The following is a 72,089-nucleotide window of genomic DNA, read 5'->3' as shown; positions in this document are numbered from 1 at the left end:
AAAGACCAATTCAATCATGACGAATATGAATATTTGTAATCTTCAAACATTGAATATTTGATGATTACAAGTATACTTTCTTTGCAGACAGAATTTGCTGGTATTGACCTAAAGAGTATGATTCAGAGAAGTGAATCACCTTTCATTTTGTTGGTTCTCTGGATGATGGGAGTACTAATTTGTTCATCTCTGCTGAGGTATAATAGTACATACTATGTGATTCAAATACAACATATCAAGTCTATTCCACATTCTGAGATGGGAATGGACATTTAATGAGATGTGAAAAACAATAATTGAACCCACCGAAACTTCTAAATCACATGGTGGGTTCTAAAATCATTTGACTACTTGCAATGTAGGTGAGCGGGAGCAGGGCATTACTGTTTGTAGTGGTTATGGTGTTCGGAGTGTTCCTCTACCTGAGGGACCTACAATCGCACTGTTCTTCTGGTCCTCACTTGTTTAATTACAGGGAAATAAATCAAGATTCGTGTTACAAAATAATTTAGTACACACTATACAGCTTTTCTGGGTTTTTGTTTTTTTTTGCATTTTTTATATTTTAGTCATTTTAGTAAGATTAGTCAGTTTGCATAGTAAACCACTGTGGTAGTTTTTTTTAAAATTTTTACATTTTTTAAATATATTTAGCATTGCTAATGAATTGTTTTAAATATAATTCCACCTTACTGGCATTCACCATTACCAAAGTGAGCTGTATTATTCTTGTGCAGTTAAAATCTATTAGAATGTGTAGATATTTATGCACAACAATATTCTGGGGTGGATTTGAAAGAATTTAAATTATTTGTGAAGTCAGAGAGCAGCAATCCATCCATCTCTGGCGGCCCTATTTGTTCATCAAGGGTTGTTAAGTCATTGACAGTTTTGTGTATCTTGGCACTACGCTGTGGAAGAAGAATGGCAACATTTCAAGTTGTTTATGGTGTGATGGATGGATGCTGTCAGGATCTACTTGTTAGACTTGAGAACTGACAAAAATAACTTCTTCTCCGGGGAAATAGGCAAGTGGAACATAGCTGTTGTCTACAGCATTCTAAAAGAAGGCTGAATGTCAATGCATTTTAATTGAGCATCGTAGGAAAAAAATAAAACACAAGTGAATTGCAAAGGTTATCAGCGACATAAACTCCGCAGACAGGAAATATTTTGTATACAATAATATAGTTCCCGAAAAAAAAAGAACAAGGACTGTTATAGTTAATATAAAATCACTACTCATGAAATAATTCTGGAAAATAAGGAAAAATAAAAATGGCACTGTATTGTTTGATTAACATTAATATGGTATAGAATAGTCATTAGTATCCACTTCTTGTAGATAAAGATGAAAATAGTATTGTATTATGAAAAGAATAGTTTTTTGATAAATGGCTAGAAGGTAATGACAGATACAATAAAATGTATTGTACTAAATTAAAATTGTTTTATAACAAACAACAGTCACTCTTTTAAGCAGAAATTAAAAGGACACAGACATTTTTTTGATGTATAGTATAGAAAACCTTATTGGAAAAATATGCAAAAGAGTTGTGTTGTGACTGTATTAGTTTTGCAGCTTCTAAAGCTTGATTACTGATTCATCTCATAATATTGCTCATGGACTTATTTATGGTTGCAGCAAGGGGTTGTGGGAGTTGTAGTTCAGCTTTCAGCTTCCTACTGTAAAAAAAATGACTAACGAACTATAAAAATCCTAGACAATAATACAACCTCATGTTAAAGGTATTAGGAAGACATTAAAGGCCTCCAATATTTTGTTTTCAGATATTTTTTTATTAGGGGCAGATGTCTCCCAATGTCCACATGTCTCCCAGCCAGTGTACCTAGTGTCTCAGTGCCCCAATGTCTCTCAGTATCCCTAGTGTCCCCATGTCTCCCAGTGTCCCCAAATGTTTCAGTTTCCCCATGCCTCCCAGCCAGTGTCCCTAGTGTCTCAGTGTCCCCATGTCTTCAAGTGTCCCTAATGTCTTAGTGTCCCCAAATGTCTGTGTCCCCATGTCTCTGTGTCCCTAGTGTCTGTGTCTCCATGTCTCCCAGTGTCCTCAAGTGTCTCAGTGTCCCCATGTCTCACTGTATCCACATGTCTCAGTGTCCCCTAGTATCCTAGTGATACAGGACACACTGAGACATGGGGACACTGGGAGCAATGAGGACACAGACACTGAGAGACTAGTGGACTGGGTGACATGGGGACACTGACACTGTGATACATAGGAACACTGATGCCAGGCTGGCCTTCCAATTCTTTGGGCAGACATGCCCCCTTTTGGGGCATGTTCACTCTTTTTGGCAGTTCTGGTCACCTGATTCGTATCAGTGGCCCACCCTTTTACACCACCCATTGACTTCCTGCTTCACTGGACACTGCTCTTAGGGGAAATTGATTTACTTGAAAGATGAAAGCATTAATTAGAGAGAGATTAGCATATTTTAAGAGTGTGTTTTCTTATAGCTGTATCCTATGAGTTTCCCTCTGGCACCATCTCCACCAGATACATAACGCTTGAGAGGCATGACTGTTTGTGTTTTTGGTCGATAAGATTCTGTAATTAGGCCCTTCATAATAGTCAGCACCAGGCCCACTGGGCTCTTAATCTGGCCCTGGATGGAGGGACCAAAAAAAAATGTAGAGCAGGGTAGTAATAGAGGAGGTAAAGGGATGACCTTAAACAATGATTCTGAATCAGCTGAATGGGGTTATTTGTAAATGCAGTGAACAGAACTCATGACTCATGTACGTCAGGACATACTTGGGGCAGCTTCACTAACATGGGTATTACATTGAACATGGAACGGTTTGGTTTTTTTCTAGCAGATATATTCTGATAAGAAAATATCATTACACATGCAGGCTTTTTGTTGCTAAGCTTAGAAAAGTGTAAGGAAGGCATCCACTTTTCCAAGAGAATATAAACAGAAAAATAAATCACAATTGTTTTCATAAATAATACAAGGCAATGTGTGGAGGGCATTCATGCATTTTTTTTTTTTTTTTTTTAAGTAATTCACCTCTTTTCCGCAGACTAAAATTCCCCCAACATCCCCTGTCTGTCAATAATAAAGTAACAACTTGACTATTTCTTTTTAGAACATATGGAATAAGTGACAGCTGGTTTCTAAGGTGTGAGTGTCTTTTTTTTTTTTTTTTCGAGATGCTGTTGTATCCAGACTGTTTGACATTTTTTCTAGGGACATTTTTCCAAATGCATGAAGACTCCATTAAAATATAAGCTTGTATGAGCAGGGTCCTCATCAACCTATGGTTCTTCAAAATAGTTTGTCTCATTTGTTACTGAAGGTCCTTAACAGAGGTATACAGAGCTGTGAAATATTCTGGTGCTATATTAATAATAATAAATAATTCTTATTATTTTAAGTATCTAGTAAAATCAATGTTGTCTTAGATCAGTATAATCATTAAATTAACCACAAAGGACACATTTTCCATTTTTGAGAAGTCTCATTTATGTAATAATGTGGTTAATTTATACTGATTATTTTGTGATAAAAATAGTTAGAAAATAATATTGTGGTATGAAACTCTCGATGTTTGCATTTATTTGCTTATGTGACTGGCTAATCAGATACAGAGATCATACACACTCTGTCACTAAAAGAGTTAAATCGAAAAACACGCCACGTCTCCCTCCCTCATGCCCCTCTCTTTTTTTTATGGAGTGTTTTTCGGATTTTATATTTATTTTTTTTGCAACCATTTACAATATTTTGTTTTGCAGTGTTTATTGGATACAATCATTTAAAATTCACTGTTACAACTGCCAAGTCTGTAAACCACACATTACCTCAATTAGGGTAGCAACAGATTGTCCCTTATTTTTTATGATAAAAAGTAAAATGTAATACTTCACAGTTTTGCATATTTATTCATCTAAACAAGCTACAAAATAACGTTCTGGCATCTGTTGCATTAATGCATATAACAAAAACAACCATTGTCAGGAGGCCTGGTCAATACAAAGCTAAGGACAAAGGAACGGATTTAAGCCACACTGAATATAAATTTGGAAACAAATAAATAAGCCAATAATGATATATATGAATAAAGCAATAGATAAAAAAAAAAAAAAAGGTTTTAAACGCCCTGCTTTTTATGACATTGCCTTGTAGCTTCATATACAAATGACTGTTAGAATGCACAATTATAATTTGCATATTACGCCATATGTTTATGTCACATGGGACAAAGTCAACAAATATCAGCTTTTTTTCCTTTTGTTTCATACATTGGCATGCAGTAGTTTTTAATGCTCTAAATCAGTGTTCCCCAGCCCTCATGGACCACCAACAGTCCAGGCTTTATGTATTTCCCTGTTCCCTGTTTATTCTAATTGAAATACTGACAAAACCTGGACTGTTGGTGGTCCACGAGGACTAGGTTGGAAAACACTGCTCTAAACGAGTCTGTCTAGCTGAGATACCTCCGTTATTTAGATACTACCCTTATAGACTTAAAATAGGTTCCGAGGATGATTGATGGGGTTTAAAAACAAGTGGATGGAAAGGTGGCCCACGGTATATGTTCCCTAGGCCATCCCTTCCCTGTTGTCCCCATCCGGTTTCCTAAGAAATATGTTAAACTTACGTAAAACTTAGAAATACGTTAAGACCTAAGATAGACTGTCAGACTAATTCATTAGAGCAAGCATTTAAAGTGAATTCAAAGTAAATTTAAAATTTAAGACCAAAGTAGCTAAACTGGAATTGGGGCTAATGTAGAGGATTTTCCCAGTTCAGCTATTTTTGCCTTAATTTTAAAATTCAGTTTGAATTGACTTTAAATAATCAATTTGGTGAATAACCCTGTTTCAGTAAAGTAGAAACTATGTCATAAAACAAAGTAGGGCCGACTGTTGTATTAATCATTTTTTGCTTTCTATAAATATTGTAGCCGGGAACAAACTGGAGTAAAGAAAGATGTACAGAAGGTCACACAGACACGTAGTACACATTGAGTAAAACCAACATAGTATACCAGCTCCCACAATAAACGTGTCGCATCATTACTTGAGTAGGTAAGTCTTTCCATGCAGTGCAGGTTAACATCATTTTTTAACATTGAACTATCGTTGGATGTGAAGGGAAAAAAACTAAATGTATAAGTGTTTTTACTGCGTGAAGGGGTTATTTTTTTCAGAATTCTCTACTTGGAAAAGAATAGAAATATAAATAAGCAATGAAAAAAAGGGAGATGAGAATGAAAAGAGGGAGAGAGGAAATAAAAAATAAAAAGAAGAGACAGAAGGGGGTGGGGGATAGGTGAGGGGCAGGGAAGGAGGATAAGAAAGGAGGGATATACCCATGCCTCTATCCATGTCCCATAGAATGACCAGAACCATGCGCGTGTCCCGTCTATGGTCAAATTCTGGATGGCCTTTAGAATAAATGTATGTAGCACAAGCATTAATCAGCTTCCTCCTGCCATATCTTGCCATTTCCAATCAGTCATTACTACAAATAGCTGATGGGAATAGGCATCTTCCCTATTCAGCCTCAGTGGAGGAGGGAAGTCCCTGCTTCCCCATCAGCCAACTGCATCCACTGGAAAGAGGTAAGTGTGTGTGTTTGTGTGTGTGACTGTTTGTGTGTGTGACTGTCTGCCTGCCTGTGTGTGACTGTCTGTCTGTGTGACTACCTGCCTGTGTGTGTGACTGTCTGCCTGTGTGTGTATGTGACTGCCTGTGTGTGACTGTCTGCCTGTGTGTGTATGTGACTGCCTGTGTGTGACTGTCTGCCTGCCTGTGTGTGTCTGTCTGTGTATGTGTGTGTGTCTGCCTGTGTGCGACTGCATGTGTGTGTGTGTGTGACTGCCTGTGTGTGTCTGTCTGTGTGTATGTGACTGTCTGTCTGTGTGACTGCCTGTGTGTATGTATAACTGTCTGTCTGTGTGACTGTCTGTGTTTGTGTGACTCTAATTGTGTGTGTCGCTGTAGCTGTGCCATTGTGTGTGCCTGTGCCTGCATGTGTGACTGCCTTTAACTGAGTGTTTGTGTGTGTGTAAATGCCTGTAACAGAGTGAGTGAGCATCTGTCAAGGCCGCACTTTGACTGACAGACGCACACTCACTGACAGACACACACTCTCATATACACTGAAAAACAATGACATACACACACTGACAGATGCACACTCTCACTGACAGACGCACGCACGCACTCACTGAAAGATGCACGCACTCAATGAAAGATGCACGCCCCCACTGACCGACAAATTCACACTCACTGACCGACACACACACAAACACTTACAGACACACACATTCACTTAGACATACACACTCACAGACATTTCACATAACACTCAAACTAATATTTTTTTAATTTTATTTTAAAATTGATTTCTTACCTGATGCCGGGAACCGGACTGATGTCATATTCCAGCTCCCGGCTTCATTAAGCGGCACGGGGGGAGCTGAGCAGGAAGAGCTCAGGTGAGTATGCCCCTTCGCTGCCCACTGCCAGCCTCGAGGGGGATCAAAGGTGGCCAGCCGGCCAGCTCTTGAGCCCTCCAGGACGCGAGGCAAGCAAGGGATTTGCCTGGGCGTTTGGGGGCGGCTTTTTTTGCCACCCCCTGCAAAGTGCTGCCCAAGGCAGATGCCTTGTTTGCCTCGCGATACACACGTCCCTGGTGCCGGTGTGTTACTGTATTCAGGCAACTTGGTGGGGGGTGGGGTGCCGTGAAGACTTTTTGCACAGGGCGCCTAATTGCCTAAGGCCGGCCCTGCTCAGACGGCCACAAGCGAACATGCGCAATATCCTCCCAATGCTTTCATATGGGAACGCATTGGTTTAGCGGAGATCATAAAGATTGATGATCTCAGCCATGGAGGCGGGACAAGCAGAGGTGAAACTGGCATGGCGTGGGGAAAAAGGTGAATAAAACCACCTCTCTTGTGATCGGAGGGGGGCAGACACACACTCTGTGACACAGACACACACAAACACTCACATTTTCTCACAAACACTGACATACATACACACACTGATATACACACACACACTTTCTCACACACTCTCCCAAACATTGACATGCAAACACACATTTTCTCACACACTCTCACAAACACTGACATACAAACATATTTTCTCACACACTCTCACAAACACTGACATACACACACTCACACATTGACATTTTTAATTTGAATCCACCCAGCCTCCCTACCTTTGGAAGAGATGGGTGGACTTTCCCTGGGGTCAAGTAGGGCTGCTCTTCCTGTGTGCGAGAGAGCAGTAATCTACCTGCTGCTCTTCTCTGCTCCCTGTATTGATGCTGGGGCTGGAATGACGTCATATTCCAGCTCCCGACATCACTAGACAGTGCGACGGAGCAGAGAGGAGCCATAGTAAGATCACTGCTCCCTCGCGTGCTGTCCCTGCCTGCCGCCTCCATTCTCACCAGGGCGGCCGCCCCCATTCTCCCCAGGGCAGTCGGCTACATGCATCCTGAGCCAGCCGCTTCCATGCTCTCCACGGCAACTGGCCAGTTCCCATGTTCCCCCATCGTCCGCTTTAGCTAAAGGGCTGCAAATCCCAGGCACCAGGGCAACATTTCTAGTCGCCTTGGTGACCTGGGATTTGTCAAGCCTTGGTGTATGGGGAGGCTGTATTTGTTATGTCCAGGTTGCCCACACATTACAATTTTTGTTAAAAATAAAATATATTAAAGGTCATGGTTTGTTGTTTTTTTTTTTTTTTTTTTTGCCCCTCCATGCTTTCTTTTGGGCAGGGGATATGACCCCGATTCCCTGGTAGATGCTGTGATCATGATTTAACTCCCTGGTGATCCAAAAGTGGCTGTGATTATGGTCCCTCTCCCTGGTGGTCCGATGGAGTCTATGTTTTGCTCCCGAATGGTCCTGTCAACAGAGCTTAGGGTCTGCACCTCTGATGGGTGCAGATCCTTGCAAAAACTACTTTCAGTCTTTGAGACTGAAGAGACACAGGAGATCTTTTAAATCTCCCTTACAGTGCATGGATCTGCACGATAACCACTTTAGCAAGCTGAAGTGGGTAAAGTACTTACAGTTAAAGGCAGACTATAACATTAGACTAAACTGCTTTACTCTAAAATTTACACATTAACAAAAATAATTAAGTACATGTTAAGGCTAGTACTTTACTTCAACGCAGTGCATTTGAGTTGTGTATTCTAACTTTTATATTCCATTTACTGATTTCATTAGTATTCTCTATTTTAAAATGGTCATATTCCATGGTGTACTCTGGTAAAAATATTATACATAATATACATACATTATACATATTAGCTCAGTTACCAACAGTTTTTCTAAGCATTGGAAATCCATTATGAACCACTCTAAGTAGTTCTGATCTCATAATTTCCACATTGCAGTAAAGTGCATTATAATTATCGCCTCAATCAAAAGAACATATTTAGCAAGTAAATTTAGGCTCAAGTAGATTTCCTATTTTTATACGTAAATTGTACAATACTTATTCTAGCTGGCTTTTTTGCATGCCAGGGAATAATTTGTCATTGCTAAAAAGTTCCCTTTGGGTTGTGGGTACATTTTATTGAGCCTTTACTTCCTGTTAGCCTAAAAAGATAAATACAATGCTAGTGTAGAAATGTTTTAGGGAGATTACATTGTTATTCGCTAAAAGTTGGGAAATCAATTCATGAAACAGTAACTGGTTTAGAGAAAGCATATATAAAGCCTGCAAATTTTGAAATTCGATTTCTATGTATTTATTTATTACTGGTACTTATAAACTGCCAACAAATTCTGCCGCGCTGTACAATTAGTGTATACACAGACAAATACAAAAGATAGAGAGGGCCCTGCCATAAGCAGAGATCTAGCCATTTAAGCTCTTTTATACAAAGTGCTTAGCTAGATAGCCCGTGAGTTTACAATCTAAAAAAGGTACCCTCTGTGCACCATAACTTAATCAAAATAAAAACATAACATACAGGGATATAATTTCTAATTAGTGGGGTAATAACTGCTTGAAATAAGGAGACACCTGACTGCTATTTTGGGGTCTAGAAGGATTTTTTTCCTAGTTTGTTGCAAAATTGGAAGCGGTTCAAACTGTTTTTTTTTTGGCCTTCTTTTGAATCAACAGCAAAAACATATGTGAGGAAGGCTGAACTTGATGGACGCAAGTCTCTTTTCAGCTATGTAACTATGTATCAGGAGGTCCCTGGTGCTGGCTTTTTAGGTTTTGAACCTATTTACAAAGGGTTTAACTCCAAAGTTTTCTTGTCAAAGCAGTTGAGCTCTGCGCCATCCAACAACCACTTTATTAAAATCTTCAAAATAGAAGCCTTAGACTGCTGCGGGTAGGGACGCCACTTATTGGATTAGAGCGGTCAGCATAAACTCAAAGCCAGGAGTAAGCAACCTTCAGCACTCTAGATGTTATAGACTTCATCTCTCATAATGCCATTACAGTCATAATGCTGGCAAAGCATCCAGGGAGACGTAGTCCACAACATCCAGAGTGCCGAACATTGCCTATCCCTGCTCTAAACCAGTGGCTCCCCATTTAAACATGGTTTGAGAGAAGGGGAGGGGCCTGACCGGAGAGCTGAGAAGAAGCAGACCTCATCAGCTCTCTCTACCTGAAACAAATATAGCGGATTTCCACTGACCCCCAGCGACTGGGCAACTGCCTTTCAGACAAAATGTGATGTCATATGCAAGCGCTTCTGAGAGGCTCAGGACCTCACAAGAACTCAAGCAAGCAGAAACAGAGTACCGGCCCTCCAGCAATCCCAGAGTCGGAGGGGCTCCCCGCCTCCATAGCGCTACGTTACACCTACAAGAAAAACTAGATGTGCTCACCCACTCCACCTGGCAGTAACCCGGTCTAGAAGCCTGCAACCTCCTGCTCCACTACAAACTCGGACCCTGCCAGCAAACCAGCTCCTTCTACCAGCACTTGTGCCCAGAAATTCGAACAGCCTCGCCAGAAGGCAGAAACGTGGGACACCCAAGACAAGCAACGGTGGCATGGAATTCCAGTTTGCGCTCCCACTCTGGCGGAGTCATTTTACAACCCATCAGCACGCTCCTTGAACTTTCTGACCCTGGGTATCGGCTGACCAGTGACTCTCTCATACCCATAGGCCTGCCGCCTACCACCTGACCCCCTTAAAATTTAGACCACCGCGGTCCAGATGACCTGCTTAACTGTAATGTGCTCCAGTTAATGTTTGTTTTTAATAGTCTGCCTAGCATGTTAAACCAACTTATTATACTGTGGACAGTACTTTTCCTATCTAGAGAGCCCTTTCTGCCTGGAAGTTTTATATCGAGGGTAGACAAGTGTGCTTAGCCAGTTTCACACCATACTTATATTCTCACGCTATGATCATCTGCTACATTCAATTTGTTCCCCTCTGTCGGTTTTAATTGTAGATCAGCTCGTCACTACACACCTAGCTATGTGCCCAGCTTGATAGGCTTAACACACCTCCTGCACTTAACTCCGTGAGCCCAGCTCTCACACACGCTATAATCCACCTACTCTGTCTTATGACCCATCTTGAATCTCCTAATACCTTACTGCTAGCCCGACCACTCATTCCTTGCATCAAGTTTGTCTTGCTATAAATTGCTATTACTAACAATGTTCAGGGCTCCTATATATATATATATACACACACACACACACAATATAAACATGACTACTATATCTAAAAAATGTGCATTTTTCTTGTATGCCATGACATTGAATACTTGTTTTTGACTATTCCGGTTTGCTCTGCTGTCGTGGCACCGCAGACCAGTTTGTAATTCACTGCACGACAAATAAAGAATTTAAACACGGTTTGAGAAAAGTATGTATGTTCCTTAAGCGCTTGAATGGGGAACTACTAATTATTATTATTTTATTATTTATATAGCGCCATCAGATTCCGTAGCCCTGTACTACTGATTTGCTTAGAGTGTCACCTTCCAGCCATCAGTGCCATTAAAACTTAAAGGGGCACTTTAAGTACACATAAGTACACATACACAATGAAGTAATAAGATTTTAATTATAGTCGGGTTTATTTAATAAAAAGCATAATCATAAAATGAAAGCACTGAAACGTTATAGACACTGTACATTCACATATCACAAAGTGGCACAATGAAAACGGTTTATTTTATAAAAATCCCTGCAGTTGTGAAATGTTTTTGTATTTCTGTAAAAGAAGCAGTTACATTATATGGTGGTAGTTAAATTTATGACGAAATAAATATACTTGGTCTCTGAAACCTGAACAGAAAGTAAGGTTTAAAACTCCAGTCATTGTATATTTATACTGAGATATGTAATTTATGTATACCCAGTTTTTGTTTTTTTTTAGAATATTGCTTTCCGGTGCTAAAGTACATTTCGTTATTTTATTAGAAATTTTAAAATGATTGAGTACTGTATTCTATGTGGAATGTTCATAAATGTATACACAAAAGACACTAGTACAGATATTACGCTGTATTTAGTATTAACACAAACCCATCCTGGGATACAAAGTGAACATGGTGAATAACCCCTTAAGGACACATGACATGTGTGACATGTCGTGATTCCGTTTTATTCCAGAAGTTTGGTCCTTAAGGGGTTAAATACCAGCGTGTGTGCTATTACCAGCTTGGTTAGCTGTACAGGGAAATATTACAATGTATATTGTGTTTTAAAATTAAGCAATGGAAAAAAAAAAATTAAGGTTACCCCAAAAATGCATTATGTTTCATTTAATATTTTAACCCTTTACATGTTCCATATAAAAATCAGGTCCCACATATTGCATTGGTTTTTCTAAGAGAAATCCTAGAAATAGGCTGAAAATTACAGCAAAATATAGAGAGGGGAAAAAAAAAGAATCATAGGTTTTTTTTGTGTAGAGGTTACAAAACACTTTACCCAGAGAAAAAACAGAATTTCAAAAACAAAACAAAAACATTCTGCTCACCATTAGGAATTTTGGTGAATATCGTTTTATATAAGAAAAACCCTTATCATGTTACATTTGTTAGGACAATTCGATACATGTCTGATTTGGAATGTATTTTTTGATTGGCATGCAGCATTAACATTATCCAATGTTGATCCTGTATTACAGTGGTTCTCAAGCCATCAAGGACTATTGGTCCAGACATGTATATGAAAAGTGAATTAAGACAGGAAAATATTTTATAAAATCTCAATCAGTGGTGGATATTGAGGACTTGTTTGAGAACCAATGCAGTAAACATGTCTAGCATTTACCAACATAATTATTTCTTGCACAGCAGTCTAGAGTCCTCTTTCTCGCTGAATGCATGGTCTGGTGACTTGCAGTCTAATCACTTGATTCTTCCTCAGGGTTCTCGAATAAGTTGAATTTCAGGTAGAAGAAAGCATAGACCGACGAAACAGCCAACAGGATGGCGATCAGAACAAGAAACACTTCCTGGAAGAAGAAAAAACAAAACAATATTAAGATCAACATTTCCATATTGTAGTTTCTGCTGCAAGTACGAGCAGAAACAAATAATAGCAAGGTGGTCTCTTTGTCAACAGTAAAAATGCTCACTAAAATAAAGACAAAGATTACTCATAATTGAATAACTCCATATTCCCTTCCTTTACATGATTAAAAATGTGAAAGTCATATAGTATCCACACTTGAACATGTATAATAAAATAAATTATTATACTTTTATTTTTTAAACATTTAATTTTTTAGCAGCTTTGTCTTCTTACAATAATTGTCTGCAATTTTTCTTTATAAGCAACAGAAGAAAACAAACAAACCAAACTAAATATTGACTCAATGGTTTCTTGTGGTATAGTGATCAAAGAGTATTTTACCTCGTAAGGACCAATCGGCTTTTTTTAAATGCGACGCACTTGTTACCACAGCCTTTTTGGCAAATTTGCCATGTGTTTATTCTACCACACTTTACCCTGTTTGCGTGCACACATATGTTAGTCCAAAAAAAAAGGTATCATTGCATACTGCAATACTCGGGTACGATGGAGATGGAGAGAGACCTTTACTAATATTGGCACCCATGGGAAATATTACAAAAAATGGCTGGGAAAAATTCTATGTTTAGCCTTTTGTTCAAAAAGATACACAAAAATAATCTGCTCTCATGGATGTCAAACAATTGCAAACACAGCCCAAGTTGTGTATATAGACATGCATTGGGACACCTGACCATTATACCAACAGAACCTTTTATGACATTGCACTCTAAATGCATTGACATTGATATGTATCTGGTCTCTTGTTTGCAGCTATACAGAATTCTGGAAATGTTTTTCAGAAATTGTGGAGTGCTTCAATGGGAATCTTTGCCTATTCATCCAGTAGAACATCTGTAAGAACAAGAAGGCCTGGTTCACAATCTGCATTCCAGTTCATCGAGTGTTCGATGGGGTTGACGTAAGGACTCTGTGCAGACCTGTCAAGTTCTTCCACACCAGACTCATCCAACCATGTCTTTGGGCACAGTCATGCTGGGGTAGAAAAGTGCCATCCTCAAACTCTTCCCACAAAGTTGGAAGCATTGCATTGTCCAATATGTCTTGGTATGCTGATGCATTAAGATTTCCCTTAAAGTAAGGGGGCTAATCCAACCCCTAAAAAAACAGCCCCATACCATTATCCCTTCTCCACCTAACATCACAGTTGGCATAATGCAGTCAGGCAGGTAACATTCTCCTGGCATCTACCAAACCTATACTCGCCCATCACACTGCCACGGAGAGAAGTTGTCACTCCACAGAACACATTTCCACTGCTCCAGAGTTCAGCTTTACACCACTCGATCCGACACTTGGCATTATATCTGGTGATGTGAGGCTTGCATGCAGCTATTTGGCCATAAAACCCATTCCATAAAGCTTCCGCCGCATAGTTTTTGTGCTGATATTAAAGAAATTGGATGTTTGGAACTCTTTAGCTATGGAATCAGCAGAACATTGGCAACTTTTATGCACCATGCACCATGCACCTCCGCACCCTCCAAGGTGGGCCCTCTTTATTACAGGCCTACTGCCTTGTCAGTTCCAGCACACCACAACCGACTGGTGTTATTAACTATAATGTTTATTACTAATTATTTGTTATCTAACCATTACGGCAATATTGCCCCGACCACAAATATAGATATTTTGAATCTTTAATAATAAAACATTTAGTTCTACTATTCCTTAAATGAATGTAAAAACAAAAACACAATTTTTTTTTTTTAAACATTGACTTCAAACTTGATAACATTAAAACTGAACAAATATTTTCGCAATATTGCATAATGGGAAACTTGATATTATTTCAAGAAAAGAAATGTAATTATAAAGCAACCTAAAATGCTTTGGAAATTTATAATGAAAAACAGAATAACTATCGGATCACACTATCTGTAACGTAAAAAAAAATAAAAAAAAATAAAAGGCATGAATAATTCATTGCATTCATTTATACTAGGATTTCTACCTAGATGTTCATGTCTTTGTACTAATGGAATAAATTCGTTTGAAGCTTTCACGCGGTAACATTTCTTTTTGGCATCATCTTCATTTCCAGTGCAACACGTTTAGATATTTTTGGCAATATTTTTGGGGCTCTTGTGCAAATATATGCACACTCGCTACAAAGGTAGCAAATTGGGAATTATTTACTTACATTAAAAAAAAAATTAACAAGGAAGCTTCAAGACACAAATAATTTAAAGTAAAAAAAATAAAATAGAAAAAACAAAACAAACAAAAAAAAAAGCTTAACAAGATGTTTTGCCTTCATGGCAGGGACACGGTTTCTTTATCAAGCAAAAGAAGGGACATCGCACAGATTTCATTTATTTCCTTATTCTACCCAGCTGTGTTTCCAAGCCCATCTGGACAGTGCTACTAATCTTAAGAGGATGTAATAAGCAAGTGACACATTACTGCAACAGCCATCTGCTTAAGAGAATGGACAGCAGACCGGTACAGTACAGTCGTTATTCTCAACCCACATATTGCATGTCACAACAGCTACATGATACAGTACATGCAGATGTGCTCTCCTAACACTGCAGCACACATACAGAAAATAATGCGCATGCTGTTCTACTCCTTTAGATAATATGCATTTACAATATGTTTAACACAGTATAAACAGATGTTTTCTACATTTGGTTTGATTATTTTGCTACTACGAGTTATTACAAAAACACACAGAAACGCTGGGACAATTTTAAAGTTTATATCTTTAGTTATAAATGTGCATGTCCTTCTCAGATTTCAAATCTGAAATGGAATATATTTCACACACTTACTTCAACACTATCAAGAGGTTATCAGCTAGGAGAAACTCTTCAAAGACTAGCAAAAATAGCAGGAGTTACCTGGAGGTTCTTTTATTGAGCTAAGGACAGCTTAAATGAACACTAACTTTTTTTTTATTTTATTTTTACACAATAGTAGAAGTACAATGAAGATGCCATCAGAACACTGTGAGAGTTAGATTCAGATACAAGCCATTTTACATGGATCACTGCCAAACAGCTGATCCACAGCAGGTGCTAGCAGGTCACAGTGCTACCACAGTAAGACTTGTTTTGAGATATCGGCAGAGAGGATCTAGTTAAAGGACGGCTATTATTTTTTTTAAATGTTCTACTTTTTTTTTTTTTTTTTTTTTATAGTATTTTCAAGTACTACAGGAAGTACTATATGCTACATGTTAAATGAACATAACAACAAGATCAGCACAGAGCCTTTCCAATAATAACAAATAGTTAAAAGTAAAGTAAACATGTAGATAAGAAATCTAGGAACCTGTTAGCGATTACATCTGGAGTAGGAATGGAGAATACAGTGAGTTCATAGAAAACCTTTTGCCCAGTATCTTCTTTCATTGATAAAAACCAATAGGAAGTCATTATTACAGTACATCAGGGACAAGTATCCACAATCATTACTGTACAAGTTACAAGATACAAAATATTACATACAGATTAGGTGGTGTCAGAGGAGGCTGCACCAATGTTGGCTACATCCAATTTCCGAACATAGGAAGTGAATTGAAAAGTTAAAAAAATCCTCACTAGGAGAAAGTGTGAAATAGCACATAAATAAAAATAAATTACAATTTAAAATTTAGGTTTTTTTAATTTAATTTTTATTTTAAAAGAAATGCTGCAGATTTGTTCCTCTTCTCGCTCAGTCATTTTGAATGTGATGGCTACACAGTACACAACCTCAATGGCATCTAGCGCCCCCACTGACTAGTACAGTGAAGTAGTCATTGTTCATGCATGCGCATTACAGTCAACTCTCCTGTTAGGTTACATCGATTCTCGTTATATTAACAATGGCTGGTCTTTTTCCGGACAGACCTCGTAAGTGCATCGATTTTTACAAAATCACTGCAGCTAGCAGACAAAACCCCAGACAATGACACTGCAAAACATGAGTTTTAATTTGTGAATTTCATCCAACCCATGACTCCTGGATAGGGGTTTATGAGATGAGATCAAACTCAACAGCCCAGAATGAGTGTCTAGTGATTGTGAAGGAGGGTGAAGACACTATGTAACTGCAGACAGCCCTTCTTGGTAATGCTGCTGCAGGAACTTTGAAGGTGAGTATATTTCTGTTTTGATAATTTTTTAATGCAGCATTACCAAAAACAATAAAGATGTCGTTCTGTAAAATTAATTTAAAATAATTAAACCCATAATCAATTCCATTTCAAATATTGAATAACTGACAACGCTTTAAGACAAAACACATTGAAAAAAAATATATATATATTATTTCAATAAGATAAAGATAATTAATGTTTTCAGCCTACTTGTTTGTGGTGGGACCTGTTCGGGAATTGCTGTGTGTACTCCCTGTGTCTTCCCCCCGTATTGTTTTGTATTCCTGTGTTCTACCTACTTGGTATGGACACTCTGTGGAGACAATGGTGGTTTGGCAGGCTTTTCTGTGACTGGGAGTCCAGGAGGCGGGAAACCTTCCTGCGCTGGGGCACCCAGGCACAGAGGCTCATGGGATAAAGACCCCCTGTCCCCGGAGGTGGGAAACCCTGAGGATGTCATGGCGGGAACAGGGGACATGCACAGCCCCCTTGGAGGGGGCATGGAGTGGCGGGAACAGGGGACAAAAGTATTGAGGATCCAGTTCCATTATGTGACCCCGCGGAGGACCCTGGGAGGGGACATTGTCGTAGTGTGTGATCCACTCCTTGCATGGGGAATGTATAAAGCAGAGTGTGGCCAATAAAGTTATTGTTGTACCCCTGGAACTGTGTGTCGTCCAGGTACTGGGGAAGATGGGTCTCTTAATTCATTAATAGCGGGGGTAACCAGCCGGGTTACCCAGGGCCTGCTATAACTAATAATACAACGTATTATGCACAATTATTAAGAAAACAAAAAATGGAAGGCATTGTTTATAGCACACACTATATACACTGAGCAGCCACAACATTATAACCACTGACAGGTGAAGTGAATAACATTGACTATAGCGTTACAATGGCACCTGTCGAGGAGTGGTATACCTTAGGATGCAAGAGAACAGTCCGTTCTTGAATTTCATGTGTTGGAAGCTTGAATATAGGCAAGTGAAAAGATAAGAGTGACTTTGACATGGGCCAAATAGTGATTGCTAGACAACTGGGTCAGAGCATCTCCAAAACAGCACGTAGCATGTTCCTGGCATGCAGTGGTTAGTACCAAATGTTTGGCAAGGAAGAACAACCAGCTCATTAATGCACATAGGGTACAAAGGCTAGGACGTCTGGTCCAATGAATTATGTTTTCTTTTAGATCAGGTGGATGGCTGGGTGTGTATGTGTCCTTTACCTGGGGAAGAGATTGCAGCAGGATGCACTATGGGAAGAAGGAATGCCGTCAAAGGCAAGGTTATGCTGTGGGCAATGTTGTGCTGCAAAACCTTGGGTCCTAGCATTCATGTGGATGTTACTTTGACATTTTCAACCTACCTAGAGATTGATGCAAACCACGTAAACCCCTTCATGGCAACAGTGTACCCTGAAGGCACAACAAATATGATCCATAGAGACCTCACCTTGCAACTTGCTTAAAGATCTGCTGCTAATGTCTTGGTGCCAGATACAAGAGGACACGTTCATGGGTCTTGTGGAGTCCATGCCTTGAAGCATCAGAGCTGTTTTGGCAGCTAATTTTGACAATTTGAAATATGCTGGCAATATTTAACAATAAAAACATATTTGTGATGTGTTTCCTTAAAACCTTATTAAAGGACCACTCTAGTGCCAGGAAAACATACTCGTTTTCCTGGCACTAGAGTGCCCTGAGGGTGCCCCACCCTCAGGGACCCCCTCCCGCCCGGCTCTGGAAAGGGGAAAGTGTTTAAAAAGTACCTTTTTCCAGCGGTGGGTGGGGAGCTCTCCTCCTCCGATCCTCCTCTTCTCCTCCCCGTCGGCTGAATGCGCACACGCGGCAAGAGCTGCGCGCGCAGCCAGCCAGTCACATAGGAAAGCAAGCTGAATGTACAGCAAGCTCGTTAGTATTGTCCATAAAGTGTCCCCATACCCTCAGCATGTTCTTAATTAGCAATTATTTGTATTTGTCTGTGAATATGGGAGAGCTACATTTTGAGTACCATTTTTAAGGTTTTCCCCAGAGTTAAATATTTTTACAGCCAAAAAGAACAGAACGAAAAATAAAAATAAACAATTCTCTGTATTAAACAGGTAGACTTATCCCTGCTCCAGCTTACTGTATGTCAGTGCTAAACAGTATCTCGTTGGTGATAAAAAGGATAAATGTTCATATTATTTTGGAATAAAGACTAAAGACTTAAAAAAACAAATTGCTTAACAAATAGTTAGAATTCCAACAAATCTATAATTTAATAGTTATTTTTCATTTAGAACGCATGGTTTTAATAAGAAAATTGCATTTCAAATAAGTCCTAGGTTGCACAAAAACAAGATAAGTAAAACGTTTACAAAATAAATAAATAGTTTAAACATTACCCGTTGTTTCATAATTATCCTGTTAAATGGAAAAAGGAGAGGAAACAAAAGATTTACCAATATTCCAATGGAATCCACAATCCAATTAGTTATAATTTGTAGCATATGATTTTTCCATTGCATCATCGTTCATATTCGCAATGTTTACTACTCAATGTACTGTACAACGTCTGATGTCTTAAGAGTACACTAATATAGCCAGAAGCAGTTGTGCTAGCAGGGAGTTTCAAGGGAAAGAAGAACGATTTTATTTTTCTGTATTATTGTAGGCATTCAGATGTTACAGCCACATTGATGCCACATGTGATGCCAGGCAACCTGCTGATCCGATACCCATGTTGCGGATGCCAATCCAACCGCAGGGGAAATGATATAATGGCACACACTGGTTGATGATGGTAATCAATCTCAATTCTCTTTTTCTCTCCAAAATACACAAACTTGGATCGGACATGCTCTTGGAAGGAAGCCACCGAATCTCCCAGAGCAACAGTGATTAAGAGAGAAAAGAAAGATAAGAACAACATTGGATTGCTTTGAGAATGCAAAACATTCACTAGGTGTGAACAATCCATTTTACTCTATATTTGTATACACACTTGGTGCATTGATATGTCCATAGAGATACATGTCCAGTCTTGGATCTCTAAGAACCCTGGACAAACTTTGCTTTTGGTTACTCATCTACAAGCTCCTTCAGAAAATTCCCTTGACATTATATTGGTTGGTTAAGGTGTCCTTTAACGTAGAGCCAAAAAACTTAATTTCTAGATGATAGAGTAAGTAAAAATGAGACTCCTCAGGCAGGAGAAAAAAAAAACACACTCCTTTTTAATAGAATTAAAGTGCAAAAAGTTAAAGTAAAAATAAGTTTAAAAAAAAAATATTTAAACATCCTTCTCAACTGTGCTGATTATCACAGGACTGTTCCGGATTGCTGTTTAGCCATCCTGAGTGTAGTCTTTGGTATCCAACATTTAGGCACATCAGAAGCATTCTGAACATGACAGGGGCCAGTCAGAGTGGGTTGCCAATCTTTCGTCCATGCATACAAAGTTCCCATACCCAGTTCTCATGTTGTCCAATGTTTAAAAGTACATTCGTAATTAATTTGCTGCAAATCTACTGGCTTTGTAGGTTCCGAGGTGACCTCTCACCAAAATAAGAGCGGAAGAAATATGGACGTTTAGAAGAAAGAGTGGACTTTGGAGCAAAATTATTACTGTTATAAAGAAGATTAATGGTAAAAAAAATAAAAATACTGAAAACGTGCAATAACAAAGTTACCGTATATACTCGAGTATAAGCCGACCCGAATATAAGCCAAGGCCCCTAATTTTACCCCCCAAAACTGGGAAAACTTATTGACTCGAGTATAAGACTAGGGTGGGAAATGCAGCAGCTACTGGAAATTTCTAAATAAAATTCGATCCTGAAAAAATTATATTAATTGAATATTTATTTACAGTGTTTGTATATAATGAATGCAGTGTGTGCGTACGAGTGCAGTGTGTGCGTACGAATGCAGTGTGAGTGTATGAGTGCAGGCTAAAAAAAAAAAAACAACGAACGATTTTCTAATATATGTATTATTTCACATAGCGCAAAGAACCGTAGAAGACACCCATGCCAATAACATGATAAAATAAACATATATACAACCACAGTATTTGATTAAAATCTAGATCTGTAAGATGCATCAAGTCGGCCTGGAGATCATCATTAATGGATTTGCTGCAAGAAGTTGGTTCACTGTTGGAAGGTAAGTTATTTAGAGGTAAGTAATTTATTCTTAAGGGAGGCCCTAAACCCAAATTAAAACAGAAACATTCCAGCACTAGAAATTTTTTTTTATTAATTTTAAACATTGTAGTGTTCCGTTCATTTAAATATTCATTTAGCTAGAAATGTCATAAAAATGTAACATATTTACAACATTTTTGGTTCTATTCAGCAGAAAAATTATACACTCTGGAAGTATAAAGGTATAAAATGATAAAACTCACAGCTACTCGTTAACTTAATGACGTTTCAGTTCCAAGTCATCACTTATTCCTTTTGTGAATCGCTAGCCTTTAACCTTGGTTTTTGATAATGAGCTCATTAAAGAACACAGAAGCCAAAAACATGTACATATAAATAAAGTGTACAGTGAACAGAAACGTCATTAAATGTAAGCTATAGAAGGTGTATAAACAGGAATTATAAAAATCTCAGTTACAATTATCTCCCACAATCTCCGTTACAATTATCTCCTTGTCTTTTTCTGCAATTCCCTCTGGCCAATGCTTTAGTTAGCCACTATTCACGCAGAAATAAATTGTTTTGTGAATGTCTTTGGATTTGCACATCAGGTAAGTTCTGCTTAGACCAGATAAAAGCAACCATTCCCTAGCATTCTATCTTTAGACATCCTGATTCACAAAGAAGACATACCTCACATCAAATGAAAACATGTGTTGTTTACTGGCCACATTGGGGGAAAAAATGGTGCCAAACATACAGTGCAACATTCACATTCACAATACAGATGGGCCAGCTAGCATGTAGACTTTCGGACTACATTGAAATGTTCTTGCACCATATACAGTGGTAAAATGTATATCATCTGTAAATCAGATACCTCTAATGAAAAGTCATTATTATATATAATAATAACAAAGTATTTAACCAGGAAAGGCTCATTCAGAAAACTCTGTTTTCCAAGTACGTCCTGGGGATGTTACGTTTGCCCAACATCCAGGGGATGTTACTGTTGGCCAATTTCACGGGACTCATTTTATCTACCTCAGAAGGATGAAAGGCTGAGTCGACCCTGCTGGGAATCGAACCTGCGACCACGGAGCTATTTAAATATCTGTAGCTCACAATAAAAAATGTCATGATGTATTCATCATTATTTTTTTCTTTTTAAAAGTTCCTTATCCCGAATTTTTAGGATATCTGTTAGAGAATTTGTGAAAACAGATTTCAAATGACGTGCAGGTAAAACAGGGGACTGAATTACTAAATTTAACACTGGCTGAAGAATTACCTTCTAATGCAATAATGATGAATAAAAGCACCCCTGATGTTTGTGAACGGAAGGCGTGCATCCTGAGGGGAAAAAAAATTACACAAACATCATGGATGCCAAGCTTAGCCATCACTTCAATAAAGAATAAACATCTCAAATTGAAACATAACAACCACAGAAAATATGTTTATGTTCAGCAACACACCACAGAGCCACTGGCACTCCCGAATATTGTAATAACATTTGTGCTGCACTCCTTAATAGCATTATTGTAAACAGATTTGATTTTCCAAATTCTAAGCATATTTGTTTTGGTTTCTATTGAGGCCTGTGTGATCATTTTGTGAGCGTGATAAGAAGCTGCATATTTGTAATAATTATTGAGTTTTCACCATACAGTTTCACCAAACAGCTGCTTAACACAGCAAGATGGAAGTACGTCTGGTACTTCACTTAGTACTGCCAGCTGTCCTATGTATAACGAAGCTTTCTTTGTATCCAAATAAAATAATATGCCTTAGCCTTAAATATAGCAATTGTCACCCTTAAATAAGAAATACTAAATATCCTGCACTGAGAATTTCATAAAAAGGCTATGGATTAAGTGATAGTGGATACACACAACCTTATCGTCTGTCATTTAATCCATAACCAATTTTTGTGTGTTATTCTTAGTGTAAAAGTGCGGGAAGATTTGTTTTAATAAAGTTTTCAAATGGTGCAACTGGCTATATTTAAGGCTAATACAACAGCCTTTCACAGGATTCACCAAAGCCCTAAGTTTTTGGGTCCAGGTCCAGTTTTCCTATACCTATATCACATATACAGACACTAAATGATCAAAGGTATGTGAACCATCACACCTATATGAACTTAATGGACATCCCATTCAAAACTGTGGATATTAATATGGATTCAACCCCCACTCCCATTGTTGTTTAACAAGATTTTGGATTCCATTCATGTCCTGCTGAAAGTTTTTATAAAGAACTGAGACGTCGACTTATTTTGTTTTTTTCGATGTCATTTTTGGAATACCAATTAAAGGAAATTTATGGCTTAATATGGAATATATATATACATATATTACCACATACTCGGAAATATAATGCAAATAGAATCTTAACGATTCATGCCATGTTATCAGATGTCAGTTTTCTCAATTTGTCAATGTGAATCATGCATCTTTTTAGTTATCCCACTGCTTGCTACAGTGGGAGACATTTTTCCCACAGAGGGAATCCTGTAATGGTTCAATATAATAATAAAAAAAGAAATAACAAAAAAAGAAAAATCTCAATGTAGCCATTAAGAAATTGTCATTAGCTGAGATATCTTGTAGGCTTCTCTGATTGGTTGGGGCATGGGACAGTGCACTTAGCGCTGGCCTGTTGCCTATAGAGATCTGTGTTGATATCCAATATATATATAGATGTGTTTGCCCATTTGGGCTGACATCAAAATGTAATGTTTGCTTTTAATATACAGATACGTTTAGCGTTTGTATGTGTTTTATCCTTCATGCTAAAAAAAAAACCCAAAGAACGATTTTCTAATATATGTATTATTTCACATAGCGCAAAGAACCGTAGAAGACACCCATGCCAATAACAGTTACCAGTTAAATGGCTTAGTATGAAATATCGATGATTTTTGAAGGGATGTTCTTTCTTAGATTGGTATATCAGTAATAAGAGCAGAAAAGCACATAGAATGAGGTAATATGATAAAATAAAAGAATACATACAAAAATTACATAAAACACTACCTTTGTGTCTTAGTTTTAATTCAGAATTAGCCAGATGCTACACAGATGGATGGCCTACTTGGAATCTACAATTGGATCACATTTTGTCATATGAGGGCCAACTGCAAATCCCAAAAGATTACAGAATGCCATCAGTTTGCCCGTTGTGGAAAAAAAAATGTTTTTCTGCTTTCATTAGCTAAATGCCTAGTGTCAGAAGGTTAATTGCTGTAAAACAAGCAAATTTAACCCAATAAATGAAGCTGAAATATAATTAAAGCCTTTTGTTTTAATTATCTAATAAGTCATTTTCAAAACTTTGATTATTTCATTTTTTTCACACAAGTTCGATTTTCTTTTTCTCTGCCAGTTTTGATTAGGAATTAGGTATTGTTTCTCCGACATGATTATCATAATAGATTCATAAATGTAAAAAAAATACCATTAGCTGAAAGAAAACTGTACAAACCTTACACAGTACCTTTAACCCCTTAAGGACCAAACTTCTGGAATAAAAGGGAATCATGACATGTCACACATGTCATGTGTCCTTAAGGGGTTAAAGGACCAATAAATCGTGCATGTCTATTTCCAATATATTGCTTCTCAAACCCAAAAAATGGTGTATCTTTAAAACGTTTAAAAACAAAACGTAAATATGTGAGCAGCAATATGAAACTCTGGAGTTATTTCAGCAAATGAACCTCCCAGGAGTGACAATAAAAACAAGAACAAACTAGTGAACCTGCACTCAAAATCTTAGAAATGCTTATCTGTTACCCATTTTCTTTGTGTTTCTCAAACATAACGTGGAAAATGTAATAAAAAGGAAAAAAAGCGTACAAATAATGGTGTAGACTGCCCTATAAACCTGTGCAAGCACTAACACAATTCTAATATTCATTATAGATATGTGTACATAAACTGATAAAGAACACAATGTTCTTTTAAAGGAACACTATAGTGTCAGGAATACAAACATGCATTCCTAATACAGCACTGAAATGTTCACCAGAACCACTATAGCCTAATGTCTCTGCAGGCTACTCAACGTAAACACTGCTATTTCAGAGAAAAAATACTAGGAACACACTAGTGGCTGTCACTCAGATGGCTTTTTTCTATTTTCTTCATTGAATAGCTTGCACGTTAAGATGTAGTGGTTCTGGTGACTATAGTGTTCCTTTAAGCAACTAATGACAAGAGAAGTACAAAGTTGGAATCCTTGTTCTAAGAATAGCGGCCACTTACAGGAATGAAAGTCTGAATGGATAGCATAAATCAGGGCTTCCCAAACTTTTATGGCCCGAGACCCACTTTTCAAAATGGTAATTTTTCGAGACCCACTTGCTTTTTTTAATGCATATTTTAAAAAGTGAACACCATGACAATCCGCTTTAGAGGCATACAATTGGCACACCATAGCAATCCGCTTTAGATGTACACCATGGCAATTGCTTTTAGAGGCATAAATCTGGCACACCATAGCAAACAGCTTAAGAGGCATACAATTGGCACACTATAGCAATCCGCTTTAGAGGCATACAGTTGGCATACCATGGCAATCAGCTTTAGAGGCTTACAATTGGCACACCATGGCAATCAGCTTTACAGGCATACAATTGGAACATTATGGCAGCTTTAGATGCATAAAATAGGCATACCGTGGCAATCAGCTTTAGATGCATAAAATTGGTACATTATGGCAATCGGTTTTAGAGGCATACAGTTGGGCATACCATGGCAATCAGCTTTACAGGCATACAATTGGAACATTATGGCAGCTTTAGATGCATAAAATTGGTACATTATGGCAATCAGTTTTACATGTATAAACTTGGCACATCATGGCAACTTTAGGTGCATAAAATTGGCACACCAGTGCAATCAGTTTTAGAGGCTTACAAATGGCACACTATGGCATCCAGGTTTAGAGGCATACCATTGGAACATCAGGGTAGCTTTAAATACATAAACTTGGCACACCATGGCAATCAGCTTTAGATGTATAAACTTGGCACACCATGGCAATCAGCTTTAGATGCATAAACTTGGCATATCATGGCAATCACTTTTAGATGCATAAACTTGGCACATCATGGCAATCAGCTTCAGAGGCATACAATTGGCAAACAGTCAGATGCATTAAATTGGCACTCCATGGCAATCAGCTTTAAAAGCATACAATTGGCACACCATGGCAATCAGCTTTAGATGCATAAAATTGGCATACCATGGCAGTTTTAGAGGCATAATTTGGCATATCATGGCAGTTTTAGATGCATAATGTTGATATATCATGGAGTTTTAAAGGCAGAAACTTTGCATATCATGGCAATCAGTTTTAGAGGCATACAACTGCTTACTCACACCTGCTCATCCAGGCCCCTCACATTGATTATCCCAGTGGTGGAACTAATGTAGAGAGAGCCCTGGTGCAAGTATGCTTTCTGGGGCCCCCTCTAGTGCAAGTGTGGCCAAAAGGTAGATCTCCATCTGTCGGAGAACTTCAACAATGCTATGCCTGCTGGGAATCTACCATTTGCCCATCGTTGCAGGGTTATATTTGTGAGCAGTGTTTGAGCGTTTAAATGTAAGCATGTTTGTGTATTAACCCCTTAAGCACACATGACATGTGTGATATGTCATGATTCCCTTTTATTCCAGAAGTTTGGTCCTTAAGGGGTTAAAGGACCACTATAGTGCCAGGAAAACAAACTCGTTTTCCTGGCACTAAAGTGCCCCGAGGGTGCCCCCACCCTCAGGGTCCCATTCCTGCAAGGCTGAAGGGAGAGAAAGGGGGTTAAAAACTCACCTTTCTCCAGCGCCGGGCTCACTCGGCGCTGGGGACTCTCCTCCTTTAGCCGTCATCGGCTGAATGCGCATGCGCGGCAAGAGCCGTGCGCGCATATAGCCAGTCCATAGGAAAGCATTCTCAATGCTTTCCTATGGACGCTGGCGTCTTCTCACTGTGAAAATCACAGTAAGAAGCGCTGAAACGCCTCTAGCAGCTGTCAATGAGTCAGCCACTAAAGGGTGGATTAACCCATTTGTAAACATAGCAATTTATCTGAAACTGCTATGTTTACAGCAGGCAGGGTTAATCCTAGCACCTGGCACCCAGACCACTTCATTAAGCTGAAGTGGTCCTTTAGGTATGTGTGTGCATGTATGGGAGTGTTTGTATGTACTGTTGCCATTGGAATGTAGTGGTGTACTTGTTTGTAATGTTTGCGGCTGAACGCAGGGGTGTTTGAATGTAGTGCTGGACTTTAAACGCAGGTGTGCTTTTTGTGTGTAGTGTCGGTGTTTGAATGTAGTGTCTCCTCCGTGCCGCTCCTCCTTCTGTCTCCGTCGGCGAGACTGATCCCGCCCACCGGCTGAGGAGACCTAATGCGCATTAGCGCTCCCCATAGGAAAGCATTGAAAACGATTGAAAACAGCGTGAGGACAGCCACTAGAGGTGGAGTTAACCCTGCAAGGTAATTATTGCAGTTTATAAAAAACTGCAATAATTACACTTGCAGGGTTAGGAGTAGTGGGAGCTGGCACCCAGACCACTCCAATGGGCAGAAGTGGTCTGGGTGCCTGGAGTGTCCCTTTAACTTTCCTTTTTTTAATACCAAAGGAGGTGGACAAAAGGGGTTGCACAAAAGAGAATCTATAGCCCCCCACCCAAAAAAAAAATAGTTTTTATATTCATGAGGATAGGTTTATTTTTCTTTAAGAGTTTCATTTGTTTGATGATCTCTCATACACAGTAAGAAGACTGATTCATAAGTAAAGGTGCTGTGGAACCATAGACTTGTCTGCTGGTCAACTGCTGAGCCACTCTCTTTGGAGTGTTGTTATTCTAACTAAATCAATACACATGCCAATGCACCACAATACTTAAATAGACGTTAAGAGCAACAAGAATAGGAAAACTCTTATATTTCTTATATAATATATATATATATATAGATAGAAACACATGCACACACCACTGAAGGAATGAACTCCCTTTAAGGAGGGTGAAGGATGTTTTAAGGTCAACACTAAGCAAACAGCATTTTAAAAAAAAAAAAAAGGTCAGATGGACTGTGGATTTTAATTGTAGCTAAAATGTTTTATTTAAATCATTACAGGAATTATTTATCAATTCACAAACAGATAATGGAAAGAAAAAAAGTATTTTGGAAGGAATGAGTCATCCGGTACAGAGCAATGTGTAACCCAATACATTTTATATATTTGAATAAGTCAATTTAATACTGAACATATTCTTAACCCCTTGAGAGCTACATTATCTTGATTATAGGGTCACACATTTTTACTTTACATATACTCAATGGCCACTATAGGAGGTACACCTATACATCTACTCATTAATGGTAATATATCATCAACCAATCATGGAGCAACAACCCAATGCATAGAACGCACAATGACAGGGTTTCACAAGTTCATGTTAACCAAACATCAGAATCGGGAAGAAACGTTATCTAAAAAGTATCTTTGACAAGGGAATGGACGTTGGTGTAAGACATGGTATTTTGGAATCTCATAAAACGGCTGGAGTGTCTCAGGTGTTCACACGGTGGGAAAGACAAAAAAGCAAGTAGTAATCAGCAGTTTTGTGGGTCAGATTGTGTTATTAATAAGAGAGATCCGATGACAATGATCTGACTAGTTCAAGCTGATAAGAAAGCATCAGTAATGAAAAAAAAAAACATACTGAACCTTAAAGTTATTGGCATGCAGCAGCAGCAGAAGCAGTCAGCAGACCACATTGAGTTCCACTAGTGTTAGGTAAGAACCAGAAAACTGGACATAGAGTGAACACAGGCTCACCAAAACGGACTGAAGAAGATTGGAAAATCCTTGCCTCATCATAATTTCCTCTGCACCATGCAGACGGCAGGGTCAAAATACGACAACCAACATAAACCAATGTATCTTTCCTAGGTTATGTCAATAGCTCAGGGGAATGATATATTGATGAAGAGAATATTTTCTTGGCACACATTGGCTCTTTATATCAACTGTGCATCATTTAATTCCACAGCCTAGTTGACTATTATCATTATTATTATTATTTTATTGTTTATATAGTGCCAGCAAATTTCATAGCGCTGTACAATGGGTGGACTAACAGACACGTAACTGTAACCAGACAAATGGATGCACAGGAACAGAGGGGTTGAGGGCCCTGCTCAATGAGCTTACATGCTAGAGGGAGTGGGGTATAGTGACACAATGGTATACATAGGGGTAATGAAATAGGTTGATAGAAGAGTAATCACTGTGAACTTAGTAGGTTATTTTTGACATTTGCAGGAGAGTAGTCATGGGGTGGTGAAAATCCGCTAACAGTTTAAATGATATGCTCTCCTGAAGAAGTGCGTTTTCAAAGATTTTTTGAAGGAGTGGAGACTGGATGAAAGTAGTCTTGGACTGTTGTTTAAGATCAAATGCTTTAGTTGACGGCCACAGCCTTTCCATGTTCTAATGGATACTTCCAGTAGAACAAAAACACCAGATAACAAAGCAAGTCATCTCAAATTGGCTCCATGATAATGAGCTTTGTGTATGTCAATAGTCTCCACAATCACCACATCTTAATCGAATAGAGCATGGGATGTGATAGTTGATGATGCAGCAATCATGTAACATAGACCGAACATATAGGTAATATTTCCACCACATTATCAATCACTTAGCATGAAGAATTCAGGCTATTCTGGAGCAAAGAGGAAGTCAAACTACATTTTCATCCATGATCAATGCCTTACAGTCACAGCACAAATAAAATGTAATGGGGGAGGGGGATGTAGCCAGCAAGCTAGCTGTAAAGATGCATGCTAAACCAGCTCCTGCTGAATCTTGTGATTTCCACATTTTTGGGCTAATCTGAACTATTGAAAACAGCATACAAAGCTGCCCGAGTCATCAGAGGACCATGGGGAAGCACTCCCGAAATTCTCAAGGGCCCAATGAGGAGCAAACGAGGGATAGGACTGCTTCTATCTCAACCACGAGAGCCAAAGATGGCGGACCACGGGCATGACTCGTTACGAGGCTCAATATCGGCTTCGGACGACGAGTACCTCGACATGCTGGAGGCTCCATCCCCACCCCTGCAGAAACCGGGTGCAGCCCCAGAGGCAGCCCAAACCCCCTCTGGACTCCAAAACAAAGAACTCAAGGCCTTCTCCTCTTTGGAATTAGCAGTGCTCCGGGAGCAACTAGGTACTGTGACGGGACGGATTAATGCTACGGAGGAAGAGGTTCATACTCTGCGAACCCAGCAAGATTCCTCGGCAAAACACTTACAAGACCTGGTCACAACCTGCGCACAACTCAGTGCTAGAGTCGGGCAGCTGGAAGTCAACGCACATCAACACAACCTGAAGGTGCGGGGGATCCCCAACGCCGTTGACGCAGCTGAACTGCTACAATTTGTTCAGAGGCTGCTCTCCGCTACCCTGACACCAAAACAGGCAAAGGGAATTGCACTTGAGGGACTATACCGCCGACCAGGGAGTTCAAACACCAAATCTCAGCTGCCAAGAGATGTGATCCTGACAAATTCTAATTTGTAGGACACTGTTCACGAACAATACCATGACTTTAATTGCAAATAAAGATTCCAAAACACCACCACAAAGATGTTTATCATTAAACACAAACATCCTAGGGAATTTAACAAAATGGTTTTAAAAAACAATTTATTGTGTAGTCAGCCTTGCCAACAATTTTAGTAAAGGTTAATAGTCAAAATAAATGAAATAATGAAATAAAATAAAAATGTGAATAAAAGCAGATTGATTCGAGCATACTTGAACATTTCTCAGCCTCTAGCATCGTGCCTCTGAACAGGTACAAAGCCATTTATAGCTGCTTCAATGTTTTGCTTCTTTTGGCAAGTCTAAGCAAACATTACCATCTTGCACATAAAACAGAAAGTGAAAAACAAAAAAACAAAAATAAATAAATACATGTAAAAAAATATATAAAAAAATAAGAAAAGCACGTAAAACATAAAAAGACATAAGGTTAATGATACGTCTTTTAACAAAAATGGCAATTTCCTTTTCCTCATTAAAAGCTGACACACGGCACTAACTGCAGAGATTATGTTGTGAAAACATAAAGCGTCGTATGGCAATGCTTGATCAAGATCTGCAATCAGGAGCAAAAAGAAAGCACTGTTTCATGATTGTAATAGCAAATACTGGAATGCAACCAAATCCATCATCTGGGAGCTGAGCAGCTGGTACAGCTTGCTAGTAATACCTTGGCATTTGCTATTAGCTAGAACTTGTAAAAATTGATTTTTCATCTGCCAGATACAAGGAAATGATTTCTGTTTTAACATATTTAAATTAAATATATCTAAAATGTATATACACTATATATATATATAAATATATATATATATCACACGTCCCAGGTCCCAGCACTTAATGCTCCCGGTCTTTTAATGCTCCGGTGCGGTCTCCAACCAAATTGTATACTATACCAGTAGAGAGCACTCAGGAGTCTTACAAGGTAAATTTCATCTGTTGCTTTATTGAAGACTATTGAAGACTTTTACAGACTGAAACGTCGACTGGAACGTTGTGTGAATTTCTAATTGCTCAATAAAGCAACAGATGAAATTTACCTGGAAAGACTCCTGAGTGCTCGAGAGAGAAAGAGAGAGAGAGAGAAAGAGAGAGAGAGAGAGAAGATACAGGACAGCCAATCTCTTTGCCTACCTACCATTCAATGGATAGGTGGGTAGGTGCTGACATAAATTACAAAACTCTGACGTAGGTCACAGGATCAATAGCCAATTAACAGTTTTGCGATACTTTCGGGATGTTTAAATATTTTACATTTTGTCATTATATCAGTTTATAGCAAACAAGAGAAATAAACAAATTTTTACTTCCCGTAAATGTATTTTTCCTTAAGATTAGAGGCAGTGCAACAATACGGATTTCACCTTCTCTTGTAGCCAAACAGGCAGGAAGGACTGTAAAACTTAAAATGAAGCTCCTTCACCACCTCTATGTCCCCAGAAAGCACACAGCCAAACTCTTGCAAAAAAAAATATTTATTAAACATGGGAGGGAATTAGATGTACACTGCCTCTAAATGACTTTAAGTAAAAATGTTGTCTTCCCCCCCCCCCCCCCCCCCCAAAAAAAAAATAGAGGCTGTGCAACACTAGGGATTAACAGGCAATTCCTTTTTTTTTTTTATTCTTTATTTTTCTCATTCTGCAAATATGCCAAAAATATGATTTACATTTCTTAACAGGTCGTAAGTATGTAACAGGTCACAATTGGTATACTTCACAAGCAATAGGCATGCAGAATGAGGATTTTTTCTTATTGTATGCACAAGTGATAACGAAAACATTATGAAAGTAAGGGGTCTTCCAGGGTTGGAGTAAAGCACATTTGCGGTGTTCACGAGGAGAGAAGTGCCCTATTGGAAGACTAGCCCCCTCCAGCAATCTATACTGCATTCTTACATTAGTATACGTTGGTCGGAGGGGGGAGAGGGGGTAGTAATTGAATTGTTCCGCTAAAGAGCATTATGAATGCATGGTCAAAGTTGTGCCTATGTGTGAGTTCCTGTGGGGCACAAGAACCTGCTAGTTTAGGTGTTCTTGTTCGTGTCTTGTTGTGAGTGGTAGACTACTACGGCGCAGGCTTAGTAGGGGAACAGGCAATTCTTAAAGGTGGGATAAACTTCACTTTACAACAGCTTAAAGAACCTTGCACCCAAAAACAGTCTCGGAGGCCTGTACGTCTAGCCTGTAATGCTTTGGAAAGGTGTGGATAGAAGACCATGTGGCTGTTTTGTATATCTGAGCAGGAGTAGCGAAGGCCTTTGAAGCCAAGAGGTTGCCAATGTTCTTTTGGAATGAGCTTTAATATGAAGTGGAGGAAACAATCCAGATGATTTGTAAGCCAGAGATATTGCTTCCTTTATCCACATGGCCAAGGATCCTTTTGAGGCCATTAGTCCTCATTGCTGGCCCTGGTAGAAGACACATTAATGCTCTCAGTGTCTGAATTGCTTAGTCCTTATTAAATAACAGAGAAAACAATAGAATTTCTTTTCTTTCTCATTCTGAGGATTTTGACAAAAGAAGGCAAGACGATTTCCTGATTAATATTGTTCACTGAGGCTATCTTAGAAAGAAAGGAGGGTGTAGATTTTTAGAGGGAGTTTAAAGTTCCCCCAAATGCTTAGCTGATGTAATAGCAATCAATATTCTAGATTAAATTTTTTAATTGACACTCCAGTAAAGGTTTCATGAGTTTCACAGAGGGCTCCAGAACCCAAGGAAAGGTGAGTTCCTGAATAGTAGGAAGTAAGTTAAAGACTGCTCGTAAGAATCTGGTCACCAAAGGACCTGAGCCCTGTGAAAGGATTCACTGTACGAGGATCTACTTTTATTGAAGAATTGTTCCACTGATCCTTCTTTTTCTTTTCTGGAAGTGCTTTTTTACCTTCTGCCATTTGTTTCAGTAGGACATTCACTTGAGAATTTAACAGTCTCCCTTGTTTGAATGACATAAGAGTCCGCAGATCAACCTCTTAGCCAGACAGCTCTTCTTGCTACTGTAGAAAGTCCCATGGATTTGGCTGCCATAGTGTCTGATTCTAGAGTCTGTCAAGAAACCAGACATCATTTTGATATTTTACAGAAGTTTGAGTCGATCTTCTTTGCATTCTCCCATATATACTTTTCCAGTGAATCCAACCAAACGAATCGTGCCTTAGTTACAGAAGTACTCATAATCAAGGCTTTACTCTGTGCAGCATAGGTTAGAAATTATTTTCTTAAAGGTAATTTCTGCTATCTTGTCCATGGTATCCTCTAATCCCCTTGAGTCTCCAATAAGTAGAGTGGTGTTAATGCCTAGCTGCACAAGAGGTATGTCCACTTTCGGAAGATCTTCTAATTTTTTATTGTCTTCTTCATAATAGAAAATATGGTTTTAAAGTGTTTTTTTAGGAAAAGACTTCTAGAGAGATCTCTCCACTCTCTAAGCATGAGATCTTTAAGATTAGGGAGAAAAGCATTTAATTTTCTCATGTTTTCTTCGATCTATATTATCTTCCATACACATAGAAACTTCATTAATGAGTTTATGCAAGAACTCATCTGGAAAGGCAAAATCCTCATCAGATGAAGCATCCGAATCTTCAGAAAATGAACGATCTGAGGAATTGGCATTTGAGTCTGAAAACTCTTCCCGTTTACGCTTATTTTTCTCTGAAGGTTTTGCATCCCATTCAAGGGTGACAGATGACAGAGCTACTAAAATAGCAGGGTTTTTTTTTACCTCACAAAAGGTTTTGATGGAGACTGGACTGGAACCAAGACAGCAAAGAGGAGACCTCAGCTTTCTTAGATACTTCCACTTCCTCTTTAGAACAACTATTATAGATTTTCTTTCTTTAAACATCAAGCACAGGTTGATTGCAGGATGCACAGTTAGGATGCTTGGACTTGGATAAACATTTTCTTTTTTCCCCACATGCTTCTGGTTGGCTAGTGAAAACACACCTACAATAGAACGGAACAGCACCCGGCTGCCAGGTGTTTGTGGCTGGGTTTAAAAAATCTCCAAGGCCTTCCTGTTTGAATTTGGCACCAAAATTGCATTGCCCATGCATGCAGCACATTGTGATTTCTCAATGGAGCACATCACAACCAGTACGTGCGTTGCACCTTAAGAGCCTCCCGCCACTTCTGGCATGGACTGGGTAGAAGTAATAAGAACGTGGACCATAGGTGCTCGGCACGCATTCCAGCGCTGGCTGCAGTGGCCTTACCTCGCCTAAAAAAATAAAAAACAGGAATACTACCAACCTTGAGATATCACAAACATCATTAACAAATAAAAATGAAAAGTTGCTTTAATTTATATCATCAAGACATCAAGCAGGGTTATTCACCAAGTCAGAACTGTTATTACTTTTATTTGGAAACGGTTCTCAATTCAGCTGCAAAAAACAAACAAACCTGTTTTAATAGAGCATCTGTACAGCCTACAAATAGGTTGATGGGGACCCTACTCAAAAGAGCTTACAATCTAAAATATATGGATGGTAAACGCAGCTTGAAGTACACGTGTTTTACACTGTGCTGAAGTTAAGTATCAATTAAGAATACCGGACTGAAAAAAAATTGTTCCCTTTTCCATACAGGTGGAAAATCACGCAGAGCCACCCCTTTCCAAAATGACAATTTTTAGCATTCATACAAACAATAATAATAATGAGATTCCAAGCATGCTGTTTTGAGAATAGAAGGTGGTGGGTGCCATATTTGTAGTCCTTTATATTTATGCTTAAAGCAAGAATTTTAAAATAAAAATGGACATAAAAGGAAAAAAAAAAACTGTACATATTAACGTGGTGACATGACATTTATAAACATTTTCATCTCAGATGGACCATACACCTGCTTTACCTTTGTCTAGCTAAAAAATATTAAATGTCTTTATGGTTTAACGACCGGTTCTAAATGATCAAGCGGTCCATTAAAAGGAATGAAACACCTATAACAATATGGTAGCAGAATACTAAATTTAGGAAAATATTACACAAATATCAAAATATCCGCAATTACTTTAAAAGTTTAGTGTGTGACAATATTTTTAGGGGGATTTGTTATCCTCAGCTTTTGTTTTCTATATTATATATACAATAGGGACCTCTCTTACTGCTATAAAAAGGTAGAATCCTATTCTGCTTTGAGGCTGAAGTAATATAACGGATACAGAGCACTACAATTCTGCAGTAAAATCTTCAAGTACAACGCTGAACCCGCTGAGAATTATTTACGCTCTAAAAATGCTGTTTATATTGTTTCAACTCTATGAGCTTAGAATAAGATTGACAGGAGAAGGGGTGAGAATTTGGGGTGAAAATACAGTGAAATATGAATCAGAAGTACATACTCGGTAGCTGCGTGGCAACCATATCAGACAAGCTTAACATACTACAGAATATATTTTAGTTTTATAAATAAAAAGAACAACAATTCTCTGTCTCTTTCAGTGTTTGTTCCCTAAAATATAAAACAAAACAAAGAATCAGAATTTGTTTTGAAAAAAACTAAAAAAAAAAAAAAAACTAAAAAAAAAAAAACATCTTAAACGCAGTCTAAAGTGACTACAAAAATATCTTTAAGAAGAGTATAGTGGAATAGTGCAATAATTGGAATGTAGTCTATTATTGATTCCGTTGCTAAAATAATTTCATTGATTTTACAGAATTAAGGTTTGGGTTTTTTATATTCTGGGCGTCCAGTTATAAGACTAAAAGATGTACCTTCCCTGGGGTGGTCAGTGCAAATTTTGGCACATCCATCACAATCTAGAGTTTAATGGGACACTGTAGGCACCCAGACCTCTTCAGCTCATTGAAGTGGTCTGGGTGCAATGTCTCTGTCCCCTTTAGTCCTGCAATGTAAAACACTGAAGTTTTTGAGAAACGGTAATGTTTATATTGCAGCACTAAAACAGCTTTAAGTGGACATTTACTAGACAGCCAGTAGAGGCGCATCCGGGATTTTAGCGGACTTTACGCTGTTGCTGGACGTCCTGCACTCTACATGAGGACATCCAATGTCAGTAAATCCCCATAGGAGAGCATTGATTCGGATGACGTTGAAGAAGACGGAGCGCCGACCCTGTGCCGAGGGACATTGTCGCTGGAATTGGGTAAGTGTAAAAAGGGTGGTAATTATTGATGTTTACAAAGCGCCACCAATTTCTGCAGAGCTGTACAATGGACTAACTAACAGACAAGTATTTGTAACCAGACGAGATGGATGCACATAGATGTGGTTGAGGTGTCTGTTCAAATGGGCTTACATTCTAGAGGTAAATGAGTAAAGCAATACAAAAAAGTAAGTGTAGGGTGGTAAAGCATGTTGATAGAATAGTTTTCAATTAGGGCTTTTTTTTAAACATTATTAATTAATTTATTTTGGAGATATACAAACATACAAGATGCACTGCACTCAATCACTCACTAAACACCCACTTCAAAGCTTACACAATGCTCACCTGACATAGGCAAAAGTAAAGGGGATTTAGTTACAGTAAATGATCATAAGCCTGTCACAATGTCAATGCCATCCTTGGCAGGTCCTAATCTTGGATGGCATCAAGATAAACTTCTAGGTAGCAGGTTATGCGAGTGGTAGGTGCATTGACATAACTCCCGTCCCCTGATCAGTAAGAGTCTTGCAAATCTGATCATGGAGCAATAAAATCAGTCTCCTTTAATTGTATCTATATTATTGTGCAGACAAAGGTATCGAATAGGTGACTAAACGAATTGCCCAGAAGATGTCCACAATTATTCCAGGACAAAACCAGCACGATTCAAGGAGCATGTCTACTTCTCAATTCGCAACCATTCCATTTTACTGCATATCCCCTTTTAAAGTATTGTGCTGTATTCTACAAGCATAGTCTTATAAATAAAATAGAACAAAATATGGCATACAATATATATATATATTATGACAAACTCAGATTATAAATGTATTTCCTTTATCCTCGGAATAATGCTTAACAATAAAGAAGTAATCACAAGGCTTTAAAGCCGTCATTGGAAAAGCAATCAAGGGGTTAATTGATGCCTTAAGTAAAAGAAGCCTGTGATAAATATTTCAGATGCTGCCATTCGACTCAGGTTTTGAAGTGTCATAAGCAATCTCTCTCAGAAATCAATATTCATACAGAGTATCCTGGGGGAGAAGGAAGCAAATATGCAGAGAAAGTTAATGTAAGCTATCAAATAGAACTTTACCTTTATTCCGAGTCCTGTTTTCTTGGCTTCTGCTTTTAATCTTGTTGCTCTTAATACAGGCTTGGTTTTCTTGTAGTCTTGTCTTCCTAAAGTAGAAAATGCATGAATAATTGATGGTGAAATGTATACTCGGAATTATTTTAGCATCGCTGATTTATATTTATTTTAAATGTACAAACACAGCATGTATGATGTCACACACCCAGGCTCTCGTCAAAGACCCCCTTAACAAAATGAATGTTGAACATGCGCAAAACACAAAACAAAGAAGACTATACAAGGGACACTGAGTGGTGGTCAGCAGAGCATACTGAACTACATCGCCCATGATTCCCTGATATTCATAGGCTGAAAGATTTGTGGGAGTAGTAGTTCAAAATAATCTGGAATCGTGACACCTTCTATACATGTTACAGGCTACATTATTGTCCCTTTTTATAACATAGCTGTAACATTTAGTAAGAAAGGACAAAATACAATGAGCAGACTGGAAACATTTTCTTCTTATCCAAAAAGCTCGAGGCAGAGCAAAGATTGGGCCTCAGTAGCAGCTGTATGAAGATCGCGAGGCTCTTTACCCACAGGATTCTAAATCAAGAATTTACAATCTTAACTTAACACACTGAAGACTGGAACTTCAAAAGCTCCTTAGTTCAATTAACATTTTCTCCAGACATAAAAAGTCTGAACGGAGAAAATTAATTGGAAAGATAGCACGTTGCTCTAATGTGCCAAACTTCAGGTACCTCCTTAACACAGGCGTGCAGAGAGACAAGTCTCTGAGTTCATAAAAGATTCACATTGCGTTTGCATCAAACTATACCTGCAACATCTAAGGTTGTGTGGGATCAATTTAGCTCATTGGAGTCACAAAGGATATTAATGCTTATAGTGTAGTGTTTGTTTACGCACCCTTTAAAAAGTGTTCCTGTCAAGGTACACCTACATTTAAGGTACAGAAAATATCATCTGTACACTGTCCTAGAATTGCTAGTAAACAATTCGATTCTCTGAAAAATGTGAGTAAAGATTTGATCCATTACCGGTCATTACCAGGCATAGAGGACTATTAGATGACTTTGCCCACTCTGACAGGACTCTACAGGTTTCTCTCCTGTTCACCATCACAGCAGCTACAGCATTGTAGTTGCACTGGACACTCCTCTCATGCTTTGCTATAGTAGAGAATGAAGTGACTGATTTGTTAGTGATTTTGTAGTGTTGGTGTCCCCTATTTATAGAAATGTTCAAAACCAGAGCCAAATGTTTCTTTGTAAGGCAGGATGCAGGTGGAAAATAGACGTGGCATAGACAAGCGCTTATTGGCCATATTAGTCTTCTTTAAATCAATCCCTATGTTTGTATTTCAACCAAAAAGTCAACCTTTATCTTCAAGGTCCAAAACCTTAAGCAAGGTCTTAAATTTCCTTAATTGTCTTTTCATTTAAAGCAACACTGTCAACGAATCCCTGAAAATGTTTTATTTTTTAAAGATAGAATCTTTATGAAATACTTTTTTGACTGTGTTGGAATTTCACTGAAATTCCAACCCAAGAGATATACAGAGACAAAGTATGGACTACTTTGTCTTTTTATTTCTCCTCCACCTGACTTTCTTACTCACTAATGGCAGGTACTAAGAACTGGCTGTGGCAATGGAGGATCCCGCAGTCTTGTTGGCTCCAAAGAGGACCCTGCCGGATCTACATGGCCATTCCCGCTAGGGACAGGTTCGGGTAAGTAAATTCTATCTTTACCTGCCACCTCCACAGACACTGTCGGGGGACTTCGCAAATTCGGAAAAGTAGCCAAATACTGACAGTGCTACTTTAAGAAATTTTGTATTGATTATCCATGAGCTATGTTTAACATACCGTATTTTGAACAGATTGGCACTTAGTATTAAAAAGAAACTTAAAAGCAAGCTTTGCTGTAACCCTTGATTTGTAGATCGCATCAGGTGCGAGAAATATTTGGAAGGGAAATTGTCTAATGGCTTCAGTGATGCCTAAGAATTTATCAAAGACAAATAATTAAGAATAGGTAGGCACACTAATCAATAGTATTAGAATGTGTTTAACAAAACAAGGTGCTCACTCAAAGCCCTATTTCCCCAAAGACCTAAGAAATCTATTAATAAAATTGAATGAGGAGCACAACCCTAAAAGTAGAAAAATATTTTTATTAAATTGGTCTAATATCACAGGTATCCCAAAATACATGCGAACAACTCAACAAAAACATCAAGACAATAGTACATGAAGTATACAAACTATACCATGATCACATATATACATGAAACAAAACTAGACAAAGCAATAATGTAATTCCTAATACAGGATCATATGGATACCTAGAAGAAATTACCCCCAAAAAAGACATACCATCAAAAGACAAATCCCAAGAATAGTGAGAAGAGGGAGAAAAATCGAAAGAGCCCCCAACGTTTCGGCAGAAATGCCTTTATCAAGGGGCACCACTCTCCTGTATACTTAATGTACTATTGTCTTGATATTATTGCGGAGTTTAGGTTTTTTTTGGCATGTATTTTTCGATGCCTGTGCTATTAGACCCAATTAATAAAAAAATGTTTTTTTACCTTTATGGTTGAGCTCCTCATTCAATTTTATTAAGAATTTATCAAACCCTGCCAGAGGCACAGAGCCTGAGGTTTTTTTTTCTGCTCATATTACTGTCCAGGCTCATTATAATGTGTATATCTAGTTATTGTTTTACGGATGTTCATATTTCAAAGCGCTCGTCTTTGATTTTCCTCGGCAGAATTTACAATATCCCCCCTCATTATCGTCATGTGGCAGAACATATTCTACGCTGGCATTTTGTGCATTAAAAATTAATGCGTTGCTATTTTCTGAATACTGCCTAAGCCGCTTATGAGCACATTTAGTCCTATCAAACAGACACACGCAGGAAAGCTTCATAAACTGTGCTTCCAATGAAAACACATCGTTACGCTTGAAAGACATCTATTTTCACCTGAAAACTGACTTACTTCAATATTTATTTTCAATACTGGTTTTGGTCGTTTCTTTGTCTGTAAATCTCTAATTTCCCTTAATATTGAACAGTGTGTGTAGGTGATAAGCGGCTTTATTTTATAATGGGTGAAATAAACAACAGCACCCGATAATGAGTCTTCTGCCCATAAAACGTTACTTTATGGCACTATAGCCCGTCACAAACACAGAGCTTCAGAGTGCTAAGAATTAATAAAAATACAAAGGAAAAACAATGCATATTCAAATATTTACACAGATTAAGAGAGAAAAGAAAAACAGTCCAGTCAGCTATGTATTACTAGAAAATGTTATTGATAAACTCTGAAACCAAAGGTTGAAGGGGGTAATAAATGCCTCCAGAACCCTCTGATGGAGTTAATTTCTCCTAATGCACACTTTGCCATCATGTATCTTTTCTACATTACACAATATTTTTAGGATACGGTTATGGTAAGTGTTGTGTAGGGGTTAATGTCCTGTGGTACTGTCCTAATGCAGATAGCCATGTAACAAGTAATAAGGCTATCTAAATCCTGACAGACCTACAAGCATATCAGCTCATCAGAAACTAGTAATTAACAAAGAAAAGCACCCACTTTCTTCTCCATTCCAAAATATGAACCTCTTAGTAAAGAATGTGTCAGTACTGCTATAGAACATGTATTTATGTATGTGATAGTCATGACACAATATAAATTGTTAAAAAGTAAAACTAAGCTTATGGGGCTTTTTGCACTCAAAGGACGTAACTGAATAAAGCTTGTGGTATCATGTCATATTGACTATAAGGGATTTCATCATGACGTCCCAACAGTGATAGGCGTTCTTCCGGGTGGCAAAAGCCAAAGCGTTCTCCAAAGAAAGCTGTTTCCAGCGTGATCGGAGTTTGGAGCCAGCTTGCTGGAAGTTGCGGGGAGACGGGACAGGTCAGTGGGTGGGAGTGGTCCCTTGGAGCAGCCCGAGGTGCTTGGGCAGGCGGTGTCTCTGGAGGAGCGTGGCTGGCGGGTCTCCTCTCACGGGTCCAGTGCTAGTTGTCAGGAGATCACTCAAACTAACATATTATATATATTTTAGATTTTTTATATTTGTATATTTTTTTATGGCATTTTGTTTATCCTACCTCTCCAAAACTTATATATATTTTTCTCTTTTTACAGATTTATATCACATATGTAGTCATGAGTTATAACAATCTCATATTTTAAAATGTATTGGTTTTAATAGTATTATTTGTATATATATATATATATATATATATATATATATATATATATATATATATATATATATACACACATACACAATGTATACATATATAAAAGCAGCAACGATCTCTAAGTAAGGGCACCATTGCATACAACAAGTATTGTGTCCCAAAAGAAAAATGGTTGCCAATACTTCAGATCCCTTTAAGAACTATATTGAACCTGGAAGTGACCCGAAACCGGAAGTGATCGAATACTGGGAAAATGGCACCAAAATTCAACACCCCCAGACTACTATTTAAACAAACACTGGGAATGAGGAACTATGCACCTCAGGAAGACCTACATGGTTGAAACGTGTTGTGCTTTTACTTCGGATATTTTATATTATTTGTCTATATCCTGTTTTCTGCACTTTATTGAAGTAAATCCATTTGAGAAAAACCCTCAAGTTTCCTGAATATTTTGGAGTAACAGAATTCCAGGATTCACTCCAGCAACTTTATCTGCTGATGAGCCATCACAGCCAGAGCCTGCTCTACGTGGCTCTGGGAAGAGTGAATGACCCATTACCTTTGTGTACTTAAATATATATATATAAAGTATAATACTAGGTACAGTTTTATATGTTACAGATAACCAGAGACAAATTGTAAGGTCCTCCTTGATATAAGTATATCACATTGTGTGGTGGTGTCTTTAATTGCGCACCCTGTATTTTGTACTGGTTTTTGCACTTTATGTTGCATTTCTCACAATTCTCAATTTCTCACAATTCAATAGCGTCAATCCACCCATATCCAATTGTTTTTAACTTTTGTGGTTTGTACTTACACTCTGAGTGTTTGGTACCGGAGAGAATGAGTGCATGCTCAGCAGAGTGTCAGCTGTGTGGCTGGCAGTAATAGGTGAATATTAGATTGTGTCTGGTGAGAGTGGCATGGCGGTATGTGAAGAGTGGGGTGCCAACTGTGTGCTAGTATAGGGGATGTGAGGATGGCTGACAGTGATCGGGGTTATCATAGTGTCTGTAAGGAGGGTGGCATGGCAGTGTGTAAGTAGTGTCCTGGTATGGGGGATGGCTTGCAGTGATAAGGGGTTTCACAGTGGCTGTATTGGGGTGGTATTGGGGGGATGGCTGGCAGTGATAGGAGTGTATCACAGTGTCGTTCCTTCTGTCGTTTGATTAATATCCATTTGTACGCAATGTATGTGAGTTTGTTGGTGTTCGTGTGTATGCAATATAAATATATGAGTATGTTGGTGTTGCCGTGTATGCAATGTCATTGTGTGTATCCCAGTGTCCAATGTAAGGCATCGTTGCCTAGCTATCCTTATCTTCCCATAGCCCCTCATTATCTTTCTTCAGACCCCATTATCTCTCTCGAGCACCCAATTATCTTTCTCTTGCTTCTCCATTATCGCTCCCCCATGATCTCTCTGCTGCTCCAAATGGAAGCCACACGTGTTCTGCCACCCGGAATCTTGGCAGAAATGTTTACAAACATTCTGAATGCTCGTATATTCATAAAATCTGCAGCCAAGATATAACAGGCCTCCTAACCGTCATGACTTAGGTAGGACAGTCTCTATGTTAGTTTTTCAATAAAAAAAAAGTAATCCAGGCGTTCCAGCGAATTCCAAAATAGAGGCAATTTTATTGGAACAAGATACCAAAGAGCAACGTTTCGACCCCTTAATGCCTTTGTCGAGTCTCTATGTTAGTGTCCAGTCTCAGTGTGCTGAAGCTGGAGGGAGAGAGGGAAGGAGACGGAGCTGGAGGGAGGGAGACAGAGCTAGAGAAGGGAGGAAAACTGAGCTGGAGTGGGGAGGAAAACTGAGCTGGAGGGGGGGAGAGAGGGAAGAAGACAGAGCTGGAGTGGGGGAGAGAGGGAGGAAGACGGAGCTGGAAGGGGGGAGAGAGGGAGGAAGACGGAGCTGGAGTGGGGGAGAGAGGGAGGAAGACGGAGCTGGAGTGGGGGAGAGAGTGAGGAAGACGGAGCTGGAGGGGGGAGAGAGGGAGGAAGACGGAGCTGGAGGGGGGGGAGAGAGGGAGAAAGATGGAGCTGGAGGGGGGAGAGAGAGGGAGAAAGATGGAGCTGGATGGGGAAGAGAGGGAGGAAGCTGGAGCTGGATGGGGGAGAGAGGGAGGAAGCTGGAGCTGGATGGGGGAGAGAGGGAGGAAGATGGAGCTGGATGGGGGAGAGAGGGAGGAAGATGGAGCTGGAGAGAGGGGGGAAAATGGAGCTGGAGCGGGAGAGAGGGAGGGAGATGGAGCTGGAGCGGGAGAGAGGGAGGGAGATGGAGCTGGATGGGGGAGAGAGGGAGGAAGATGGAGCTGGAGGGGTGAGAGAGGGAGGAGGATGGAGCTGGAGGGGGAGAGAGGGAGGAAGACGGAGCTGGAGGGGGGAGAGAGGGAGGAAGACGGAGCTGGAGGGGGAGAGAGGGAAGAAGATGGAGCTGGATGGGGAAGAGAGTGAGGAAGATGGAGCTTGAGGGGGAGAGAGGGAGGAAGATGGAGCTGGAGGGCATAAGAAGATGGCACAATATGACGCAATGTATTAGAGAGCTGGTATAAAAAGTCTTCCAGGGATGCTTTTTATTCCCAGTACGGCCCTGCTCACAAGTCATCTCCAACAAATACAGCACAAGCACCACACTCTCTTCCAATAGTTTTATTTTCTTTAGTATCATAAATAAAACTATACTGTATTTTTGAACCTTTAAAAAAAAACATTTGCATCATTATCTAGGTGCACACCCTAATGGAATGTCCTGAGCACGTCTATGGTTCTGACATTGTTCCATGGTGTCCTGTTTTTGAGGACAACAAGGAAGTGCTCACCGAAAGCACGAGTGCATCATTAGACACACTCGCTCAATGTTCAAGGTACTAGGACCATACAGAGTGCACAGAAACAGTTGTACCTGTGTGGTCCGCCTTTACTGGGCTGGCCTGCTTGATTGGCAGGTAGCCTGGCGTACACTAACATAGGCTGATCTGACCGTTCTCTGGGCAGGTCTGCACTCTTTAAGCATAGTCAGTGGTGTGATTCCTAGAAATCATTGTATTAAAGGGCTATTTCAAGCACCATAACTATTTATCTAACACTTAATTTTTTTTGACACTTTTGATGAAGACCCTGGTTTCTGACTCTTTTCATCTGACTCATATCTTAAGCAATTTGGAACATATACTGCAGCTACATGTCCATAAGGTTTACTTTGATGTCTTAATGAATGCTTAGCTTTCGTTTGGGTAGTACAAGTTCTTGTACAGTGGGGGCATGCTGCAGATTATCACAGCATTTGATAAGAGTGCTTGCACAAAAGCTGCAGCTATAAGAAATGCCATTCTATTAACATACTACTTGGATGTTGTTCCACCTGGTTGCTGCAATTAGCATGCAGAGTAGTTTCATTCATGTTTTTTTCATGAATTCATTGGTAACGGCTGAATTATGTATTCATAACGTTTTGTGAATATGCACAGTGCTTCCAATGAAAACAGTGGAGCAAATAAGTTTGGACAATAATTGTAACAACTTTATGACCTCTGTTATTAAAAAAAAAAAAAAAAAAAACAGTGGCGACTGATTGTTTTTTGCTTAAAAAACAATAAAAAAAAAAAAAACATCATTTGCATTTTTTATTTAAATCACATTATCTGCATTATCTCCATTACAGTGGTTTCTGATACAACAGTCATGAGTGTGCCTTCAATTTATCGTCAAAGGAAAAAAAGAGATTGTGAGATTATGTCAACAGTAAAAATACTACTGGTATGGTGGCAATCATTTTAAGGGGTAATCCAGACACCTGGAATACATCATCACATTTTTATCTTAATATAAGAGAACATGCTTCCCAACACACAACATTTATCTTTCATTGGTGTCTGGTCTGTTTTATACTTATATCTAAGATATAATGACTAAAGACATTCCCACTATCCAAGGTATAAAATCCATGACAACGCTGTGTTAATGAATGAATTTAGAATCCATTTGGAATTACTTATACTTTTACATTATGTGGTTTGTATAATAAATACATTATATATATATATATATATATATATATATTATTATTATTTTTTATTTTTTTTAAGAATTTGATCACTTAAAGGGACACTATAGTCACCAGAACAACTACAGCTTAATGTATTTGTTCTGGTGAGTATTATCATTCCCTTCAGGCTTTTTTCAGAAACACTGTGTTTTCAGAGACAATGCAGTGTTTACATTACAGCCTAGGGATACCTGCACTGGCCACTCCTCAGATGGCTACTAAAAGTACTTCCTGGGGCAGTGCTGCACAGTGTGACTGACATTCGGTGTAAAGTTGATTTTTTCAATAACATTTCAGCTCACTTGCTCCTAAGATAAAATGTATACTGGAAGAAAAATATACATTTCTGTTTTTGCACACAATTTCCTGGGTCACAAAATCAAATGTGACTAAACCATACACAGCTGTACCAGATGGAAAATAATTTGAAAGTTCTTTTGTGGACAAAACGTAAACATTGTGGCTGTAACAAAATCCTAAATATGCTTTTATAAATGAAACCAAATGGCAAGAATGGTTTTCTAATTGCCAATGCCCTGAACAATATGCCTCGAAGAAAAAAAAAATCCAAATTCATTTAACATTAAAGTAAACCTGGAGAATCAATATGACATATAACATAACATGGTTACTATAATCTGAACTGCAGCTAGTTGGAATCCAAATGGTAACATTTAAACTACAAAAATGAGATTCAATTTATTACTATAGCCACATTGGTGAATCTCCTATTTCAGCATGAATCTTGCAATTTGAATTTAAATTCATTACAATTCTGTATTCAGTGACACTTGAGAAAATATTATGAAATGAGATTAGTATACCTGATAAATATACATAAGATTTTACTATATGCTGCAATTTTTAGCTCTAAACATCTTCAAGATGTGAACCTCAGGTATGCAATAGGAGTGGTATACAATATGTGTCCACCTCTACCAAGGCTGAACAGGTACTCACAAAATGCAATATGCAACATGCATGTACACATATCGTTCTAGGATTGGGCAGCAAATATTAGGATAGCATGCAAATACCAACACCTTTCATAAATTCTATCAATATTCATTGTGTCTTGAGTTTTTAATAACAATTGGTATTTTTATTGCATCAAAATAGTAATACAAAAATAACTGCAGACCCTGGCTGTAAGCTTACCATCTAGCAAATAAAAAACTGGTATACAAAGTGCTTAGCAGAATAACGCGAGATAGTTATATTTTCCAATACAAGCTACATGTATTTGGCACCAATTTTCCAGCAGGAGAAGTCTGCTTTTTACTTTCCCATCTATCCCCATGAGAGCAGTGAAGGGGTACGTCTTCGATCCATCTCATTCACAATCTTTGTGACATCATATATTTCAACATTGCTTACTAAATATTTGAAAGACATCCCCCAAGCACTATTAAACACTAGGAAACTAGAATTATCATTGTACTACAACTATTAATATATTTATAAGAGTTATGCATTTTTCCCACCAGTTGGAGAGTCTTGCTTTTCAATACCCTAAAGCAGGGGTAGGCAACCTTGGGCACTCCAGATGTTTATTTCCCCTGATGCTTTGCTAACAGAATGGCTGTAAGAGAATTATGAGAGATGTAGTCTACAACATCTGAATTGCCGAAGGTTGCCTACCCCGGCAGAAGGGATGACTGGTACCGAAACCTAGGCACAGACTAATGCTTCAACAAACAGAAATCCTAATATATGGTGGCAGAACATGAGCACTAAAAATATCACATTAGTAGTCCTCTTAGCTAAGAAAGAATGACTGCTTGCTAAATTGCACAACAATATAATTTGGATCTACACAATTTCTGAAATGTTGACTCTGGACAAGCACTTAGCTTAAAGGGACACTACAGTCACCAGAACAACTACAGCTTAATGTAGTCGTACTGGTGTCTACTGCCTGTCCCTGCAGGCTTTTTTAATTTAAACATTTTTTTTTTCAGAGAAAAAAAAAAACAGTGTTTACATTGCTGCCTAGTAACACCTCTAGTGGCACTACTCAGATTGTCACTAGAGGTGCTTCCTGGGTCAGTGCTGCACAATGTGTGCACTGCATGGAGACGCAGAATGTTCCCCATAGAGCTGCATTAAGAAGATGCAGACTAGCGCAATGCAGTTTTGAGATAGCATTGAATTAACGGAGATCATCAAGTTTTAGGATACATGTTTGTATTCCTGACACTATAGCACTGCAGTGTTCCTTAAAGTTATTAAACATTTCTACTTAAATAAAAACATTTTACAATAAGAAAAGATCGGTGGGGGTGCAACACACACCACAACTAACAATAGAAGCGGTAAGTGCTTTGTAAAAGTATTTCACACCGATAAACAAACCAAAAAAAAAGAAAAACACATATCTTGATATCTTAACCATTCTAATACTAAATTATGGAAATCCTTTCCCCCCAAAATTTTAGATTTAAAAAAAAAAAAAAAATCTAATCAGTTAAGCGCTACAGGTTAAAAAAATTTTGTGGATATTGGCTTAAATATTAAAATATTATAAAACACTGTAGACTGATGCTTGTATATTCAGTAATATATTCTCAAAAGGAGCAGAAAAAAAATCACTGTCTTCTGCTTTGCAAAGAGGGAGAAACTGTGATTATTACTGGTGTTTGGGGTACATATACTGCACCTTTAAAGTGTACCGAATTAAAAATAAAAAAATAAAAAAAATCTACATTTTATTCCTATGTAATGGCACAAAATACAGTAACTGGGCATTTTTCAATCTTCGAAGGTGAGTGAGTCAATTTGACACTAATAATACATTTGCAAAGGACACATCATTTTACAAAACATTAAGTGCTCGGGAACAACTTTCATTTCGGAGAAGCAACGTGCTCAAAGCTTCAAGTTGACATATTAAATTTAATGGTAGGTAGATAATCCATCCACTTGTTCATAAGATGGAAATTAAATGTTCTCACAACTCAAGTTCAGTTTCCAGCTATGCAGGAGAAGGATGCATTAATACAAACAAGATTTTCTGTAGGCTGTAGAATTATTCACGAGCTAAAGCGGTACTATTTGTAAAGCCGTTATGAGCTGAAAACGTCTCACCAGTCTTAATGTCCTAAGAACATTAAAGGGATGCGGTCATGTACAAACGACACATGCATTTAATGTAATAAGGAGGAGATTTAAAAAAAAAATAAAAATAAAACGGATAGCTTTCCTATATAGTTGCAAATATTGAAAAGTTGATCAGAAAAACGAGAAGAGGCTAGCAAGCCCATATAAAACGTAAACTTTTAATTCAATTAATTAAAACCATTAAAAATATGTGTGTTCACATTCATTAGAACCAAATCAAACTCACTTTTTATACAAAGAATAATAACGACTACATAGGTATAAGTAATAGCAACATTGAAACGATTGTCACAGACTTCTCCTCTCAGTTTTTATAATAAATTCCTGTAGGGGTCCCCCCCCCTCCCTCTTTGATGGCAACTCCCCCCTCTTATTTATAATAACATTAGCTCCACGTTTTCTAAGAAAATAAAAATTGAATTGCGTTTTAATAAAGCCGATGAATATTTTATTTAAAGAATCTGAATATACATAAAAATACACACACCATGCTATATATATATATATATATATATATATATATATATATATTGGGCCAGCATTAAGGACAATGAGAGAGATGATTGGAAAAAGAGAAACACACACATATATATACAATAAAATAAAAAAAATGCACACACGTAACATAAGTAGAACTCATTGGCATTGGATATAACTGTATTTTAATTTGTTCCTTTAAATAAATGGAAAATGAAAAGTGTATTTTAATGTATTCCTTTGAATAAATACCACTACAAAATCGTTCATTCTACAAGACATCAAATCAAGAGGTTTGCACAAAAAAAAAAATATAAAGAAAAAAAAACGATTTGGCAGTTCTGCTCTTGTGAAACACCAACACGAACTGGCACTTGGCATTGCATAGTCAATTACATTAATTTATTTTGCATTTCATCAAAGAGAAACATCAAGAACAAAAGAATTAATAGCCACAGGAGCAAAACAAGGGTCAAAAAGTATTCATTTATCACCCTATTAAATAATGTTACTTGGTATCATGCTGATAAAATCTGTAGTAGAATTTAATTATGATAACTATGTTCTTCAAGCAGATTCCAGCCAGCAGGACGTAGGGCAAAAATATCTCAATGAAACATTCAATTAGCAAGCTTGATTCATAACTCTAATCTCTGCTCCTACACATCTAGAAAATAGGATAAGTAGCATTACCGCTATGGATCCATTCGTTTATTTATTCTGCCCTAATAATATTAAAATTGGATGGAAACTAAATGGTTAAACGAAATACAAGCATGCAAAGATCCAATAGCTATTGAACAAATGCATGTTCAAGTGTTAATTAGAAAAGATTCAGAGAATAGCCCCATTCGCTCATTTGTCAATACAAAATACATTTCAGTGTTTAAATTGTATAAATAATCAGTAGGGTTTTGTTTTTTTATACATTCCTGTATCATTTGAAATGTTCAAAATATAATTTGCTAAATAAAAAATAATAATAATACATTCAACATTTGGTGGAACAATTTACCCATGTAAAAGCTCAGATAATTGTTATATTGCTGTGATCATTCATTAATTAGGGAGTTGTGGGAGATTGGAATTGAGAATCTTGGGTTAACTTCTAAGAGATGAGAATCTGTCCATTAACTGACCATCAATTTCCCCGTAGATAGGACAACTGATCTTCTAAATTAAAGCGGCACTGTCAAGCCACAATTTCCTCTTGTCATTCCTTCTGAGAATCTGTTTTTCTTTAAAATTTAATTTTCCTATGCCTGACATTCTCTGACAAAAGGAGGGGCTTAAGTCTGCTCCATTTCCTGTGTCAAAGAAAGTACTCACCCTTCTCCCTGACACAGGAAATAGAGCGGACTTAAGCTCCTCCTGAGGTCCAAGAAAGTGAAGCGTAGGAAAAATACATAGGACGAAGTAGTAACAGATTCTGAGAGAGGAAGAGGAAACACCAGGAGAAAGGCAAGTTCAGCCTGACAGTGCCACTTTAAGTCTGTTACTAGAATTTGGCTGAAACTTAAGCAGATTCAACAAAAAAAACAACCTCAAAACTACATTTAAAACAACATACCCAGAGGCGGAGCCAAGCTACTGGCGGGGAAAGTCGCATGGCCGAGGAGCTCCCGTCGAAAACTGCACTAATTTGCCGAAATTGGCGACTACCACGGCTCAACGGACCCCCAAAGTGCCCCTAACATACCTGACAACGATGGGCAGGAAGACAAAGAAGCCTAAACCCGATAAACCCAGTCAGGGTATGAATATCGGGGACATGTGGAGACAGGCCCGCAAGGCCACAAACGCAACAATGGAGTCCCTGCACGGAGGATGCACCGATTTCTCTGACGAGACCTCCGAGGACGAAGTAGGGGGCCCCATACAGACAGGCTCAATCCCACTGCCTGAGAGAACTCGACCACCTGCATCAGCCCACACACCAGTCAGCATGGAGGCCATCACGACACTCATGGCCTCACACCACGAAAAAATCTCGACAGAGGTGGCCACAATCAGGTCAGAGCTACGTGGCCTTTGCACCCGGCTGGGAACGGTGGAAAACACCTCCAGAGAACAAACAAGCCAAATAGCGGAATTGCAAGCGGCAGTATGTGAGCTGAAACAGCAAGCAACACTACATGCACAACAAATGGCTACCCAGGAAGATAGGAGACGCCAAAACAACATAAAGCTAAGAGGGGTCGCGGACTCAATACCAGAGGCGGAACTCCCTCACCTTACCAGGCGGCTGCTAATCGCACTACTGTCTCCTAAAATGGCGAAAACGGTCCTGCTAGACGGGATTTTCCGTCTCCCAAAACCAACTACAGCACCACCGACAGCCACGGGGGATGTAATCCTCCACTTTCAATCAACGAGAGATAAAAGGGCTGTACTGGATGCCATCAAGGGCCGGCCAACCTACACCTTTGAAGAAATGTCCCTCTCTTTCTACGCAGACCTGTCAAGTGGCACTCTGTCCTGGAGAAGGTCCCTCCGGCAGGCCACCTCCCTCCTACGGCAACAACAGATCCGATACCGCTGGGGACCCGGTCGAACTTTGCGCATAGAGAGCGCAAATGGCCCCATGCTGGCCCGGAACCTTCAAGAAGCCACAGTGGCCTTGGAAAAACTAAACCACACACTACCGACCCTGGAAGGCACTTCGACACAGAGGGACATCCCAAGCCGCAGACTTGGGGCACACTCGGTAGGAGCGCAGGAATTTGTGCCACGGCAAAGACAGGCGGCATCCCACGCGACCGCCACCACCTGAAACGAGACGCAGAGGCTACAGACACTTGCCACACTGGTTGCCCATGGACTGTGTAAGGTTGCTGCTCCACACTACACTTCTCATGGACTTAACCCTCATGGAACTTTTATCGTTTCTTAATTTCATAGGGCACAACATGACTGACATAATGCTGATAATAACGTCTTTAGCCTCTAATCATTGATATAGTTAAATGTATTACTATTCTGAAGCAATGACAGCATTTGTTTAAGGAGCCAGTTTAAAGCATGAAGAAGATGCTGACTTTTTCTTTCTTACTATAACTTCAGTTGTTTTTTGTCTTATGTTTCTTATGTTTTGGCTACAACTGTTTTACTATTTTATTGCTGACAACTTTATATTAGCGCAGGACATACATAATTTACAAAGCCTGAAGACAAGGTGCCACCAGCAGTCCTGCCACAGCAGATATACCCACGGCTACACACTTACCCGTTGTACGAAAGGCCACCAAGAGAGCTTGACTCTCTCTCCCCCCTCCCCCCCCCCCGGTAACCGGGGATACTTAGTCTCCCTTCGTGCCACTGGCCACGGGTTAATGGCACCACGCATGCACTACACAAATGCAAGCCACAGTTAGACCACACACATCATACCTAGGAGATGTCAGGTCCCGCAGAGACACCTAGATCTGGAACGTAAAGACTCCAAGAAAGGTTTACACACTAGTCTCACGCCACTCAAACTTTACATCACGACCTAAGCTAGTGATTACATACGTTGATATTCATACTTAAATATAAAATGTGCTGTCTATATATAACCATGTATCTGTCCTACGCTGATTGTTTCTAATATGCTTGATTCAGCTATCGTGGCGACTCAAGCTTGTTTGTCATTTTTTGCACGTGAAAAATAAAGAATTAAAAAAAAAACAAAAAAAAAAAAAAAAAAAACAACATACCCATAGGAATTCTCATGCAAGCAAAAGTAATCATCATTCTTCCATAGTACGTTTAATAAATAATTTAAAAATAATTAAAGTAGGACTGCAAGTTCTATGTTTTGATTTTCTTGAATTAAGGAAGACGTGGACTTCTGTCTTAGACAACAATCACTATCATTCTTGATAAAGGTTTAGAGGCAGAGCAAAAACATTGCGTTGACTAATAACGTCCACTCATGAACATAACTTTGAGTGCACAGGCATTTTCTTCTATCTGTGGTACCTAGGACTTGCCCTTTCCTGCCGGGTTGTACTGGAGTTGGTCCACCAAAGAGCGTGGATTTGATATCGAACGCAAAATGATGACCAGTGTCATATTTCCAGGGCAAAGGAGCAAGTTTTTCTATATAATAAAAAATGGACCTGACAGGGCATTTTCTCTCTAGCCGGTTTGTTGACACAATCTAGGGGTGGAGCATTATTTTTGTTGGTCCAGTAACAAGTACCAAGTCTGAGGGGGGGGGGAAAAACAATCCTAATAATTAAAGGGACACTATAGTCACCAAAACAACTACAGCTTATTGAATTTGTTCTGGTGAGTAGAATCATTACCTTCAGGCTTTTTGCTGTAAACACGGTATTTTCAGAGAAAATGTAGTGTTTACATTACAGCCTAGTGATAACTTCACTGGCACACCTCAGATAGCCGTTAGAGATCCTTCCTGGGCCATGTCTGCCTAAAATACATCCAAACATTCAGTATCTCCTCCCTCTGCATGCAGACACTGAACTTTCCTCATAGAGATGCATTGATTCAATTAATCTCTACAGGGAGTGCAGAATTATTAGGCAAGTTGTATTTTTGAGGATTAATTTTATTATTGAAAAACAACCATGTTCTCAATGAACCCAAAAAACTCATTAATATCAAAGCTGAATATTTTTGGAAGTAGTTTTTAGTTTTAGCTATTTTAGGGGGATATCTGTGTGTGCAGGTGACTATTACTGTGCATAATTATTAGGCAACTTAACAAAAAACAAATATATACCCATTTCAATTATTTATTTTTACCAGTGAAACCAATATAACATCTCAACATTCACAAATCTACATTTCTGACATTCAAAAACAAAACAAAAACAAATCAGTGACCAATATAGCCACCTTTCTTTGCAAGGACACTCAAAAGCCTGCCATCCATGGATTCTGTCAGTGTTTTGATCTGTTCACCATCAACATTGCGTGCAGCATCAACCACAGCCTCCCAGACACTGTTCAGAGAGGTGTACTGTTTTCCCTCCTTGTAAATCTCACATTTGATGATGGACCACAGGTTCTCAATGGGGTTCAGATCAGGTGAACAAGGAGGCCATGTCATTAGATTTTCTTCTTTTATACCCTTTCTTGCCAGCCACGCTGTGGAGTACTTGGACGCGTGTGATGGAGCATTGTCCTGCATGAAAATCATGTTTTTCTTGAAGGTTGCAGACTTCTTCCTGTACCACTGCTTGAAGAAGGTGTCTTCCAGAAACTGGCAGTAGGACTGGGAGTTGAGCTTGACTCCATCCTCAACCCGAAAAGGCCCCACAAGCTCATCTTTGATGATACCAGCCCAAACCAGTACTCCACCTCCACCTTGCTGGCGTCTGAGTCGGACTGGAGCGCTCTGCCCTTTACCAAACCAGCCACGGGCCCATCCATCTGGCCCATCAAGACTCACTCTCATTTCATCAGTCCATAAAACCTTAGAAAAATCAGTCTTGAGATATTTCTTGGCCCAGTCTTGACGTTTCAGCTTGTGTGTCTTGTTCAGTGGTGGTCGTCTTTCAGCCTTTCTTACCTTGGCCATGTCTCTGAGTATTGCACACCTTGTGCTTTTGGGCACTCCAGTGATGTTGCAGCTCTGAAATATGGCCAAACTGGTGGCAAGTGGCATCTTGGCAGCTGCACGCTTGACTTTTCTCAGTTCATGGGCAGTTATCTTTACAATCCTTTTGCTGTCAACCTGCCACGTCTTCAGTGTATCTACATTTTTTTCACCACGATCTTCCGATACGTTGACAACATCCTCCGCAATCTGCCACACATGTCTCTTGCAGCTGGCTGGATGTCCGTTTTAACTCTTAGATGCAGAACAGGTCACTCACGTGGCAGGAAATTCATCACATCAAAGAAACATTTTAAATCTAATATAACGAGGCCACATTTGTGCCACTCCTCCGATAACTTGTGGAAGTTGATGCATACTAAAGTGACACCCACCATGTTCCAGTGGTACTCATTCCGCCTCCTTGTGTTACAAGATCACTTACCAATATTGACACATCTGCATCTATGCAACTGCAGTCCCACCAGTATTGATGCATCATTTTTCTGGATACAAACTAACCTAAAATAACACAAGTCACGACCTTTGTACCCTTTTATACATTTGTGTTGGTGTATTGTTTGCCCCATTTGTGGTTTTACAAGCCCTTATGTGCATCAGGCTGCTGTTCTACAAATGTCCGTTCCTGCCCCGACCATGTCTGTAGCGAAATGCATTAAGCCTGTCCTATAACTTACATGTGTGACTGTATTCGTTTATTGTATTCATGTGTTTATGTATACTTTCGTATGTCGGTTCGGTAGTTTCATGTGAATGAAACTACCGAACCATTGGACCACCCCAATGAGAAGTGTGCGCCTCGTTAGGCGTTCACACTTCTCACAAAAACCACACCTTGAACCTTAATTACTGATGCCTGGGTGGCCGCTGTTCGGCCATCTTACGCATCAAAATCTCAGCGGTGTTTGGTGGTCGAGTGTCTGGAACTCAAATCGGACACTCAAACAACCGAACACCGCTGAGACCTCCAGAGCTCCGTAACTACCGAACGGAGGGATCTAACGAAGCCCCATTCGGTACCGAACGAGGGAACTGTAATGCAGGTGAATTTAAGTGTGGATGGCTAAGATTATTGTAGGTTTCAACTGCCAAACGGAGACCGACCGCAGGGCCTAAACGTATGGAACCCTTTTTGGCTACCACCTCGTGTGCGATCGGTCAAACTTCACCCTCCACCTAACTACCGAACCCCTGGTCCGATCTGGGTGAATTTTGGATAGATTATTCACCCAGATCAGGGCTACCTAGCGGTACCCTAATATTAATGTTATGTACTAGTTTAGGGGTACATCCAGGTTTGGGGTAATGTACAGTGTAAATTAAGGGGATTATGAGTCACTCTGAGGGGAGGAGATGTGTGGGAGGTAACAGTTACAACATTGGTTACTGTCCTAATTGAGGTGAATCCCTCCCTTGCATGGGAGCATGCTTTATAAGGAACCCTGGAATAAAGATTGTCAGTTCTGCTCCTGAAACGGTGTGTCGTCCAGTTATTGGGATTGCTGTTGGGATATTGCAGTGTTATTTTACCTGCTGGAAACTCTGCTTGTGGATTTACAATTGCCTTGTTCCTGAGCCTCACTGGGATCTTAAGTGGAGAATAGCTGTGGGCTATCAGCTCTCCGCTACAATGTCCATGACTGAGCTTTGTCCAGACTTTCGAAATTAGTATTGGTCCTGATTTCATGCCTTCTTTTAGTGTATTAGACCTCTCTCATTAATCGTAAGAACAAAGTTTATAATTAAATATAGTTCAGATAGTATAGTAAGAATAGTTTATCCTGGCCTGAATTGGTTAGTGTTCATTTTGATGTTTTTTGTTATTTACCAAAGTATTCAGCTCACCCACTTTAAGGTGCAGTAATACACCTATCATTTTCTCCTGTTCCTTTGATAGATGGTCGACTTCTTGCGGAGAATCTTCTCATATCATGACACTTGTGTCTGACGCTTTAGCACCGGCAATTTGCAAATTTTCTCTGTTTTCCAACCAGTGGACCTTCTGTTCCTACGTCCACTGTCCCCTTTATTAAATACACAAGTCACCGCCCCCACTCACAGTCCACAAGCCATTGAGGCTCAGACCCAGTTGCTACGTTTGCACTCACACTCTTCAAACCAGAAAAAAAAAAAAAAGTGCAGTGTATTTAAAATAAAAATATATGTCACCCAAATAATTTGACCCAACACCCTCTTTCTGGAATCCCCACCTTCTGATTTTTTTGTAATAAAAAAAAAAAAAGTTAAAATAGCCAACAACAAATGTATTATTATAGTGGTTTAACACTTTGCCAAAGAGATGACCAGCAAATTGGAAAGAATTGCAGTCGCACTGAAATGATACACAAGAGAGTTTATTTTATTTTAACATGGCTTCCTGTATACACTGTTAAGGCCTCTAAGAGGATTTACTTTCAGACAGTATCTCCTAGTGAAAGGGCAGAATATAGAGAGGTTGAAAAGGGAAGAGCAATAGTGTAAATCCATATGATAATGTTACATTGGTAATGCATTATACCTCGGGTGGGTAGCTCACTTTAGTAACCTTAGGGTTGCATTTGGCCCTTTAATATGATGTCCACTATGTGCTGGTATTGAGATATTTCAGTTGGTCTTTTAGTTTGGTTTGCATGGAATTTTAAACTCTCAGCCCACATTTAACAGAGCCGTGCTCATGTTGCGATGGATTGGTCCTATCTTCTGATGAGTGTATATAGCACTTTCAAATAAGGATTACTATAAAATACTAGAATTATTAAAGTAAGAATGGAAGACATTTTTCTCCTCTACATTAAGGCTTTTTTCCATATGGAATATGTTCTTCTAGATTTATTTTTTTTGATTCAAGCAGTTGATGGTTAGAAAACGTATTTAATTTTTTTTTTGCCAGTTTGAGAAATGCTCATACTGTGCGCTCTGGTCTGTGATGAATTACTATACACAAATTTTACATGTAGTTTATAATATTGTAACATTGGCGCCCTTCCCAACCAAGAGTCAAAAACGATGACCTAGTTACTTTGTCTCATGATGGTTATTGAGTTGTTCATGAATCTAGCAGTTGCTGCTACCTGTGTCGCATGACATTAATGGCCTTCTTCTATGATTCTTGCAAATTATTCATTATTTTGCTACTAGAAGAACGAGATAAAGTATAGTCTGTTTTAGATAGAGAGTGTGGATTGTTATGTTTATTAGGTTGATTTGCAAATGAAAAACCTTTTCTTCTTTTAAAGATTGAGAAGAGATTTGACCAACAAGGACAAACTTTATCTAGGGATCTAAATGTCTTTACAGAAACACTCATGTTTTTAATCTAGAATTGATTTTTGTAACCGGTTATACAGACTTTATATTACTAGCATTCAACTAAGGTCAAAATCGCCAAAAGAGAAGAATAGCTGAATTTTTCCGTTAGCTTATTTTGACCTTAACTTTGAAACTCACATTAGTAAATCACCTAGTCCATGCAACCAATTTAAGTGATAAGAGCAGATACAAGTATAGGCTAAATCAGGGATGCCCAATGGGTAGATCCCCAGGTGATGTAGAACTACATCTCCTGTGATGCCTTGCATTCCTTTAGACCAGTGGTAGTCAACCTTTTTCTACCTACCGCCCACTAATGCATCTTTTTGGTTGGAAAAAATGTCCTTACCGCCCACAAGTTTTCGCGCAAGTGCGGAATATTTTTTAGAAAGGAGGGAGTTTTAAAAAAAAAAAAAAAAAGGTACATACATTTATCTTTTTATTTCTACTTAATGCAAGTTTATAATGTTTTTAACTTTATAACGTTTAATGAGAAAACAATAAAGTAAATTGAAATTACCTTTACTAGTGATTAATGAGATCCTTGAGGTTGATGCTGCAAGACTAAATATTTGATATCTGGTTCGATTTTCGTAAGGAACAAACGAAGGTCTCCTCTTTCGGTGATATTCAGACGACTTCTCTGTTTGCGCATAATATGATTTCTCATCTGTGCGTCAGCTCCCCTCCCAACCTTTTTTAAAAAAAATTGTAACCTTCCGTATAGAAATGCCCAGTAGGAAGGCTGAGCTAGGTATCCCACTTACTATTACTTACTATAGCCCACTATAACAGACAGGCATACATACAGACAGACACACACACACACAAAGACACAACACACACACAAAGAAAAGACACACACAGACATACAAAGACACATACACAAACAAACATATTTAAGTCACCCTCCTGTTTCTCACCTTTAAGGTGCAGGAGGGTGACTTTCCCTGGGGTCCAGTGGTGGCTCAGGTGGATGGGAGTCAGAGTTCCCACTGACTCACTCCTCCTCCTTCCTCCCGCACGGGCTCTCTGTATGCTGGGAGGAGTGACCGGGGAATTACTTCCTCCCAGCAGAGATGATGTAATCACAGGGGTCGCGGTCGCGCTGTAAAGCTCCCAGCGCTGACCGGGTCCCCTCACAATCCACATCCATCGGGTGGCCCTGACAGCAATTTGCCGCGCGGGCCGGGGCCGCAGGTGGTGATGGCGGTACCCGGTCACAGGGGTACCGCCGGCTCGGACACGCCTGCTCACCCAATCTCTCAAAAATTAAAAAATCCCTACCGCCCACCTGGAATCCTGAAACGCCCACAAATATCTGGGATCTACCTTTAGAGCATCCCTGGGCTATATATAGAAAAAAAAACTGCTATAAATCGCAGTCCTCTTCAATAATTATAGCTAGTTTTTTTCCAAAACTCTTGAATTATATAGAATATTGCTTGTTATGCCTACTCAAGTAAGCCTGAACACCAAGTTTGCAGTACTATTTAACACAAAAAAAAAAAAAAAAATTACATAAAATGACAGCAGGCACTGAGAAACTGATTAACAACCATCCCATATGGAAATTCTGTTGATTTAATTGTAGTTTTACGGAGGTGTTTCAAGCGTTTTGATAAGGATACGGTTCTGGTAATGTTTCAGAAGGTCAAAAACCATAGGACACCCCAGAGAACTCAATTCAGGAAGAAAAAGAAAAAAAAAAAAAAACACACCCATCTCTCTCCAGGTACAATGGGGATAAAAACCAAACAAAACTCAAGTTAATGGATAGAGGCTGGCCAGTAAAGGAAAAAAAAAAACTTTATGCACTATTTGTTTGTTACTACCTTTATATGACCTTCTATTTGATTTTTTTTTTTTTTTTCTGGGGTTTTATGTAACCAGTGACATGAGGAGTAACTTGTTTATGTATATGAACTCCTCCATACAAGGTGGTGTGTAAATGGAAAGTGTGGTACTTTATTTAGCCCCATCATGATGCATTTTAATATTTTATATTTTAAAATGTATTACTTGCGTTCCAAAACATTATATAGCAAAGCACTAAAGTACGGCACATGTACATACATGTGAAATTACTGGCCTAGTCCTACTCCCATACACTTGAAAAGGGGGACAATGGTGGATCGGATCAGCCACTTGCTTGTTTGTTTATTTTTTGCAAATGGATTACAAATACAGGAATAATTTCTAGGCCAATACCAAGGCCATGTGATAGGTTCATGTTTACCCATATTATCGAGATGTAAAAACTGCCTGCCACAAAGGGAAGTACTCGATAATGGGATTGCCCTCCACAGGTGTAAATTAATAATTCTACTGTAACAAAAGCAAAAAAAATAAATGATATAATGCAGCACCAGAATTTTTTTTTTTTATTCCCAACAGCATTGCAAAAATGGTGTACAGATTCCAGTCTAACAGTTTTCTTAATCAAAATACATTGTGAATTACCAAATTAAATTCTACAGTGTGGAAATAGTTACTTATTTTAATAAACAATGCAAAGTGCTAAATCCCTACAGCAACATTAATATCCCCTGCTTTGGGAAGAATTTAGTCCGTGTTGTGGTTCTAGCATCAACACCAAAGCTTCATCACGCAAGATTAGAGAACATTCAAGAGGGACGTTTTTAGTAAATATTTGCTAAACATCACAGCCAAGAAGGAAACCGCAGCTGCTCCTGCACTTAGCCCCTGAAGTTAACAAAAATTCCAGTTGTTGCAAGTTACAAAAAAGATAAATGCGTTGAATGTATGGAATACTAACGAAAGCGCACTTAGAAAAGTATTTCAAGGATCAGTTTCAGTATCCCGATTATTAAATCCTTCAGCACAGGTTTCTCCTCCTGAGATGTATCCTGTGGCATTTTTCCCTGCTTTTTTTGACTAGCTTCTACATCTTCAGGATCAAAAGAGGCATCAGCATAAGGATCATCGTAGATGGTTTTGTCATAAAATATTTGCAGCTCAAATTCACTTTCCTGGTAAAAGGGATGTCCGTAGATGCCAATGCCCACTGGCCGGCTGAAGTGATCTGGCACAGTAATTATGTCAAGCCCACAGGTTGCTGACTGCAGCTCGTATTCATCAAAGCTTGGATGCAGGGTTGCAGCAGATACGTACAGATCAGCATCACCTGCAAGACTCTGCATTTGGAGTATTATCTTTCCGTCATAATTTAACCCAAAATAAGTGTAGTTCCCTGCCCCTATTTGTCCCTCGACTACATGAAGGAGCGTCCATTCACCAGGAACTTCATCTGTTGTGCACTCAATCAGAAAAAGCTTGTAGGATGCTAAAAGGAAAAGTATTCTTCTCCAGTATGCCACCATATTTCTACTCGGCTTGACATCAATTTCCTGTGGCAAAAAATAAGTGAGATCAGTGGCCTGCCTGATGTGCATGACATAAGAAATTAAAAGGTCATCTATAAACCCCACAGTATATTTAGGTAGCATGAATTATAAAATGTGATGAAGAGGTTTTTGTCTTAACTTCAAGATTTGGTGCATCATTTAGAGAATGTTAAAGAACACAATGTAAAAAAAAAAAAAAATATGTGAAAGTAAAACGAATGTGTGTTAATTGCTGGGAATGCAAAGTGAAATTTAAATTTTAGATTAAAAAAAAAAAAAAAAAAAAAAAAAAGTTTATAACCAACCTGCAAAATGCCAATAAGACAAAAATGGTTATTAAAGCCTAAAATTTAAAATATCAGATCAATAGATTTGAGTATGGCTAAAAAAAATAAATACAAAATCAATTGTTTAGATGGTCCAAAATTAGTCCATTTGGCATTTCAGTTCCCATAAATTTTGACCAAACTATTCAGACGAACCAAAAATTAAAAAAAATCAGGTAGGTTTTCTGCAAAATACATACACAATATAAATATGTATATATCTTGCAGTATACAGGTATGTGCATTTTTCTGGCATTTGTGAACAGATCGAGTAAGAACCAATTGAGGTGGGATAGTTAAAAGGACTGTAGGCACCCAGATCATTTCATCTCAAATAGTGGTGTAGGTGCCATGTCCCTGTCATTTTAACCCTACAACTTAAAGAAAAAAAAAAAACACACATTACCATTTTTCAGGAGAAGCTATTTTTTCCATTACAGGGCTAACACTCTAGTGACTGTAACCAAGTAGGCGCTTCCTGGGTCAGTGCTGCACAGTGTACATGGAGACACTTAATCGAACACACACACACACACACACACACACACACTCACCGACACAGAGAGAAACACCACTGCCCAAATCTCTCTCCAGGCACAATGGGGAGAAAAACCAAAACAAAACTCAAGTTCATGGATAGAGGCTGGTCAGTAAAGAAACTTTATTCACTATTTGTTTGTTACTACCTTTCTACCCTTATATGACATTCTATTTAGTTAACTTTTTTTTTTATTTATGGGGTTTTATGTAACCAGTGACATGAGGAATAACTTGTTCATGTATATGAACTCCTCCATACAAGGTGGTGTGTAAATGGAAAGTGTGGTACTTATTTATTTAGTCCTATCATGATGCATGGCGAGTAGTTGCTGACTGGCCAAGCCGATGTTCGGCCCCATCCCTGTCCCGCCTCCTTTACAATTTCATCCAATCCAATGCTTTCCCAAAGGGAAAGCTTTGGACTGGCTGAAAACAAATTGTGTTGACTTCAGCTTGGAGGTGGGTCGGGGCATGGTCAGCAATGTTGGAAATAAGGTAGGTTTTATTACCTTTTAAGGGGGGTAAACACTATAGGGTCAGGAATACACGTTTGTGTTCCTGACCCTTAAGTGTTTCTTTAATGTAAGCTAGGAGTGTGGAGTCTGAATTTACAATCAGTATGTCTGAAATCATATTAATTATATCTCAAATTGATAACTATCAGAACCCAATTATTTGAGATAAACCCAATTTTTTCTCCTATGCACAAGTCTACCAATACTATTTTGCCTCCTCTAATCCTCCTACTGATTCATTGTGCCAAACAGAGGAATTACACATTTTTCTTAGAGGCTCTCCAGACTTCTAAACTAACTCAACAAGCAGTCTGAGGGTCTTTCACACGTTTGCTGTTTAAAAATGTTGTTTCCACGAGAAGACACTTTAATAGAACTTAATGAAAGCCAAGAAGGCTTCCTTTCTCAGTACCAAAATGACTACAATACTTTTGTAGGGATTTTTCTCATTGGGAAGCATTGGGCTATGCTTCTATATGAAGAGAAACAGATTTAACTCCTTCGTGAACAGACCACTTTTCAATTTTCTTACTGTTTGGGACCAGGGCTGTTTACATTTCTGCAGTGTTCATGTTTAGTTGTAGTTTTCCTCTTACTCATTTACTGTATTCACATATTATATACAGTTTCTAAAGATACCATTATTTTCATAATATATAATTTACTATAAAAAAAATTATATATATATATATATATATATATATATATATATATATAAAATGAATGTAAAAAAATGCTTTAATTATTTTAGAATATATTATACATGTATGTATAACATTCATTTTATAATTTTTTTATTTTTTTTCCTTTTCACTTTTTAGCAGCATGGGGGACTGGCAGCTACAAGAGTCCTATTGCGGTGATGTGATCATGGTGATCACATGGCCCTGGAGGGCAGGGGTGATCACATGGCCCTGGAGGGCAGGGGTGGTCAGAGCTGCTGCAGGGGGACTCCCTGACTGATCGCCGCGGATCGTCGGTACAGGTAAGTCCAGGGCTCCTATTTGCCACGTACATATGCGGTCCTTAACCTTTATTGTTGGACATACTCTCATTAACGACCATGGATGTACAGACAGAGATATAGATATATAGATGTCTGTTTCCAAGACAAAGAATACAATTCTCAACAGAATTATGCATTTCTTAATATTTTCTTACCAAAGTGAGAATTCAAAAGTCAATTTCAATTTTCAAGTTTAATTCCAGGGTAGCCAAACTGAAAGCATAGACAGCAGTTTGTCCAGTGTGACAATTTTCACCATAACACATCACAACGCAGGGATTGAAATCATAACCCCTGAAACGCATTTGTACAGAATGAGCAGAAATAAAAAATAAAAAGGACACCTCAGGTGGGAATTGAACCAACAACCCTTGCATCATAAGCTCCAGCACACCGTCTCAGATCAAAAGTTCTAAAATCTCATATAACAATCATACACTGGGTGCACAATTCAAACCTGCTAGAGATTAAATGGGGAACTTCAAAGTCAACTCAAGGGACAAACTGAGCATGTCTGATGTGCTCTGATTGGGTAGAAGGAAAAAAAAAAAACCCCAAAAAAAAACCCACACAATCTAAAATTAATACATATACTCGCAGTCGTCCTCAACAGCTTATCCAGTCAGTAATGCAGTGAAAGAAGGTGTTCGGAAAATTACAGTGTTGCAGTGCTGTATGGTACAGGATTACCATGTATAATGGAAATTTGCAGGTTAACCTTAACCCAAACAAAAACAAGATCAGCAATTCACTCTTACCACTGGACTTTTTTTTTTTTTTTTTTTTTTAAATGACCAAAAAAAAAAAAAAAAAAAAAACCTATTTGAGTGCTGCCCTAAATGATCCTACAGACTAGTTACCACTTTAAACAAAAGAAAAAAAGCTCTGTAGACATGACTGCTTTAAGCATTTGTGCATCTTCGTTTAATGCGAAGCAGGAGTGTCAAACTAATACTCTGAAGAGCCAAATAGTCCACTGAAATAGGTATGGAGGGTTGAATGCATAAAATGTATATACACACACACCCGAAAAAGGGAAGCGCTTACAAGAACAACTTTACAAAATGTCATGTATGCAATTACTTTCTTATAGTGAAATCTATTATTTTTTTTTGTTAAACTGTGTTTAGTGTTGTTTGAATCCAGTGGTGTATTTGTACATATTATTGGCATGTAAATGCAGGGGGCGAATGCACTGCCACACATACATTTTATGCCAAGCTCCACTTTCGTTAAGTTTTGGGTGCTGGAGGGTGGCTTACCAGAGGTCCAGTGTTAACTTGCTAGTCAAAGATGACAAGGGTCTGAGATTCCAGACTCCCTTACTGTGTGCCTGCTCCTGTCTACCCACAAGGTAGTGACCTGAACTCTGTTCCTCCCAGTAGGATACAGGGGGAGATCAAATGCTGTGACAGGAACCTGGTCCGGTGGCCTAACTGGGGCCCTCCTGAGTCCCATAACCATATGATTGGCCTCCACTGTGAGCTCTACAGGCCGTATGCAGCCCACATGTTACACAGCCCTGCTCAAGACAATTCATACTTTAGTGAATAATCTGGACAGAACTCCCCCCGATTTAATAATCCAAATGTGCTGAACAGGAAAAAAAAAACTAATCTACACATTTCTTTATCAGTTTACTAGCATGGATTTCACTGCCTGTAGATTTGCGTTGGACATGTTCACTTTAAGAAGTTAAGTTGGCAGAAGCATTCTGGATTTTTATATTCCATCAGTCCTGCGGCAGAATGTTTTTGGTTCTGTGTGGTATACACAGAAGGGGAGTATCCACAACTAGCTGTATTGATGAGAAAAACAAAATTGAGCAGTTTGGCAAAGTCATTAAATATGTTGCAGTTTGTGGTGTCCAGTTTCATGGATTGCTTTCATGAATGAAACCATCTCCCAGTGCTGAACTACTCAATTAAATAGGGGACGACCAATAGTGGCTGAGAAATTTCTGATGTCTGATGCTAGTTTGTGCTGCTACATCCCAAAAGCGCGCCATGGGATTGCGATATGGGGACTCTTGAGGAGTGAAGTACACTGAATTCTTGTTTTGTTCACTGAACCATGAAGGAGATTGGTCTTTGTTATTGTATTGGAAATAGCCATTAGAAGAACGAGAGACGTTAGCTCTAAATAAATGCACATAGGAGGTAGTATTAAGGTAAGTAGTGGCCTTTTAATAATACTCAATTTGTATCAAAGCAGCACTGTCATCCACTTATTAAAAAAAAAAAAAAAAAAAAACATCTTTATAAAATACTTATGACGGCATTGGAATTTCACTGAAAATCCAACCCAGTCAAGAGAAATACAGAGACAATATAGGGACTAAATTAAATAGGAGAGGGACTACTTTGTCTCTGTATTTCTCCTCCGCCTCATTAGTGAAAACAGCAGGATATTGGCTGGGTTTATGGTGCATCCCTTGGGATTCCCCATAGGCCTCAATGCTGTATTCTCTCGAGTACAGCAGTGACGTAGTTGAAGAGGAGTAGCTCAATCAAGATGGCAGCGTCAGACAGGTTCAGTTAAGTAATCTCACCCTGCCTGCCCCTTTCCCCCCCCCCCTCTCTCTCTCTCAGCCACTGGACTACCAATGGTGATATCACCGTCTGGGACTTCAGCCTGACTGCGAAAGTGCCGCTTTAATGCTAGGAATTATGCCAAGAAAATAATGCCCAAAAACCATTACATCACTATTTGCCTAAAGAGAGGCTGACACGAGACAAAATGGATCCAAGGATTTATATGTTTTACACCCATATTTTTGCTAATCTTCTACTGTCCAGTTTTGGTGAATCATTGCACGCTGTAGCCTCAGCAGACAGCATCTCTGTATTTAAAAATGCATAATTTCTCTTTTGTATAGTACGGGTTATTTAATTTGTGAACACAAAACACAATTTAGAACTGCAATGGTTATAGGAAAACAATTTTATGTTTTTAGCGACATGAAATCCTTTTATACCTTTTACTCATTACATGCATTGAAGTTTTGTTCTAGTGCAAACTATTTTTATGAGCTACAAAAAAGTTAGAATAGGTAAATATGTTACAAGGAAGCAGCCAAAGTTTGAAAATAAAATAATTAGTCCTGCATATAACAGACAGCGAGACGCTTTGATCTATAAAGAAATCCCTCACTGAATCAAGTTTCAGAGTTTTGTTAGCAAAGCATTTTCTGACCTTATTTATTGAGCATTCCTTAACTGCAACATTAGTTTCTGTACATTTTGTTAGCTTGCAATTCTGTAGACTGAACAAAGAGGCTGGTCTCCAGGGGCCTACGGTCTTTGCCTAGGTCCAGTGAGGATTGTTTGAAGATTTAGGCAAGGCTGCAGGTCATATAAATAAGAGATTCTGAGTTTGAAAGATGTCTGCATAATCTATTTCTTTCACCCCCTCGCTTTCTTTTTGTCTGAGCAACTTTGAGACTACCATCTTTCATATAAAATACGCAAGTGATCGAGTAAGAAAAGCTTTGTAGTAGCCTGCATTAACATTTACAAATTTCAGCATATCACTGATGGCAATTAACTACATGTATGACAACGTACCTATTTGCTTGCGATATTGATCGACTGGGGTTCTTGTTGATGCCGCATCTTTTCTACCCATCTTCTATTCCTACCATAAAGAAAAATGAGGGAGGGGGGGGGGAGGGGGATCAATAAATCTTAAAGGAAACAAAAAATATAGAGCATTTAGCATTGCAATGTACAACATGATGCATCAGCTTTTTGTTGCATTAACTGCTAATTAATTGTATTACAGCATCATCCATCACTCAAGCCCGAGGTTTAGGTCTAAGTGACTGCTCTCTGTCTAAAGGTCGTTACAGGATCCTGATACATACAATACTATTTTCCAGCATCGGAGAGATAAAATAGGAACACAAATGAAGTGTACCAGACTATGTATGTGTAGTGCCATGCATGGCACCAAAAAAAAACAAAAAAAAAACTGTAACCATGTTTTTAAGTGACACTGTTCCGTGGCCACAGCTGCTTATGTTTTGGTGGCAGGGACAGATGGAGATTGTAGTGGACTCTGATTGCATGGGTGTTTGCGTACGTGCATGGACACTTAGGAATGCCAACGGCTCTGATGAAGCAGTAGGCATGCTTGTTTCATCATATCAGCTAGTAAAAAGGAGTGCATGTACAATTCATGGCAAACAAGACCTGAAAAATAAGAGTAGGGAAATTTGATAGAATTGAAGACCAATGATCACCATTTTTACCTAGCGAGAATGGTCTGTCTATGAGCAATTGCTGCCTATTGTTACCACAAATAACCCGAGGTATTCATTCTGAATTTGACGATTTCAACAAGACAGGATCCCATTGCTGTACGGTCTTATCTGGCTGTCTGAACAGGTATGCAATCACAGCCAACCAAAAAAACCCTGCCTCTGAGAAGACTGACTGAGTGAATGGTAACATTAAAGATGGCAGTAGGGTATTCTAGCAGATGTAATCATTTTAGGTTAGCTGCTTTGTGAAGGAGTCAAAAAATAAATTTAATACACACACACACACACACAGATCCACAATATTAAAAACTACCTGCCTAATATTATTTAGGTCCCCCTCGTGCAGCCAAAAAAATAAGAATTGAAATCACTGATGCGTCAAGGCATGGACTCCACAGGACCTCTGAACGTGTCCTGTAGTATCTAGGACAATGACATTAGCACAATACCTGGGATATGCTGTGTGCAGAAAGTGGTTTATTTGAAGGACAGCAACAGTTTCAGGGTACAACCCTTCGTCAGTGCACATACCTTTACAAAACAAAGTAAAACACCAAACAAAAAGTGCTTTAAACCACCTGCCCTTTGATAATTGTTACCACCAAAAAAAAAAAACCCAAGGTGAGTTTAGAGCTTCATGCCACTTCCCAGCACCATATTATTACATGTGGTCCTTGGTAATCTCGCAATAGTGTGTGACACCACATATGTAATTATGGCACGTCAACCGTTACTGTGCAAACCACTATACTTGTGTGTTTTGTTTTTTTAAACCCGTTTTATGCAGTTTATAAGTGTATTTGTTTCCATAGTTACAGCTGATGTGTCTGTCACACACTGTAGCGAGTTTACCCAGAACCACAGGGGGAGCAGCAAGATGGCGCTGGAAGCAGCATGAAGCACATGCTTTGCCCACTGAAGTCCCAAAGCCAATAGGAAAGAGCTTTTTTTTTTTTTTTTTTTTTTTTTTTTTTTTTTAACTCTCAGCCCCCATCCACACACTACAATCAGCTCCCTCCCCACCCCCTCACTCTGCCCCCCTGCCCAAACCTAAAAAGAAATACATTTCAAATTTAAAAATGATCTACCTTACCAGGCTGGACCCCACCAACGCCAAAGAATTCATACCCAGGTCATCCCGTCAAGCCACGCTAGCAGGCAACACAACCTGAGGGGCTCACACTGCCCAGAGACTCCTCCACCACCTTGAAGACCACAGTGCCCGCCGCCAAAAACCCGAAACAACGGAATCACATCCACTCTAAGGGTGTTCTTCTCATATTTTATCAAACACTCTAGCGTACAACCTCAGAGTCCTTAATCACTACGACCACGAATGCGCTGGAGAGGACTGATGTTTCATCCTAACTGAAAACTAACTTTCTTTTCTTTATATTTATGTTGTGTGTTCGGTGTTGCTCTCCTCGTCACCTTTATACCAGTTAGATTAAGTTATTTCCGTTCTTCGTAGAGAAGAGCACATTAGCACCACTGGGACTCACCCCCCCCCCCCCCCCACACTAATCCAACAGACAGGTATAGCTGATGCGGTATCTCCCCGGGGAGGGCATCTCCTCCACCCCCGGAGTAGGTGCATCAGAAGGTTATAGCCTGCCAATACCGTATCCAACGGTTAAACACAAGCCCAGGGACCGCTCTAATACTATGGTGTTATTACTGTGATATTGTTCTGATATTTTGTTGTAGACTAACTTTGTGTGGAACTCAAAACCCACCCAACGCGACCCCACGCACTGGATATCTAATAGGCCTCTGCTCTTGTGTGCACTCCACAGGCCATAACTCACGCTGCCTATTTACCATGCCTCTGGCACATGCGGAGTGACCACAACCCAGAATTGAACACGCAAAGCACCAGCATAATGTACAGACCAGTCGGTTTCACATGAGGTTACTAGCTCGTTTCTTATAGACAGGGTTCCCTGCAAATTAACCCAAGAATATTTAAACATTTTTAGATGGTACAGTTCTGCTTGCAACACATGCCTAAACATGGTGCCATGATCTCAAGCAACTTCGCACTAGATAACATGTATAACCCGATGGCTCGTTGTATTACATTATATCTGTATATGCTTACATCAGAATCTCACTTTTAAATGATTCATTGCTGCCTAGTGTAATTTGCTTTTGTCCCCGTATGTGTACTAATAGGGTATGGCCCATTCAGCTCTTTTACATAGGCCCCTATACATGCTGGGGGACCGAAAGGCAGAACTTAAAACGTACAGCACCTGCATAGAATACAGACCTGTCAGCTTCAAACGGGCTCACAGGTTTGTCTCCTATATACATGGCTTCCTTCAAGTTAACCCACAAGTAAATATACATTTGGACATAAGCAGAAAGCCTGCAACACATGAATAAAATATAATGTTAGGATCTTAGGCAACATTGTGCTACATAGCATGTATAACCTGAATGTTCCTGGTAATCTGTTACGCCTGTCTACGTTTACTCTTGAATTTCTAATCAACAAAACAAAAACTGCATGTTTATCCAGACCACTGTTTAACATATGTATGTTCCCATATTAATGAACGCTGTTGTGGCGTAAGTTTATATTTTGTACTCACCTGCACTACAAAAATAGAATTTTTAAATAGAATTAAAAAAAAAAAAAAAACTACCTTTCTTAACCCTTAAGGACAAAGGCAATGGTACAAGTTCTGATCAAAAAAACAAAAATAAAACCTAGGATGTGCACTGTCTGTTCAACCATAATACACCACTTTCATATTAAATGCACCCACATTTGTTATGTACAGGTTTTATGGGGTTTAGGAAAGTTACAGGGTCAAATATTGGGCATTCCCTTTTTCAGTTTTTACACATTGAAATTTGCCAGATTGTGTTCCTGGGCCTATGATGCCTTTGAGACAGTATGGCATGAAAATGACCCCCATCATAACATTCCATTTGAAAAAGTCGATAACTCAGGGATTTCAAAATTGGGTATGTCCAGTCTTTAATAGCCAGTTATGAACACTTCTTTGGCCAGGGTTTGTGAATATTAGTTTTTTGCATTTTTCACAAAAAAAAAAAAAATGCTCATTTGTGTTCATCGAAGTCCGAGTACAACCGTAGATATAGATATTTGTGCAGGGACGTGTCTTCCGCGAGGCAAACAAGGCATCTGCCTTGGGCGGCACTTTGCAGGGGGTGGCAAAAAAAGCCGCCCCCCAAACTCCCAAGCAGAACTCTCGCTTGCCTCGCTTCCTGATGGCCACTTTTGAGCACCCGCCCGATGCAGTCAGCGAGGCAGCACACTCACCTGAGCACTTCCTGCTCGGCTCCATCCGCGCCTCTTAATGAAGCCGGAATATGACATCAGACCGGCTCCCGGCATCACTAAGCGCTGCCAACTCAGCCTGTGCGCCCCCTACCTGCCCGACCAGCAGCACCACTGGACAGGTAAGCAATTGTCTCCAGCTCTCCCAGGGAGGCTGGGTGGATTTAAAATAAAATAAATATAATTTGTAAGTGTTGGGAGAAATGTGTGTGTGCGCGTGAGCAAAAGAGTGTGTGTGTGTGTGTGTGTGTGCGCGCGAGCGAAAGTGTGTGCACGCGAGCGAAAGTGTGTATGTGTGTGCACGCGAGCGAAAGTGTGTATGTGTGGGAAATGTGCATGTGTGCACGTGCGTACGTCTGTCAGTGAGTTCCGAGTACCGTCCTGCCTA

At 39.0% G+C, this 72,089-nt stretch overlaps 2 protein-coding genes across 2 annotated transcripts; both read right to left on the bottom strand.

Annotated features, from left to right (window-relative positions):
* Positions 1 to 12,061: 12,061 nt before the first annotated feature.
* Positions 12,062 to 67,763, bottom strand: TRIQK (triple QxxK/R motif containing). Its single transcript, XM_063450325.1, has 3 exons — positions 67,691 to 67,763; positions 37,599 to 37,684; positions 12,062 to 12,459 (listed from the first exon to the last, which is right to left on the bottom strand). Exons 1-3 carry the CDS (start codon positions 67,749 to 67,751, stop codon positions 12,349 to 12,351), a joined length of 258 nt encoding a protein of 85 aa, XP_063306395.1. The 5' UTR covers positions 67,752 to 67,763; the 3' UTR covers positions 12,062 to 12,348.
* On the bottom strand, positions 60,768 to 67,763 carry LOC134607774 (UPF0669 protein C6orf120 homolog). The gene is made up of 2 exons (XM_063450323.1): positions 67,691 to 67,763; positions 60,768 to 61,740 (listed from the first exon to the last, which is right to left on the bottom strand). Exon 2 carries the CDS (start codon positions 61,711 to 61,713, stop codon positions 61,159 to 61,161), a length of 555 nt encoding a protein of 184 aa, XP_063306393.1. The 5' UTR covers positions 61,714 to 61,740; positions 67,691 to 67,763; the 3' UTR covers positions 60,768 to 61,158.
* Positions 67,764 to 72,089: the final 4,326 nt, after the last annotated feature.

Source organism: Pelobates fuscus, chromosome 4 (genome assembly GCF_036172605.1).
Source record: "Pelobates fuscus isolate aPelFus1 chromosome 4, aPelFus1.pri, whole genome shotgun sequence".
NCBI lineage: Eukaryota > Metazoa > Chordata > Amphibia > Anura > Pelobatidae > Pelobates > Pelobates fuscus.
The sequence above is the reverse complement of the archived record's forward strand: the minus strand, read 5'-3'. Positions and strand labels throughout refer to the sequence as shown.

Coding starts and splice junctions, on each gene's coding strand:
- LOC134607774 (XM_063450323.1), bottom strand. CDS start 61,713: ATGGTGGCATACTGGAGAAGAATACTTTTCCTTTTAGCATCCTACAAG.
- TRIQK (XM_063450325.1), bottom strand. CDS start 67,751: ATGGGTAGAAAAGATGCGGCATCAACAAGAACCCCAGTCGATCAATAT. Junction 37,685..67,690: donor TCAATATCGCAAGCAAATAG/GTACGTTGTCAT, acceptor TTTCTACTTTAG/GAAGACAAGACTACAAGAAA. Junction 12,460..37,598: donor AAACAGGACTCGGAATAAAG/GTAAAGTTCTAT, acceptor TTCTTCTTCCAG/GAAGTGTTTCTTGTTCTGAT.